Source organism: Equus asinus, chromosome X (assembly GCF_041296235.1).
Source record: "Equus asinus isolate D_3611 breed Donkey chromosome X, EquAss-T2T_v2, whole genome shotgun sequence".
In the NCBI taxonomy this organism is placed as follows: domain Eukaryota; kingdom Metazoa; phylum Chordata; class Mammalia; order Perissodactyla; family Equidae; genus Equus; species Equus asinus.
The window spans coordinates 124,022,804-124,090,450 of NC_091820.1; the positions used below are offsets into that span (position 1 = coordinate 124,022,804).

The following is a 67,647-nucleotide window of genomic DNA, read 5'->3' on the forward strand; positions in this document are numbered from 1 at the left end:
AGAAGATCTTGGGTGACTCATGCTATCATAGATGGTCTAGAGACTCCTAGAAGTTTAGAAGAAGGTTTCTAAAGCCTCTACAGTGAAAGGGTCTCTAGGGGGCACTAACAGGAGTTCCTGTTGTCTTGAAATTTGAACAGATTCTAGGGCCTTTTGCTGGAGGGGCCCCATTAAAGGCAGGCTTATTTGAACATATCAGCATAAGTGAGCTTAAGCAAAATTTTTAAATGAGGAATATGTTGTCTCCAGAAGCCAAAAATGACTAAAAGATGTTGCTTTTTTTTTTAATGTTGTGGGTGGTGAGAGGGTTGGTCAATAATTGTGTCAGAGTCAGAGGTGGAGATGTGACTACAGAAGCAGAGGTTGGAGTGATGGGAACTACGAGCCAGCGAATGTGGGCAGCCTATAGCAGCTGGAAAAGGCAAGAATGGATTCTTCCCTAGAGCGCCAAAAGGAACACAGTCCTCCTGACCCATTTTAGACTTCTGACTTTCGTAACTATAAGATAATATGTTTGTATTGTTTTAAGCTACTGTATTTGCGGTAATTTGTTACAACAGCAATGGAAAACTAATACAAGGACTTAATGGGTGGACCTTGACATCAAGATTGAGGAAATCCACCATGAAGTGTCATTCATTTTTCCCAAGTTTTAGAACAGGCCAAATTAGACTACTAAATGGAGAGGCAGTGGGGATAATTATCACTTGTATAACTAGATCGTGCATAATAAGTTTCAATTCTTCAAGACCCTGTTTTAATTTATATTGGGCTTCAGGGGCCAGCCCGGTAGTGTAGTGGTTAAGTTCGCACACTGTGGTTCAGCAACACGGGGTTTGTGGTTTCAGATCCCAGGCACAGACCTACATACCACTCATCAAGCCAGGCCATGGCAGCATCCCACATACAAAATAGAGGAAGATTGGCACATGTGTTAGCTCAGCAACAATCTTCCTCAAGCAAAAAGAGGAGGATTGGCAACAGATGTTAGCTGTTGGGCTAATTTTCCTCACCAAAAAAAAAACACACACAAAAATAATTTATATTGGGCTTCATCAACTATTTCAGGCAGGGGAGAGGGGAGTTCATGGGGTCCCATCTTGTCAAGCCAATTGTAAATGCCAAAGACTTAATTTTAATTTCTTACTTCTTAGGTCAGAGTGTCTATGCTCACTGTGGGATATTTTAGGGCAATGGGCAGTATGACTACGGAAAATTTAGGCAAGGCAAAAGTACTAATGTTTAGAGTGACTTGTATTTATGATCCCTCTATTTTGTGTTTGGTAACTGCCCTAAGAGCATAGGGACTACTTTGCTTAAATTTTGGGATCCCCAGGTATAACTGTACTTTCAGCCCCAGTACTGATTAAGGCCATGAAAGTTTACCTGGTGGTTTATTTTATCTTATTTTATTTTATTTTATGTTAATTTTGGTGAGGAGGATTGGCCCTGAGCTAGCATCCATTGCCAATCTTCCTCTTTTTGCTTGAGGAAGATTGTCCCTGAGCTAACATCTGTGCCAATCTTCTTCTGTTTTGCATGTGGGATGCCGCCACAGCGTGACTTGATGAGTAGTAGAAGGTCTGCACCTGGGATCTGAACCCGTGAACCCCAGGCCGCCAAAGCAGAGCGCACAAACCTAACCACTATGCAACTGGACCAGCCCCTAATGTTTACCAGGTGGTTTATTTTAGCAGATGTTAAACTTAAGCCTGAACTCAGACGCATAAAAGCTGACCAACATCCTTTTATCTTTTTGTTGTATGTATTATTTCAGTAAATGTTGGATTTCCAACTGGGTGAAATTGTGAACCTCTCTTTCAATTTTTTCTTTCTTTCCCCTGTATCCAGATTTGTTTTTTTTTTTTTCCAGTGGATTCTCAATATACTTTGGGGGGTCCTCTCTACTCTGCTCACTCTGCTCATATTTATAAGTTTCTTTATCCCCTTTCTAGTGCCATAGGGGTGCAATGAGTACTTTTCCCTAACAACGCTGAGGATCAGGAGCTCTGTTGCAAGAGAGACACAGGCAGAAAAAACAGCAAAGGCATTTGTTAGGGTCCTAGAAAGCCATATGCTTTTAGGAGTGTGAAGTCAGCATTCCACATGATAACTACTCTTCTTCCATACAAGCAACCACCTGCTGGGCACACATATTGCATAGGGCATTGTGTTTTCCGTTGAGTGCTCTATAGAATGGGGGCCAATACCTGGTTGAGACACACAACTAACGGCATAGGGTAAGAGTCATTCCATGAGCCTAGTGTCAGAAATAACTTATGCTGGAATTCAGACACAATGCAATCTGAAATATACAACCATGTCTGGAATGAGACACACGACCCAGGGTCATTTTAAGGAGTATCCCAATCCTATAATTCTGTCTCTATGTGCTAATTGTTGAAATTTCCAAATTAGGTTAGTTAAATCAGTAACAGGGGCGTGGTAGGACCCATCGAATGCAGAACAAAAGAGCACAACTCAAACAGCAAGCTTTCGTAGGCAGCAGCTCAATTCATCCTTTCAGTAGGCATCCAAGCCAGTTAGGAAGCCACAGTCAAGCGGTGGTGGTATTCATCACCTAGACATGCTGCTGACTGTACCAATAGTTGTTGTAAGCCCACAGAGATGCAGTGGACACCGTCCCCCACGCACACACTCAAAATTTGGTTTGGGTATCAAGACTGATGATGCTACATAAGCACCAAGAGTGTATTAACAGGTTTATTACTCACATACTGAGGCTTTCTGAGGAGAGCGGGGCAGACTTGCCAAGATGGGAGTTGAAATCTACCAGTAGTCAAACATCAAAAATGGAGTAATATACTTGATTACAGACATTTTCTTGACAAACTCTGGGGTAAAAGTGATTAGGACTGAACATTACAGATAAGAAAATAGGCTTAAATAGATCAATACACATGGCCCACATACTCACCGCTTGTAAGTGTCAGCACAGGGGTTTGGACACGCATTTACCTTGTGTCAGTGCTTGTGTTATTAACCCAACAAGGTAAAGTGGGAAAATGTGCTCTAACAACAAGTTGATTTCCAAGTAAGAGAGCAGAATGTTTTTATTATGTCAGGATCCTTATAAATTAATGATAAATGTCATACCAGTTATATGCAGTATACAATTACCCTTTAAATTTCAGGGTGTTGCTGCTGGTATAGTCACTCTTGCTCCAATTGGACATGAAACTCACCTTTACATCAGTGCCCCGTGCTGCATTAATAGAAATGTATTTTCTTGCCTGAGGACACACACATACCTCTCTGCCACCAACAACACTGTGGACAGAGGCTGCAGGTCAGTGTGTCTGTAGACTATGCAATCTCATGGTTTTGTCCCTACTTAGGGTAACGACTCCCTGAGCACCACCAGTATCACTAGCAGCAGCACCTCGAGCCCAGATGCCCAGACTGGCGCCCATCTGGGTCACAGGCGGACCTCGGGATCCCCAGTCCCTATGAGAACTGCAATTGAGCTCAGGCATGGCTGCAAGGGTAGTTGTCCTACTTCTCTGGGCATATGGAGCAGGCTGAATAATTCAGCTAAAGTTCTCAAGACCAGATTCTGGCAGAACTTCCAGGGATACAAATGGAACATCCTCTTTTGAGTGAACACAAGTAATTGCACAGCCGAGGGCCTGACCATCAGCCATGGTGTGGAGACCAGCTTGAGACTCAGGAGCCCTGCCCCTTCTGATACTGTGAGGATCACGAGCTTTGCCTTAGCCCAAGACCTCTTCTTTGGAAATGGGACAGAGAGGAGGGAGCTGTGCCACTGGGGAGGTGAACTCCGAAGGGATTGAATATGTATCCAACTGAGACTGCTGAAACCAGGGAGGTTGGCTGAGATGACCACAATGATGAATGCTAAGGTCATCTGAGCACTACCTGCCTGCTAGACGCTGTTCTGAGTGCCTTAACAGTATCTTCTCATTTAATCCTCACAAACTCCCAATGGGAGGAAGTATTGTTGTCATCCCCACTTTACAAAGGGGGAACCTTTGGATCAGGGAGGTTAAAAGACTTGCCCAGGGTCACACAGAACTGAGAGTGGAAATCAAACCACCTATCTCTTGAGCCTGTGTTCCTAACCACTTCTGCATGTTATGTATTTTTACCACTTTGGACAAATGACAGTTCTCACCCTCCCATTACCCAGCAGGGTTGGAGTTCATTAGTTCAATTAGTTTGCTGATGGCAGATAAAGATGCCACATTATCTTGGTTTATCAGGATGTTTTCTCTCCCATCCTACTGAGCAGACACTGTTCCTGCAGGAGCAGCAACTGACCCGGAAGGGAATGCAAGGAAGGAAAGGAAAGGTACCTTCCCTGAGTCCCAGGCTCTGATTGGTTAAGCACCAAGAGGAGTGATCATGACTCACAATGTGGTTCAGAACCTAGTAATCACATCTGTTTACAGAATCCAAGCACTGGCCACAACCACGTGGGTTACTCCGTGTTCAGAGCTGAATACGGTGAGTGAGAGGTGCTGGAAGAGGGGGCACATACTACCTATGTTTGGGTACCATCTCCACAGCTGTTCCCTGGATAGGATACTCAGCTAGCTTGGCCTTGGAGCTCTTCCTTGGCTCGAGCAAAATCCCTCCACTCCAACTTCTCCTGTGGGAGGAGTTACCAAAATGTCCTCACAGTGTTCTCTGTGTTTCAACAGGTCCACTGGGCGACAGACAGTGATTGTGGCCTCAAGATCCAATCACCCAGAGAGAGGTGCAAGGGAACTCAGCTCCCGGTAGGAGTTTCTGTTCTTTCCCCATCTCTGCATCCAGCCTTGGCCACAGTTCTGAGATTACTACATTTATAATACACAGTACACATAAATGGGGTGTTTAATTGTAGAAATTTCTGCTGAGTGGTCGTACTTCTCATGCCGTATTACCTTGTGAGTCTCTGATATGGAACAACTATAGAGTTAACATTGAAGTGTGACCCGTGTGCGTATTGTCTAGAGGTAGGACATGGATTCTGACGGGATGTCAGAGGGATAATGGCGAGGACAGGGCTTTGTGTGCTTTATGGAGCTGTTCCCCTGAGGAACTAAAATGACTGTTTCGAGGAGATGTGACTTGGCCCCGCGCTGGCTGCCCCCTCAGTCCCACATAACCACTGAGGAAATTGAGGCACAGGTGCCTGTAAGAGGGACACAGGCCACACGCCCTTCCTTGAATGGCAGGGAAGGCTCAGTTACCCAGGTTTCCTCCCATCCCATAGAGAACCATGGAAAGACACTGAGATATGTGTTCAGTGTTCAACCAAATGGAAGGACAAAGATTGTTTCCTTGCCTTCCACAAGGATCAAGAGGAGGCATTCTGAAGGGTTGGGGGCTGGGGCGCTGAAGCCAGACAAATTAGGTTCACATCCAGGTTCTGCCACATACCAGCTATGTGACCTGGGGCCCGTTACATACCTTTCCTGTGCCTCAGTTCCCTGTCCTGGATAAGTGGGTGTGGCAGTGGCCCCAACAAGCTGTTAGAGGTCCACTGAGCTGCAGGATGTAAAGTCCTTGGGGAAGTGCCTAGAGGCAGAACCCCTGAGCAGAGGTCTGGTATTGCTGGTGGTGTTACTCTTGTTGTTACCATATGTACTCCTGGGAAGAAGGGGAGGCCTAGGGAGCCTAAGAGACTGGAGAAGAGGTGTCATCACCTCCTCTTTCCCTCCCGAATGAGAACCTCTTACAGTCACAGACAGGGCAGAGACCCTGCCCTGGCTACGTCTGCTCTCTTGCTTGGAACTCCACTTATAGGCTGGTTCACTTTTCGTTTGTTTGGGGCTTTGGGTGCCTTTCTTCTGAGCTCCCTTCCCTGGAGGACAGAGGCTGTGCCTGGGTCAACCTGCCTTGGTGTTTGTACCTCTCTGTGTCTCAAATCTATGCTTCTGAGGAATCTCGGTTTATTGAGAGAATTTGACAGAATTGATTTACACATATTTTTACATTCTTGTTTTAGAAAATAGAAGTAAGAATTACATTTATAGAGATCAACTGATAATCCCCCTTCCTTTGCTAGACTTCACCATCTTACACCCCTACACCAGAAGAGATGCCTTAGCAGTTTTTGTAAAGTTTTCCGATCTTATTCTTTGCATTTACTTTTATCGCTATGGATGACTCTGTGAAGAAAGACAAATGGGATGATAAGATACATACTGGTTTCAAGTTTCTTTCTTCAGTTACCATTTCTTAGAGATCATTTCCATGTCAGTACATAGAGAACCCCTTCATCTCTTTCAATAGCTGCATTTTATGTCATATTATTCATATATTTGTAATTCATACAAATAAGGAAATTGGAAAAATGCCTTTTTCTTCTTAAGTGAATGTCTCTTTAGAATAACCAAGTCAATCACAGAAATATTTTACAAAAAAGTAAGATTGGACACAAGTGAAACATACAAAAGAAGATATTATATACTTCTTTAAGAATAAAATGTGAAATAATAGAAATAATAAATTTAGTTCACACTGTCCACAAAACAGTTGTGAATTTCTTTTTTAAAAATAGAGGGAAAAATGCATGAAACCTTTTTATGAGTTTCCTGTTTTGACACTAAAAATACCAATTCATCCTGGATAGGAAAATTAATTATTGTAATCTTATGAATGCTTCCCAAAATAAATCTCCGAATTCAGGCATGAACCTTAACAGGATTTTGCCATGAAGTAAAATGAGCTGATTATTCAATAAAACAGAGGAGAACATATGTAAGAGTAGCCATGATAGTGACATTGCCCTCCAACGTAGGAAAATCTAAACTATCGATTTAGCAATTAAAATAGGAGTGGAAAATACATTAATGGAACAGAGCAGAGATTCTCAACACAGACTCATGCAAATAACAGAATGAAAGAAATGATAAAGTTGGCATTTCAAGTCCACTGATGTGCAAAAGCAACCTCTTATATCAATGCTGGAAACAGATGTGATTATGTTGGGGAGGTAGCAGGGGGAAGAGTGGCCTGGATACACTGGATTAAGTGAGGTTCATCTTCTTTTTCAGGCTTTTTCAGTTGTGCCCTCTTCCTGAATCCATCTGTGGTGTCAACCAGTCATGGATGCAGGAGACTCTGAACTTAAGCCCAGCAGCACCACACCAAGCATCAGGAAGAAGACAGATGAATACCTAAAACCCACCGTGGTTTCCAAAAACGTGGTGAGCTTTTTACTCGGTAGGCAGCTGGGGAGGCACAGAAGTGATGTGGATCTGTCAAAGTGGCTGTGGATGCTGACAAGAGACATGCCAGGGTGGAGGTGGCCTTTGCCAAAAAATCATGTGACTTACCTGCTTATGCCTGCCAATAATTTTGGAAAATGCAAAAAAAAAAATGTTTAAAATAAACTTATGCCTTATCTCAGCTGTTAAAATAAAAGCTGTGTATTCAGTCCTTTTTGTCTGATGTGTTTTTATGGCCATACATCTTTCCTGGGCTACCCTGGAGAGGGGAGCCCATTCCTTCTGACATTCTGTGCAAGAGCTCTCAGACTCTGGGAGCTGGTGAGATCACACCTCATATCAGATTTCTTCCACCTTAGTCTGAAGAACAGGAAGGGGATAGTTATGAAGTATTAGGTCGCTCCAAGATGCCAGACTCCTCTCCCTAGTCGCTTTGGAGAGACCTACACTGTGTTCCCCTCTAAAATCTAGTTGCTTCCCCTGGTGAGGAGACATTGAGAACAGACCCTGAGTGGGTGGGAGGTTTAAGATGCCTGCCTTTTTATTATTCTGATGCTCATGAGAGTGTCATTTAGAAACTGCAGCACTGTGTCTTGGCTATTCTATTTAATATTAAATAATCAGAGCACAAAGCATTTTATTTTTTTCTTTTTCTTTTTTTTATGAGGAAGATTCGCCCTGAGCTAACATCTGTTGCCAATCTTCCTCTTTTTGCTTGAGGAAGGTTGTTGTTGAGCTAACATCTGTGCCGATATTCCTCTATATCATGTGGGATCCTGCCACAGCACGGTTTGATGAGTGCTGCTAAGACTGCACCCGAGTTCTGAACCTGCAAACCCCAGACCACGGAAGTGGAGCATGCAAGCTTAACCACTGCTCGACCAGGTCAGCCCCAAGGCATTTTAATGCGGGAACATCATACCTTCAGGGCCTTCTAAAGGGAATCTCTTCTCACTGTCCCCAAACAAGTGGAATCCCCAGGGCCCCTTATTTGAGCCACGTGAAATAAACCAGTTCAGGTCACAGCTGACTGAAGAGAAGTCATCTGTCTGAAGCGAAGCCAGCCCTTCTCCACAAGACTTGTGCGAGGGCGTCCACAAAGAAGGCTCCCCAAAGGCATGTGCTGGGAAAGTCAGGTCTCACTGGGAGAAACTGGAAATGGGAACTGTAGGAAATGGGGCATTCAGAAGTGAGGGCTAAGCTGAGAGGAGGACAGGGAGAGCTAAGGGGAAAGGGGATGTGAGAAAGCCTAGATGATGAGTAAGCTTACATCTGATCAAGGGGGAAAAGTTCAAACCATCACATACTCCAAGCACGACCCTTATTTGTTCTGTACAGGGAGATCCAAAGGGAAACTCCAGGTGCATTTCTATCCCTGCTCCTCCCTTCTCCATCCTCTGTGTCCTCACAGCTTGTAGAGCATTTCTACAACACCCTTCCTGTCTCTCCTCCTCCAGCCATGTCTCAGGGGCTGTTGTTCTCTCTCCCCTTAGCCCAATGTCTCCTAGCTCTTTATTATGCACAACAATTGACATAATTATGCAGAACACTTTTCACCCTCCTCCCTGTTCCTGTCCCCTTGGCTGTGCACACTCTGCTGTGGCATTGTCAAATATAGCCGCTAGTCTCTTCTTAGTGGCTCAGGTGTGGCCGTGGGATGGAGAGGAGGGTCTTCACACCCCTGTGTAGGTGACTATAACCTACCAATCATGAGCAAACAGAGGCTGTGAGCTAGAGGAAAGGGAAGACCTGAGGCTGGAGACCAGAAGGTAGGGCAAGAAGGAGACACACCAGGAAGCAGAGACCAATCATAGCCAACCTCCTACAGTCCGCTGACATCCAAGAGAAGATGTAACACTTAGACCCTACAGCTTCAATTACCCACGTGGGTAAAGCTCACAACCATCATAGTGAGTGAAAAAAGAAGCAGTGGGGAGGAATGTAGCCAGGGGTAACTGAAACGTGCCAAGCAGTCTTCAACGTGGACATATGTAGTAAAGGTCCCACAAGGAGTGCAGCAGGATGTTCAGGTGGAGCTCTCTCTCATCTCAGATTTGGCTGACTCCCCAGAACAACTGGCTACGACTAACCCCCATCTCACAGGGGTCCCTGACCATCCATGGAGGACTGGGAAGGAAGGCAATCACACACACTCATGTGAGTTCTGACCACCCACCCACAAGAGGGTGTGGACTAACATGAAAGAGTCTGGGTGGGTTGAAGGCCACAGAGACTCTTCACAGAGGCTCGGTGGTGTGCTGAGCTTACAGGAGGAAAATCTCCTTCAACTACTAGGGGGATGAAGGGTGCGATTTGTCTCTCCATAAGGCAGAATCACATGTAAGAAATTCAAAAGGTGAGTGGGTAACTGAGTGAGAGACAGACAGACAGAGTTAGAGGGAGAGGGTGACAGAGGTGGGCGGAAGGAAAAGAGTGACAGGAAGTTGATCCTGGGCCTGCGGCACAGTGTCTGCCATGTCCACACTCATCCTCCTTAGGAACCTCCTGTTACTGCCCAAGGGAGTTCGTCTGCCCACCACAAGACATGCCAATAGTCAAGAGGCAAGGTGGTAAGAGAGAAAGGGTTTTATTACAGTTTTCTAGCAAGGGGGAAGATGGCTTACTAATGTCCAAAAGAACCATCTCACAGAACAAAGACTATAGGCCAGTTATATAGGCACCTGGTTCCTGGGTTGGGGAGACATCTGGTCTTGCGTAGGGCAGACATCTGGTCTTAGTTCCTGATAATCTTTTGTTTTACTGGATATGCGTCAGAGGCTGGAGTAATGCCATATACCCAGATATTTCAATTCTCATAGATGATGGCTATCAGCATAGACTCTCTGCCCCAGGGGCTTATCACATTCCAAAGGAACTCAAAAGAACAAAGTTATCAACGTATTGCAACTGGGAGGGGCTATGAAATTTACAGAGCATGTATATCTCCTGGAGGATGTATATCCACCTGGGTTAGCTAATCAGAAGTCATTCAAAGTTACAATATGGTTCCTTTTCTACAATATGGCTCCCCTTATGTCAATCTTGTGCTTATCTGGTATCAATTCCCCATTTGGTTGTTCATTCCTCAATCTTGAGGGCTATCCTGCTGATGAGGGGTATAGGTTGTTCCATCTCATTGAACTAGTCTCTTAGTAAGACAGTGATGCAGGTGGGCTCCAGAAGTTAGGCCTATATTCTGTAACTAAGTAGCCAGGTATTTAAAAAGAAGAATTTCTAGAGAGACAAAGAGAAAAACAAGGTCAATGGTGGGAACAAATTATAAACTAGTTTCTGAGCCCAGGGCACAGCCAGTCAAAAAAGATTTTTAGATGTCAGAGTCAAAGCATCTTTTGTAGTTTCAAATGTCTCTAATGATGTCATCAGGTGTTCAGGTATCTTTCTGAGTGGCTTACACAGCAACAGGCATGAATTTCTCTTAAGCTTGTATCAAATTCTCCAGCTTCAGTGTGCAAGGCTTTAGGGAAAAGGACAGGTTCAGTTCTCAATTATTCCAAATGAAAATGATGGGAAAAAATAAAAAACATTAGTTTTGAGATTTGTAGCCAGATATTTCAGGAGACTAGAAAAATTCAGGATGCAGTCCAGTTAACAGATAGAAAACAAAAATCTCAAAGTCAATTAGCAGAACTAGAACCTAATATCCATGAATCTATTGAAACATAATTTTCCTCTCTAAAATCACCCTCATTTTTACCAAAGATAGCAAATTAAGACTCAGTGGTTTTTAAAATAAATTTAGTTTTAATAAACTTGGCCCACTTATTTACATAAGTGCAGCAAGAGTAGCGATTGATTATATAGGCTCTTTTAAGCCTGCTTTGCTAGAACTTTTTATAAGGAATCTCAGATTAAACGTTAAATGTCTCTCGAGGCCTGGAAAGCCAAAACAAGGACTTGTCATCAGACTCCACCTGCAATACCTACAGATTTGGGTGGATTCCTGTCTTCTCAAGGTCCCCAAAATATTCTGAGGTTTCGGGCACCTGCCAAGGAAGTGACCTTCTTTATTCACCTTGTAAGTTTTCTGGGAATCCTGTAAGTAAGTTACCAGGCCAATATTTCCAAGTGCCTTTATTTCATAAAGTCAAACTTTGTTCCTCAAAAGCTGTCTTGTCATATCTGAGTCTGCATGTTTCTCTCAAATATGACATTTAAATCAAAGCCTTGATAATATACCCAATGTTTCCAATTGTTTCCTGTTATAAGAACTTATGCAAACAACTGTATTGCTGTGAAAACAATACTCACTCATTAAGAGTTTTCAAATTCTGGAGGGATCAGGCAGGGGGTAAAGAAGATAAATGTGTCAATTCTGCCTTCAAAGGTATAATTTACCAAATTGCTATAAGTCATAGTTAAGAGAAAAAGGTTTTCTTAAATCTGGAAAAACATTTAAAAATCAGCAACATCTCAAATGAAACATCATGAAAATTATAATCATCCTCTTCAGTCCTGTGTAATCTATTCTTGACCTTAATCTTCTATTAGCAGCTTCATTAAGTCATAAGTTTCTCTGTTAGAGTTCTGTAATTTTTTTACCCAGTTCAATCTTATGATCTGAAAGTTTACCAGAAACCTGTATTCTAGAGTAAGTGTCAGAGTCCTTTCCATGAATCTCTCTGAAGATGAAATATATTTGTAAAAACCTCAGAGTAAAACAACAACTATTTGCAAATGACAAAAGACTCAAAAGGGGCAATTGACAAAGATACTTGGCTATTTCTGTGACATACAACACTTCATGATAATAACTAGAATTATGGCTGACAACCAGGATAGATCAGAATTTTAGTAATGTTACATAATTTTTAAAACATATAGATCAATACCATTTACCCATATAATATCACCTATGAAGTTTTATCATCACTTATTTGACAGTGCTTCCCATGTAATTTAACATACCAAATAAGCCTAATTAGTTTAGTATCTTCTTCTTTAATAAGAAGAGAGAGAACAAATTTCTGTAGTTCCAGGGCTAATTGGAAGTTCTCAAAGTTTTCTTTTTTAAGTCAAAAGAAAGACTCTAATTTGGGGGAAGTTCATCAAAATTATCAAAAAGATTTAGAACACTTGGTCAAATAGGAAACAATGCTTAGTTATCCACTTAATCAAAGTGACAACAGAAACAGTCAAAAACACCTTAATAGATTTCAGCCTTTATGAATATAGGAAATTATTTTAACAAAACATAGCTTTTCTGTATTTTAGGTAGACTTACTCAGAAATGAAGAAAAACCTTTTATAACTTCTTTACCAAGAGCAGACCAAAAGTTCAAGAAAATTATTCTTTTAAGAGAGAGAAGGCCAAATTCTAATTTTGCACCAGCTTACTTTTGACATTAAAATTCGTTTACTTAATTGGATTTACTTTAATCTTAGTTAACTTGACCATGCATAAAACTCCTCAGGGTTTTACTTTCACAAATGTTCTGTGACTTACTTTTTTACATTCAGAATTTGTCCCAAGTTTTTTCCTTTTTTCTTTCCTAGTGCTTTAGGACAAATTTATCTTTCTTAACAAAACAAACAAAAATATTGATACCAGCTCATCACAAGGTTGACATAAGGGAAGCCATATTATAGAAAAGAAACAGGGATGGCCCTGAGGCTGAGTGGTTAAGTTGTGTGACCTGCTTCAGTGGCCCAAGGTTTTGCCGGTTTGGATTCTGGGCGAGGACATGGTATCACTCATCAGGCCATGCTGAAGCGTTGTCCCACATAGCACGATCAGAGGCACTCACAACTAGAATACATAACTATATACTGGGGGCTTTGGGAAGAAGAAGAAAAAAAAAAGATTGGCAACAGATGTTAGCTCAAGTGCCAATCTTTAAAAAAAAAAAAAAGAAAAGAAACAATATTATAACTTTGAATGAGCTCTGATTAACTAACCCAGCTGGATATGCACCCTCCAGGAGATATACATGCTCTGTAGATTTTAGGGCCCTTCCCAGCTGCAACAAGTTGATGACTTTGTTGTTTTGAGTTCCTTAGGAATGTGATGACCCCTGGGGCAAAGAGTGTATGTTGATAGACATCATCTATGACAACTGAAACATCAGTGTATAGGGCATTGCTCTGTTCTCTGATGCATATCCAGTAAAACAAAAGATTATCAGGAACTAAGACCAGATGTCTGCCCCACCCAAAACCAGATATCTGTCCCACCAGGAGACCAGCTGCCTCCCCCATCCAGAGACCAGTCCCCTATATAACTGGCCTGTAGTCTTTGTTCTGTAAGATGATTTTTTTGGACATTAGTCAGCCCTCTTCCTCCTTGCTAGCAAGCTGTAATAAAACTCCATCTCTCCTATCACTTTGCCTCTTTTACTAGGGGCATGTCTCGCATCAGGCAGACAACCCCCCTGGGCAGTAACAAATTCTCTATTCTTTACTCCTTCTTTACTGAAAACATGCACTTGACTTTCATTGTATACAAACTTTCTAGAAATATATGCTTCCTTATAGAAATTCCTTAGCATGTACAAACCATGTCTGTCAACAAACCCAAGTATTTTTTAATTTCTCTGAGATAAGAAACCAAAGGCAGACAAATGTATGCTTAATAATCAGCTTCTAATATTTTATCTGATGTGGAAATGACCTAGATACTCAATAAATTTTTATCATTTAACTTAATTTAGCAAAACTCTAAAGTTTTAAGTTGCCAAATAGAATTTGGAAACAATTTTATTCAAGGATACAGCCCATAAAACATAATTATTGTACCCAAAAACTCTTATTCATTTTCATCTATCTAAATCATTTGTTTCCAACAATTATGTTTTGATTACATGCAAATTTCATGAGACATTAGACAAAATTAGCTATCATTTCAAGCTATTATGTTGCTATCAAATTTGTAACAGATAACGTGAGTTTATTTGACTAGTAAACCCAGGCTGCATGTCTGGATCATATCGAAATACTGACAACTCTGAGGAGGCATATTTTAATCAAACCAATAAACTTAAACAAGCTCTCATTTACCAAAGATTAATTTGTATCATGTTAACTTGAAAGATATTTGGGCTAGTTTCTATTACATTTAGAAATAATTTATGTAAGCACTTACTTTAAACAGAGTCTTAATTTTGTCCATACCATCCAGAGGTAAAATATCACACATATATAACATATACATATAGACACACATGAGCACACAGGTAGACACAGACAGAGAGACCTTATAGCTTCCATTAAATTTTTATGAATCAGGTGCAATACAAAAATTACTAATTTCAAACAATGGCTCTCAGATCCTAGAGAAGGTGGGAGCAGAAAATTTACATCATAAAGGAACAGAGAAACCACTCAAGTTTCCTCCAAGATGAAGTTTCTGGGGGCTATTTGCCTCATCAGTTTCTAACATCACAATATCTAGGGGAGGCTTTGGGCTTGGTAAAGGGACAAGGGAACTTTGAGCTGCTCTCTAGAGTCATACCTCCAGCCTTGCATAGGTTTGCAAGACAAAGACAGTTGCTTCCAGTTCCCCCAAGGAACTGGATTACAGACTGAATGACAAAAGAGGTTGACCCACCCTTCCAGCTATATTTTTTCCAATTGCTTCTTTATATCAGGGAAATTTTTAACAAAAGAAGTGAATCAGTAGATTTTTATGTTCTAAAACTTCGGGACAATGTGTTGCAACTTTAAAAGTCTGCACGAAGTATTTAACAAAGGCCCCCCTTTCAAAATGTACAATTTAACCCTAGACTAATTTACCTTGTGAGGGGAGCTTTTATTATCTTTTTATTAGCACTTGATACTAGCCTCTAGTTTTTGTCTCATACTGTGTGGGGACTCAGACAACCCCACTGACTTCTCTTTAGTATGTTTAACATTGTCTGAAGGACAGATTTGTATGCTGTCTTACAATCAGGCAGGGGAAACATTCCCCCGTGAGACAATGTGTCTACGCCCACAATACAATCTATAATACAATCAGGCAAAAAAAGATGCAATCACTTGACATATAAGCCTGTAAATGTATCAATTTTCCTACAAAATTTCATCTGCATTCCATCCACTCTTATACCTCTAATCATAGCTTCCATTAGGACTTTTATCGATAGGTCTCGGTCTTACAATATTGGATAGGGGAAGCATTCCCGGCCAAACAGAACACATTTAGGCAAAGTTGATATAACCTCTTTATATAAAATTAGCTCTTTACATTTTCTCAATTTAATTGTAGCCTGATTGAAGGTGTTAAATCTAGACATTATTTTTATATTTCCTTTTAATTTACTCTTTTCATAGGTACCAATAAAACAATTATGACGGTCTCTAAAACTTTTTCCCAATTTATAAGTTTTTCCAGTTTAAATGATCCATCATATGGCCACATTGTCTAGTGGGATCTTAATAGTGACTCAAACCAACAAGCTTTTTACAGCTTAACCATGGACACAAGAGATGTCCCCAAAAGAGAGTGTTAAGAAAGTGTAGGGGAGGAAGACATTTCCTTGATCCCTGTCTGGGTTCATCTGGCCGGAGAACAAATTAAATTCACATGAGACAGAATAACAGGAGTAAATTAAACAAAGCTTTATAACGTGTATACATGGGAGAGGCTCAGGCAAGCTGAGCAACTGGCCAAAATGGCTGAAGCCCCCACCTTAAATATCATCTTCAGCTAATGACAAAGGAGGATGTTGGGGGTGGAGGGGGAGTCGATCATGGGAGATTACCACACAAGTACAGTAAACAAAATGCAGATTTAAGTGCTTGCCTTTGGCATTGATTAAGAGTTTCTAGAGATAAAGTCATCCCCCTCTTCTTCCTGGTACAGAGAGGGAGGCACCTTTACAGATGGAGATTTCCTTTACAATGTAAACGTCTACTAACAAAGGGCAAGCAAGTTCCACTCCTCAGAGCTTCCTTTTATTAAAAGTAACGAACCCCAAACAATCCTCATGCCAAAGAGACATATCTTGGGGTGGCCAATTCCAGGCCCCTACAAAAGCAAAGGCCTTCATTGTATAGTTAGTGCCAGCATTAACAATTAACAAAGGTTGAGGTAACAAAGGCCCCATATGAAAGCAACTGGGACACCTTATGACAAACTCCCCTGAGAGCTGACACAGCCAGACAGAGAGTGCTTCTTGGAACCCCAGTCTATTTGACTGGCCACCAAGATGCATGCAGGTATGTGTATCCTCCAGATGGCAGAGACTAAAAAGGTCACAAAGCCAAGCTCTCAAGACATAGAACAAGGCAAAAGAAAAAACCTCATCTTACATGCACATTAACAGCTTTAGCTAAGGCTTGGGTCTCGTGGAGTCAAATGAATACCTAGGAGGGCAGTGCCATGGAGTTGGGGATTGTGTGGTTTTACAGAGTACCTTGTTGCATGGACATTTTCTTGACATTGGTGTGTGACCTGTGTCATTTACCCTATTCCATGACCAACTTATCCTATCATGGGAATCTTCTTGAGGGGGCGACCACCCTAGTGGTTCTTAACTGCTCAACCCATGCCCACCAAATTTGCAGTGTTTTTGGCTTCCACGATGCTTTTAGCAACAGCTTTCACCTCATGCACGTATTCCCAGACAACAGGATTATAGAGACGCCTGTGTCTTGCCTTATGGTTTGCCTTTTTATGGAAAACCTCATAAAAAAACAGAGACAAGGGAAAATAGTGACCATCTCTGGGAGGAGAAGGATCAATAAACCAATGAGTACTCAGTAATTTGTACTACATATTCGTAGCTAAAAGTCACCCAATTTGGGAAAATGCAGCCTAAGGGGCTACAGGTGGGGATCAAATTAGTGTTTCCCATTGTTTCAGGATTTAGACATGGCCAGTTGAAAGTATATTTATGCTGCAGCTAGAAAGAGATCATGAAAACTAAGACCCTCACAATGAAGGCCAAGACAAGGCTTTCTTCTAATGGCCAATCCAATTTCCCTGAGGCTGATGCCAGTTTGGTAGGACCCTTAGCCACAAACAGGAGTGCAATCTGCATTTCTGTCCAACCATCTCTGACCAAAAAATGGAATGTGACAGCATTTTTTCCCCACTGTCCCACCCCCCTGACAATTATCAAGCCAAGCCCTCAGGACATCAAACAAGGTTGGTAAGATTCTGCAGTTCTCGGTAAACATTTGCAGTTCTCTATAAACATTTACATCTCCTGGACCCTTTAGTTTGAAAGGTGGAGCCTTTGACTCTTTAAAGATTTTTTTCTCGGTTCAAAAGCTCAAAAGGAGCCGAAAGCGGCCACTGTAAGGCAACAAATCCCCTCACCTCAACTGCCACAAGGGCCCTTGGCTTTTTTGTTTGCCAACCTGAGAAAGAGTGTGTCTGAGAAAAGGAGCTTATTGCAAGAAGGAGGAGGATCATTGATGCAAGATCAATGGGAGCAAGTGGGACAGGGAGACATCAAGGCCACACGGAGCAGAGGAAGGAGCAAGCAGTTATTCCATGGGGACTGGGAGCATCTGTGGAAAGGTGTGCCTAAATGCCAGGCTGCCATTTCTGACTTCCCCTTGCCTCCTCCCGTTGGTGTGGGGCACTGTCAGGATGTCTCCCTCCCAGAGCTCCAGGAAGACTGTGGGGCCAGGTGCCATTCAGAGCTCGGATTCCCAACGTTTCACATTTCCTGTCTCATCCTCTCTCCTTCCTTTTCTAGCTTTTCTCTAGGGCCACTACATACAGTTACACAGGTTGTGAACTCTGCAATTAAAGTGGATCCATTCACATGTGGTGCACCCTTGAGTTGTGGAGTGCACAGCCTCTCTGGCAGCACATATTGACACTGTGCCCAGCCTCCTCCCTAGCTCTAGAAGGGCCTTACTCTCTTCTAGGGGAGAGAAATCATGAATTTATCCTATCCTGGATTTTGCTTATCTAAGGCTTAAAATGCAAATCTCTAGGCTCTGAGCTTTAAACTTTGGCTCTCTGAGGCTGCCCCCCCCCCCCACCACATATACTTCTTTCTTTCAAGAAAGCCTGGCTCTTGCAAATGAAAGCATTAACTTTAAAAACTAAGATCTATGCAATGGGCTCCAAAGCTACACCTTGAGTGGATGCTGGTTTCTGCCATTCTTCTGTTGAAGGGGATTCCTCAGCTTCAAAGGGGGAGTGGTCATTTGCAGCAAGAATTGTTAAAAGAAATAGATTTTATCACTGAACTGCAAGTTCAGCTACCTTCCCTTTGTTTAATCTGCTGTTATCTTAGACATAGAGTGTTAATCTCCTTTTCTTATAAGGACATCAATCAGATTGGACTAGGGCCCACCCTAATGGCCTCATTTAATTTACAAGATTGCCCCCTTCACACACACGCACACACACACAATTCAGACACCAATCGCAAGTCCAGGTTGCCACCTGTGCTTCTGACCAAATGGCTATAAATTGGAGGTTCCCACGACCTCCTCCTCAGGTTCAATTAATTTTCTAGAGCAGCTCACAGAACTCAGGGCAACACTTAGTTACGTTTACCAGTTTATTAAAGGATATGATAACAAATACAGATGAACAGGATACAGATGAGCAGTCAGATGAAGAGATACACAGGATGTGGTCTGGGAGGGTCCCAAGCATAGGAATTCTGTCCTCATGGAGTTGGGGTGTGTCACCCTCCCAATATGGATGTGTTCACCAACCTAGAAGCTCTCCAAACCCCACTCTATTGGGAGTTTACAGAGGCTTCCTCATGTAACATAATCAGTTATTAGCTGCATGTTCAGCTCCTCTCCCCGCCTCTGGTGAAGCAGGGGATGGAGATGAAAACTCCAAGCCTCTAATCATGACTTGGACTGTCTAGTGACCAGGCCCCCATCCAGGAGCCATCCAGGAGGCCACCCAGAGTCACTTCTTTAGAACAAAAGATTCTCCTAGTGCTTTCATCAGTTAGAAATTTACAAGGGTTGTAGGAGTCCTGTGGCAGGAACAGGAGCAAAAACTAAACATCAGAACAAGAGATGCTCCTAGTGTTCTTATCACTTAGGAAATTATAAGAGTTTTAGGACCTTGTGCCAGGAATAGGGACAGAGACCAAATATATGTATATTTTCTATTATATCACCGGCTTCAACATATGAATTTGGTGGTGGGGACACAATTCAGCCCATAACATCAGGTCTTTACAGTAGAATTATACTTGCCTAACCAAATATTAGACAAGGATCTCCAGCAGCTATCTGAATCAAAGACTTGAAATTGATCTTTTGAACAAAGTTTCCAGCTAGAACCAGGTTTACATATTGTTTTAAAGGCTCTGAAGCCTGAGCTGGAACTGATAACCAGTGTAGCATAGTGTTCAGTACACCAACTTCGGGCTCAGAAAGTCCTGAATTTCTATCCTTGGTCAGCTCTATAACTGACTAGCTCTATGACCCTCGGCAAGTGGTTTAACCTCATTTCCGTCATTTATAAAGTGAGGACAATAACAGTAGCTATTTACTATTGTGAGGATGTATTAAGGCCAGAATTGCAAAGTCTTTCGCATTTAGGAATATTTCAATATGGTAGTTAGGGGACGCAGGTAGGGAGTAGCAGTGGATACATCCCAAATCTATACATATTGATCCTTGGGAAACTCCAGTGCCCAAGGTATCTCATTGTGGTTTTGATTTGCATTGTCCTAATGGTTAATGACTTGACCATCTTTTCAAGTGATAATTCTCCCTTTACATATCCTCTTTGGAGAAATGTCTATTCAAGTCCTTTGACCATTTTTAAAAATTCGGATTGTTCCTCTTTTTGTTAAGATGTAAGAGTTCTTTATATTCTGGACACTAGAGCTTGCCATATGTGTGAACTGCAAATATTTTCTCTTATTCTTGGAGTTGTCTTTTCATTCTTGTGATAGTGTCCATTGATTTAAAACTTTGAACAATTATGATGAAATGTAATTTATCTATTTTTTCTTTTGTTAGTTTTGCTTTTGGCATCATATCTAAGAAATCATGGCCAAATCCAAGGTCATGAAAATTTACCCCTATGTTTTCTTCTAAGAGTTTTGTAGTTTTAGCACTTACATTTAGATCTTTGATCCATTTTGAGTTAATTTTTGTATATCATGTGAGGTAAAGGTCCAATTTCACCCTTTTTCATGTAGCTTCCCAGTTCTCCCAGGACCATTTGTTACAAAGATTATCCTTTCTCCTCTGAGTTGTCTTGATATCTTTGGCAAAAATCAAGATCATTCTAATATCCAGAATATATAAAGAACTCTTAAAACTCAACAACACAAAGTCAAAGCCTCAATTTAAAAATTGGCAAAGGACTTGTACAAAAATCTCTCCAAAGAAGGTATACAAATGGCCAACAAGCACATGAAAAGATGCTCAACGTCATTAGTTATTAAGGAAATGCAAATCAAAACCACAATAATGTACCACATCACACTAACTAGGCTAGCCAAAAAACAAGATGAAACAAAAGAGAAATTAACTAGTGTCGGAGAGTATATGGAGAAATTGGGACCCTCATATATTATAGGAATGTAACATGGTACAGACACTTTGGAAAACAATCCAGCAGTTCCTCAAAAAATTAAATGTAGAATTACCAATAACCCAGTCACTCCACTTCTAGGCATATGCCCAAGAGAAATGAAAATGTATGTTCACACAAACACTTGTAGACAAATATGAATTTCATCTTTATTCATAATAGCCAAGTAGAGGAAACAACCCATATGTCCATCAAATGATTATTGGATAAGCAAATGTGGTATATCCATACAATGGGATGTTATTTGGCCATAAAAAGGAATAAAGTAATGATACATGCTACAACATGGATGAACCTTGAAAACATCATGCTAAGTGAAAGAAGCCAGTCACAAAAGACCATATTTATATGATTCCATTCATACGAAAGTCCAGAATAGGGAAATCTACAAAATATCCTTGTGTTGTTCTTGATCTTAGGGGCAAAGCATTTAGTCTTCCACCATTAAGTACGATGTTAGCTGTGGGTTTTTCGTAGATGCCCTTTACCGGGTTGAGGAATGAACTGAGGATATTAGTATTAAGTGGAAAATTTATCAGGTTTCTTTTTGGTGTAGTATGAGCAATTTTTCATCAGTAACCATTGCATGACACTGTTGAATTTACCTAGGCCATTCTCTCTGCCTCCTTAGCTGTCCCTTACAGTGACCTCATGGGATCCTCCAGTAAGGAGCTTGGACCTGCTCTTTGAAATGTGACTATAGGAGAATGGGAGGTCATCAATCCTGCCTTTCAATAGCAGACTATTCCCTGAAATTCCTTCCAGTGTTGTCTTACATTGACCCCAGTGCCAGGAACTTAGAAGAAAGGAAATCTGCCAGTTTTATCTACCCACAGTTGGCACGAATACATGTGTACACCAGGCACTAAGTGTTTTACATGCACTAGTTTGTGTAACATCATCTCACTAAAACAAGGCAGTGAACAACTATGCCTGTGAAGTTTGCCAGAAGGAGAGCAAGATTGAGTGAAGTTTCCTATTGGAATGCTTTTTTACTGCCCATGGCCAAGTATCTGGGTTCCTCATTGTCCTCGGATCAAGGGACAATGCCTCAAGTAGGAGGAAGATCATTTTGATAACATAATAAGATCTGCGTAGGGATATTACAGTGGTGGTGGGGAGAGGTTACATTCTTTGAAGAGTGAGTTTAATATTATAAGAGAGCCTTAACTCTTATATATAAATATGAAATGGAACTACATTTGACTGGGAAACTCCAGAAGGAGAAAAAAGGAAAATGATGGGTAACCAGAAAAGGATTTGGGGTTCAGAGGAAAATGAGGTTAAAAATCAAAGGTCCTATTGGCGTGCTGTGTTAACAAGAGAATCAACGAGAGCCTCCCTCCAATCCAGCAGACAGAGATGCGCACACAAGTCCAGCCCCAAGAAACCGATGTGGACTTCCCTCCATACTTGGCACTCACTGAGGAGCTGGGCTCCACTTTGGGCACCACAACAGCTGAAAAGTGACATGGAGAACGTGCAGGTGGTCCCAACGAAAGGAAACAAAAAGCTAACAGTAACCCCCTTGCAGAATCGGTGTAAATGTTTTACACTTTTGACTCACTTGATGTACTTGATGCATGAAAACAAATGGAAGCGTTATTCTTTCTTCTCATGTGTGTTTCAACATGGCTGTAATCATCATGTACGTGGGGCTTACTTTATGAATATTTTTCTTTTTTGCGTCCCTGGGTGGCATGAACCATGATATTGTTTTAAGACTTCCCCAAAACCTTTTCTCATGAGAATTTTCCTACACGTAGTAAAGTTGGAAGAATTGGACAGTGCACACCTGGACACCCTCCACCACAATCCAACGACTAACTTTTGGTCATATTTTATGGGCATTTTACACTTCTGCATAGCAGTTCATCACATCACGCATCTTAATTTATTTAGAAAACCTCATGTTGGATATACTCCTTGGCTCCGAATTTCCAAAATTTCCTGAATTTTTAAGGCCCACGACAGCTGATAAGCTGGAACATTGAGCCAGTGTCCCTGAAATTTTTGTCTTTAGGGAAGGGTCAAAAGATGCTAATGGGGAATAGAAAGTCTAAGAGAATTCAAAGGAACAAGTACCTTGAAATGGCAAGGAGTCGGAAACTTAGAGCAGGCACAGTGCCCTGGGGCTCTGTGAGTGTGTGCGCGTGCGTGTGGAGGGGTCACTGGATTCTACTTCTATCCTAGCAAGCTCACCATGGGTCAGCCTCCCTTCCTTAAGCTCTGGTGGCTGGGGCTTGAGTCCGAGGCCACTGTGCCACTTGGCAGATGTTGAACTGACCTTCGTCAAGGGGACATTAGATCAGAGGATGCCTCCTGTGCAGGTTTCTTGGCAAAACTCAGAGCTTACGTCAGGGAGGTGAGTGTCTAAGGAACAAGATCGTGGTCAGAAATGGCTCAGTCTTCATCTCTGGAAAAGAAATCCTCACCCACTGAGCCCACATTTCCATTAGTCTCCTGCACCGTGTCCTGTGTCCCTGGAGAGGACCCTCTTGCTAGGATCCTGATGCTCCCCGCCTCCGGGGAGAAGTAAGCAGTCATGTCCCCTAAGCACCAGGCCATGGAAAGAGCATAAGGTCCCCTTCGGCCCCGGCTGCATCAAGAACAGTTCTACAAAAGGTGGTGGACTAGAGGGGCAGATACGGGCACGCTGAGAACAGCTTTCATGGGGGAGCAGGAGAGCGGGCCTACGTGTGAGATGTGGGGGAGACAAATGAGGAGGGCAGCAGGGAGACGTGTGAGTGAGAGAGAAAGGACCCTCTGCAAGTGGCAGCAAGGGCTCCCACAAGAGGAGCCCTCAGTGAGGAGGAAGTAGGATCTTCCATGCCACCTGGGTCCATCCTCTGCTGGCCTTCCACGGTCCCCTCAGGAGGAAAAAAAGAAAGTCAGGGGGCAGATGAAGCTGACTGAAGGTGATAGAAATCACAATGACAACAGCATGTCTAACCGGTGTGTCTCACGGATTATTACAACATATTATCCATCCCCCCAAACCCAGCCCCTACTCCTTAGGACTAAATCCTCTGAAAAGAGAGGGCAACTGACTCCAAAATGATGGAGTCACAGGAAAGGAACACTGGCCATCTCTCCCTGCTGGCCTGCAGTGCTCCAAGCCTCTTACCCGGCCCTCCCACAACACAGAAAAGGACTCCACTCCCCACACGGTCTGAGGCTGCCCACCCCCAACCCCCATGCAGAGACATTGTGACTTGGGGCACTGGTGAAGGAGATCCCAGCACAACAAGCACCCAGCCTGGAAAGCACTCTCCTCCTCTACCAAGCCTGTGACTCCCTACTCTGAGCCAGAAACACCATGAAAGCAAGGGACACCAGCAAGGGGAGCCCACCACAACGAAGTGCCTGGCCCGGGAGCCCTCTCCTTCCCAGCTGGGCCTGAGAATGCCCTCTCCACTCAGAGACACTTTACTGCTGGGAGGCACCCCAGGGAATCAGGTCATAAGGAATGCCAGGCCTGGCGGAAATGTTCTCCATCCCCCACTGGCAGGCGCATCCGGCCTCTGACACTGGTAACCTTCCTCTTCCAGAAGTCAGCAAAATCCCTTCCCCCACCACTAGGTGGCCAGGCCTCGGCAAGCTCCTTTCACTCCCTCAAGCAGCGTCTGTGGGGAAGACAGGTGAGAAACCAAGCACACCTATATAGCACCACAGAATCTCTAAACATCACACTGTCGTGACAGCCACAGCCCACAGCAGTAGGCCAGGACCTGCATGCCAAACCTAAACCGGGGGATGCCTGCTACGGTAAAAAATTTAAATAGACCACAGTGTCTCCTAGCATAATACCCAAAATGTCCAGAATACAATAAAAAATCATCCCTCATAAAACAAAAAAAACAGAGAGGCCAGACAGGTGGCGCAATGGCTAAGTGCGCACGTTCCACTTAGGCAGCCCGGGGTTCGCAGGTTCAGATCCCGGGTGAGGACATGGCACCGCTTGGCAAGCCGTGCTATGGTAGGCGTCCCGCATGTAAAGTGGAGGAAGATGGGCACAGATATTAGCTCAGGGCCAGCCTTCCTCAGCAAAAAGAGGAAGATTGGTGGCAGATGTTAGCTCAGGGCTAATCTTCCTCAAAAAACAAAAAAACCGGAAAGGTCACAACTTGAATGAGAAAAGACAATCAAGTGACCCTACCGCCAAGGTGAATCAGATATCAGAATTCTCTGACAAGGATTTTAAAGCAGCCATCATAAAAACAATTCAAAATGCAACCACAAATTCTCTTGAAATGGAAGAAAAAAGAGAAAATCTCAGAAAATAAATAGAAGTTACAAAAAGGAACCAAATGAGAATTACAGAACTGAAAAATACAGTAACCACAGGGTAACCACAGGGCTGAGATTTCTTTCTTTCTTTCTTTCTTTCTTCCTTCCTTCCTTCCTTCCTTTCTTTCTTTCTTTCTTTCTTTTTTTTGGAGGAAGATTAGCCCTGAGCTAACATCTGTGCCCATCTTCCACTACTTAAATGTGGGACACCTGCCACAGCATCGCTTGACAAGTGGTGCGTAGGTCTGCGCCCAGGATCTGGGCCCACAAACCCCAGGCCACTGAAGTGAAGCCCGCGAACTTAACCGCTGAGCCACCAGGCCAGCCCCTAGGGCTGAGATTTCTGAAAATCAAACCCAGACTATCATCCTGCCAGTGGCTAAATTACAATACAAATTACATTCCAAACTTTAGAGTGTCTTCTGTTAAAGTGAAGGCATTGCCTGGAAAGAAATGGGAGCCTAAACACTGGAATGGGGACATATGCACAGATCCCAATAAAGCCGGGGACAGTGAAGCCCTAAATTCTGCTGAGTCTTCTCTGCCAGTAGAAGCGGCCCTCTCAGCCCAGCTGAGGCAGTTTACCCTGCTTTGCCTGAAAACCTTTAATGGCCTCCCCCGAGGTGGTTGACTTGGAAGACACCGCTGATTCTCCTCAGGATCTACACGCCTCTTTGCTTCTAGACCGATCACCAGCCTCGAGGCCCAGCAGGCCCCAAAAGGTCAGGTACGAAGGGTGACCCATGAAGAGGCAAGCTACACATCAAAAGAACGGCATGATTTTTTGGATTTCTACAGCGAGAAATCTGGGGACGCTGTGTGGAAATGGATATTAAGGGTGTGAGATAACAGTATGAAGAACATAACATTGGATCAGGCTGAATATATGGATATGGGCCTCCTAAGCAGAGGTTCTGGACTCAAAGATGCAGCTCAAGGGGCTAGAAAGGGCGCTAACACTTTGGTTGGTTGGTTGGTTGGCTGAAACACGAACCAAAAGGTTGTCTACACTATATGAAGTTGAAATGCTAGAACTGCCTTGGTATAGCGTATCTGAAAGTTGAGGGAGACGGAAGTGTAAAAGTGGATTTATCATGTAAGACCTGTTCACCCATCCCAGGAGGGTGCAGAGAACACAACTTTCATGACTGTGAGAAATAAATTTGGGAGGGGAATCCCAACAACCTTGAAGAACTGTGATCACTCTTCTTTCCAGGTCAGAAATTACAGTGGGAACTACTGCCACTGAACTGGTATCCTCAAATGCAATGGGGGTAACTGGGCTCCAGGGTGGCAGGGGCCAAGTGAGGGTACTTAATCAACAGAGACAAGGTAGATACAGTTATTGTAGTGGACAGTAAAGTCAAAGCAGTAATGAGAATAGTCTGACTCACAGAGACCTATGGTGTTGGCTAGTTGACCATGCTGTCCCTCGAAATGAAATAGATAGGCAGTGTACTAAATTCTTACTTGAGCTGTATAAGCAGAAGAGTTCTAGGATGAGTGCACCCAAGTCTAATTTGAATCACCAAAACAGAGTCATGGCCCCTCAATCAATTCCCAGACTTGAGCCAGTTTACAGACCCAGAATCCCTTGAATGAAGGGAAGGCCAGGTCCCCTGAGGAAGGACCCCACTACACTGCCAAGATATATATACTGTTAAGCTTTCTGTCAGCAACTGGAAGAACCCCCACACAGGTTCCCTGACCTGTGGAGTGAGAACTATTATGGCGAGAAAGGCCAAGTAGAAGCCACTAGAACTTCCTTTACCTAGGAAAATAGTAAACCAAAAGCAATACCACATTCCTGGGGGGATTTCAGAGATTCGCGCCACCATCAGAAACCTGAAACCCGCAGGGTTGGGGATTCCCACTACATCCTCATTCAACTCGCCTGTTCAGCCCGTGGAGAAAACAGATAGAGTTTCGAGGATGACAGTGGTTCATTGTAAACTTAACCAGGTGGTGACTCCACTTGCAGCTGCTGTTCCAGGTGTGAGTTCATTGCTTGAGCAAATTAACACATCCCCTGGTACGTGGTATGCAGCTATTGATCTGGCAAAAGCATTTTTTTCAATAACTGTTAGGAGAGACCCCCAGAAGCAGTTTGCTTTCAGCTGGCAAGGCAAGCAATACACCTTCACTGTCCTATCTCCGGGACGTATCAACTTTCCAGCCCCATGTCATAATTCAGTTCGTGGATATCTTGATCAACTTCCAGCCCCATGTCATAATTCAGTTCATGGATGTCTTGATCAACTTTCCCTTCCACAAGACGTCACAAAGGTCTATCACATTGATGATGATATGCTGATTGGACCTAGTGAGCAACAAGTAGCAACTACTCTAGATGTCAGGGCTTCCCTGAGTGTCCCTCGGCTCCAGCTTGAAGTTCAGTGACTTTCATGTTTCCTGAGGCAAAGCCTCCTCCAAAAGCACTTGTGTGCCCAGCCCATTGTTTGTAACCCAAGAGCCAATCTGCCGTCACTTATGGCCACAACAGGGCCCAACAGAAAGGGTATTATCACAGGAATCTGATGGCAAACCTTCAATGGAAGACCACGGCCTGTCCCTTTGGACCCAACAAAAGAAAAGGATGGTTTAAACTAGAAGGGTTTTTTGATGCCATGTCCTTGAGTGAAAATGTGTGATTGTGTGTGGAGGGTGTGGGGAGAGGGCATGTCTGTGAGTGAAAACGTGTGTGTGTGATTGTGTGTGGGGAGAGGATCACGTTCATGAGTGAAAATGTGTGTGTGTGATGGTGTGTGGAGGGTGTGGGGAGAGGTCATGTCCATGAGTGAAAATGTGTGTGTGATTGTGTGTGGAGGGTGTGGGGAGAGGTCATGTCCACGAGTGAAAATGTGTGTGATTGTGTGTGGAGGGTATGGGGAGAGGTCATGTCCATGAGTGAAAACGTGTGTGTGTGATGGTTTGTGGAGAGTGTGGGGAGAGGGTCCCCCCCAGGGCACGGCTTTCCCCCCTAGATCTTCTGAAGTACTTCACTCCCCCTTTCCCTCTCTCCTCTTTCCCAGATGCTCCGTTCCTCACTGCTAGATAAGCTAACCTGGGGGGCCCTGGGGCCAGTGACCTCGAACCTCAGTGCCAAATGGGTTTTCTAAGTTCACCATTACCTGAGACCCAGCGCTGCAGAGGAGACCAGACTGCTGACCCCAATACAACAACAGCTAACGGCTTTAATCACTGTGTGCCAGCAGTATGATCATGGCGGCAGTGTGATCAAAACGTACACGCTGCTCTCCCTTTAATCCTCAAAACCATCCCAGAAGCCATTTTACCAACAAGGAAATTGAGGCCCGAGGAGGAAGAATAACTTGCCCAAAGTCCCATAGCTGGTGGGCAGCGAACAAGAGCCGGGATTTGAAGCCCTTAGTTCGCGCTCCAGCGCGGACAGTAACTATTGCAGCAGCAACGCTGCCTCCGGTGGAAACGGGCGCTCTTCACGGCTCACTGTGCGCTGGGGGAGAATCTGGAGGATGGACGTTCCAGACTAAACTCCACAAAGTCACTCGCCCATGTGAGGTCTGCTCGGGGCAATCAAGAAAATCCGAATGGGGAACTAAGACTCCATGATGTCCGTCTTTGGAACCAAGCAAACCATAGATAACAACCCCTCTCTCTCCCTCTCTCTCTCTCACTCACTTATTGTCTCAGTCTCGCAAGTTCTCTCTGCTTAGACTCTAAATGAGTCACAGCTTCTTCGCAGCTCTGCGTACGCAGCTTCTGCACCCTGCTGTGGCTCTCCAGGGACAAGATGGTCAGGAACCGCTCCTACACCAGTAGCTCTAAGATCTGCTTCATGGTGAGAATGTCAGGCCTGAGAGACCCACCCATGGTAAAGCTCCAGGAATCACCTGAGTGTTTCCTGGGAACAAGCGACAGAACCCACAGAAGCGCAGGTGGGAGGCCTTCACACTGGGCCGTCAGTTGGGCAGCCTGGCTCCAGGCGCAGGAACTCCTCTGGTTTCACAATCAGGAGCCGAGCCCTTTTTGCTTCTGGGAGCCTGGGCCAGAAGCCACCGTCAGGCTCCACGACCACCTTGGCCCTGAAACCCGCCACAACAGCCGGCGAAGGCTTCCAGCGCCGGGTGCGACAATAAACAGCATCCGCAGGAGTCGGCGTGCCTGGGGCTCCAAGTCTCAGCTCATGAGCCTAACTCCAGTCCAAGCAGAGCTGTCTCCAGTGCCTTGGCCTCTATGGGTTCAGGACAGAGAGCCGCCTGCCCCCTCGTCTCAACTCCATGAGGGCCTCTGGGAGGCACAGTTGCAGGCAACTCTCTCCTTTCTGTCCCAGATCCACGTAAGACTAGGTCTTGGTCCCATGCAGGAAGTACCAGCACTAAAGTTTGGCGTCCAAAGAACAACAGTACTAGCTCGGGACCAATGTGAGGACTACCTTTCCTGAATGACAGCATTGCACCTCGCCTAGCACGGCTCACCGCGGACCACCCACAAGGGAAAATTTGACTCCAGGGGCGGGACCAACGACGGACCAATTGGAAGACAAGAGGCGGGGCTATCGGGCGAGCCCCAAAACCCAAGAGCCTTCTGGTGGCGGCTACTGGCGGACATGGATGTAGCTAGGTGGGGTAGAAAGGTGGAAGCTCGGTTGTTTAAAAGAAGAAAATACAAAGGTACCTCAAGGCCACTGTAACCCGAGAGGAGAAGATCAGAATCATAATCCCTAGGAAAGCTTATTAAAATGCGAATTCCCTAGCTCATCAGAAATCCAGTGCGTCAGAGTGTCGGGGTGGGGCCCAGAAATCTGAATTTTTAACAAGCTCTCCCAAGAAATTCTTCCTACACAGAGAGGTTTGAGAATCACTGACCCAATAATAAAAGATTTAAAGGACGTCCCCACCAGCTCCGGTTACTCTAGAGCTGATGGGAGAGAAGTCCTCGCTAGGATCAAGATCAGGGCACACCCCACCCAATCCTCTGGGATCTAGAAGCGCCTAGGACCGGAAATAGGATCGCTTCCAAAATAGCTTGAGGCCTGGTGGAAGCTAAGGAAATGCCCAGCCCTTCCCACGTCAGCATCCTTCTGGGCCCAGACGTCTGGCCGGGTGGCAAGGGGGCTGCTGGGAGATGTAGTTTGCAGCGCAGCTGCGCGCCTGCGCCCTGGGCAGCTGCACTCGGTGAGCCTGGGAGAGCCGTGGGCGCCGAGGCGGTGAGTCCCGGAGCGGCCAGAGGGCGTGGCCGTCCCTGGGGCGCGGGCGCGGGCGCGGGCGCGGGCGCGGGTAGCGGGGCTCTGGTCCCACTCCTGCTCCACGAACTGGCCGCATCCAGCCCTGAGCTGGCGGCGGGCGCGGGAAGGTACGAAGGGCGGCAGGCCCCTGTCCGGCCCGGGCCCCCGCTGCTTCTCCCTGCGATCCAGCCAGGCCTTCCCGGGGGTCGTCGGGACCTGGGACCACCCCCTCGGGCGGACTGACATCTTCACCCAGGGGCGCGATGGGGCCGCGCCTGCACCCCTGGCATCCGATTTCACACCGTCTTTGAGAGCTTTCAGGTTTTCGTCCCCGTTTCTCTCCCCGAGTGCCCTCTTTTCACACAGCTCCTTATCCATGGGCCCTGGGAGCGCGGCTTCATTCAGGAGGGTTTGGGGAGAAGCCACCAGCCCGGGGTGGAGTGGAGTTTTCATCTGGAAGGGCCCACGGAGGGAAACCCGGAGGATCAGGTCGACTCCCCGGGAGACGTGGTGGAAGGTTGGGGTCAGTCGGCGGAGGGCTGCCCAGCTGTGAGGCAGGAGGGGGTAACGGAGGGTGACAGCCAAAAGCCACACGGTTCCTGGCTGCCCTCCAGCGACGGTCAGGTGCCTGGCAAGGGAAAGAGAAGCTGCCTAGGAATGAGTCCCCAGGAGCATTTCTTGAGCACTTGCTCTGTCCCAGGCACACTGCTGTCCGCTCTCCAGACGATGGGCTGCGCCGCAGGAAATTTTGTGAAATAGATGCTATGATTATTCTCATGTGACGGACAGAAGCCCTGGGTGTCAGGGTCATGCGCCTTGCAGGTTATCACCCCTCCATCCGTCTGCCCCTAAAGTTCCGGCTACCATCAAGAGAAAGGGTGGTAGGGGGACAGTGTCCATTTGGGATGACTCAATGGGAAGCGTCCTGAGTATTTTTTTCTTGATCCCCCCAGGAAAGAGGACAGGAACATGAGCCGGGTGGACAAGTACAGGGAGAGAGGCCCCATAGCACGTAGGCAGGGCCTCGTCTGGAGACTTGTGGAGACATGTCTGTGACCGCCTCTGTGACCTCAGAGATTGTGCTAAGAATGCTTGGATGTTTGTAGACATGGGCATGGCAGGAATCTATGGAGTCTGGCCTCGTCACCACGTCCCTCTGGCATTTGCTCTGTGACCTGGGACAAGTGATCCAGTCCTCCTAATCCTCACCCCTCTGCGCCCTCCTCTGTATTCCGGGCATGATGCTAGTGCCCACCTCCTACCACGGGGTGAGGGCTCCATGAACTAGTAGACAAGCAGGCTTAGAGCAGCGCCTGCTCCCGGCCTGATGAACCTGAGAAGTGTCCTTCGTTACTGACGCAGACCACATTCCTGGTGGCCCGCCCTGCTGCCACGGATTTTTCTCCTGAGAAAGCCTCTTGGGAGGCTACAGCAGGATGAGGGGCACGGTGATGTCGGCTGAACTGCGCACACCTCGAGGGGAGAACAATGAGGGGTTGAGGATTTGCGGCCTTTGCCAGGCATGGCTCTGGCTGAGGGGCCGTGGGTGAAGGAGACTCAGGGTTCCCCGAGGCTGGATGGACGTCCAGGCTTATTCACCGGGGTTATGAGTGTTGCTGCTCCGCTTCTTCTGTGCCTGCCTGTATTCAGAAACACAGGCCATCCAGGCTTAGACTGGGCGTGGGGCTGCGGGCCTGCCCAGCGTGCTGGGTCCTCCTTAGGGGCTGGGCTTCTCAGCCCTGCTGGGTGGGTGGGGGGGGGGGGGGTAAGTTCTAGAGCAGAGCTGCCCACAGAACCCTCTGCCCTGCGGGCTGTCGAGCGCTGGAAACGTGCGTAGGAGCGGAATTTTTATTTTAGCCAGGTCCACGTGGGTCTAGTGGCTACCATATTGGACAGCGCAGTGCTAGAGGGTCCCTGGATGGGCTTGGACATTTTCTGAATCTTTTGGTTTTTCCAGGAAGGGCGTCCATGGCTTTTGTCATATACTCAAACCCACCACCAACTTGACAATCTGCAGCTTTAGGGCTTTGGTGAAAATTGAGCAATTAAGAGAGCTAAGTATGCCCTCTGGTAACCACTGCTGCCTCTCCTCTCTCCTTTTGCCCTGTCCTCAGCTGTAGGTGGCTCCCTGCCCCACAATTACACAAAGAAACCAGTTGCAATCTGAGACTTCAGGCCCCGCATAAGGTGTACACTGCTGGAAGGGGCGATGGCGGTGGCCCTGGGGTGTGCCATCCAGGCCTCCTTGAATCAGGGCTCGGTGTTTCAAGAGTACGATACTGACTGTGAAGTCTTCCGCCAGCGCTTCCGGCAGTTCCAGTACAAAGAAGCAGCCGGGCCCCACGAAGCTTTCAACAAACTCTGGGAGCTCTGCTGTCAGTGGCTGAAGCCAAAGATGCGTTCGAAGGAGCAAATCCTGGAGCTGCTAGTGTTGGAGCAATTCCTAACCATTCTGCCCACGGAGATAGAGACCTGGGTGAGGGAGCACTGCCCAGAGAATAGAGAAAGAGTTGTGTCCCTCATAGAAGACTTACAGAGAGAACTTGAGATACCAGAGCAGCAGGTGAGAAACGAGTTTTGGATCTTGGTAATTAAACCAAAAGAATGAGCAGGGACATCTGGTACTAGATGAGCCATGTTGTCCTTGTGCCGCAAGATTTCCCCACAGTGATTTCCATTTTTTCCTTCTGATGGAGTCAGCATATGTTTCAGTGATTCTCAACTATTAAACCCAACTCCTCTTCTATAACAAATATGTGGTTATGTCCCCTTGACTATCCTAAAATGAAATTTATAGGTAATGTAATCTACCTACATACATAAAATCAAAAACATCAATAGAATAAGTGCTCTTTGGGCCAAATGCAGCCCAAGACCTGTTTTTATATAGCCTATGAGCTAATAATGGTTACTTCCTTTGTAAAGTGTTGTTAAAAAAAAAAAAAAGAATAGGCAACAGACCAACATGACCCACAAAGCCTAGAATATTTACTATCTGGCTCTTTAGAAAAAAAGTTTGCCAACCCTGAGTCAAGTAGAGTCTAGAAGGAATATAAGGAGAAGGCAGGTGGTTTATTATAAACTAGTAAGCATTTCAGCGTGCACGTGTTTGGGCTGGACCGCAGCAGCGAACCTCGCGAGCTGTCAGATGCTCCCTCTATGCGCACGCGCGCTGTGAGGCCCACGGCCCGAAGTTCAGACGGTCGCAGCTCCAAACTCTGAGCGGTGTGGCTGCTGGTCATGGGATTTTCCCAAGTGGCAAACAAGTCTTGGTAAATCTGGACAGTAGGTAGGATAGTGTCTCTTTGATTTCCAAAGTAGTGCTTTCCTAGAAAATTCAAGTCATGCTAAATTATGCAAAATTATTTTGTTTTTATATGACAGCCAGGGTGAAGTTCTTGACAGGTTCTTTTACCCACGTGACTGTTTGAGGGGGACATTCCAAAATTGGTAGGGACCTGGAACAACTCTGTGCTGTGAAATACGTAGACTCCCATGTCTTCCCGCTAGACTCTGATAGCCACCGGCTGCCATTGTAGCCACAGCGCCCCACGGGGACAGTGGCTCTGTCCTCTGTTCAGAAGCACCGAGTGAATCCTGTTTGGGGCTGGGCCCAGGGCAGATCTTTGGGAGAAGGGAGGTTGGGCATTAGGCGCTCTGCCGTCTCGTGTGCTGGTGGGGCTCTGCCCTTAGCCTGTCTGAACAGGACTCTTCCAAAGGTCCCTGCCCCCTCGGATGGAAAGAATTTGTGGTTTCCCTTCCTTTCTCTGTCTTCTTGTTTGGCTTACGATATAAGATTTCCTCTCCGTATGGTCTAGTCTTGCACTGCCCAGCACAGTAGCCACCAGCCAAGTGTGGCTCATGAGCGATGAAATGTGGCCCATCCAAATTGGATATGCTGTAAGTATAAAACGCACGCCATGTTCAGCAGGCTTCATATGAAAAGTAAAGTGGGTGAAATATGTCATTAATGATTGTTTAAATCGATTACATTCTGAAATTATGATATATTAGATATGTTGGGTTAAACAATGCATATTATGAAGATTGACTTCACTTGTTGCTTTTTTTTCTATATGACCACTGGAAAATTTACAATGACATGGGTAGCTCACATTATATTGCTGCTGGGCAGTGCTGTCTAGACTCCAGAGTGATCGGTTCTGGCATTTCCCCAGATCGACAGGCAGGAAATGCTGTTGGAAGAACTGGCACCAGTGGGGACGGCACACATGCCACCAGACATCCACCTGGAGTCACCTCCCCTACAAGTCATGGGACCTGGCCCCGAGGCCCCAGTGGCAGAGGCGTGGATGCCACAGGCAGGGCCACAGGAGCTGGGCTTCGGTGCTGCTGGGGCGTGCCAGCCCTTTCTGGACCCTGGTAAGGCAAGGGCTTTCTTTCCTCTCTCTGCTCTCTGTTTTGAGAGCTCAAGAGTTCTCCAAAGTTGGGGTTGGGTTAGAAACACTGATTCCCCCTTGGAAACGGATCAGTCTGACAGAGAGTAAGAGGAGGGACTGTCTCTCTAGGAATGGCTGGAACAGGGCATGTTAGAAAGAACGGGATTAAAACCCCCCCTACTCTAATCACCCTGTTCAAGAAGCCTATTTTTCTCTTTTCAATTTTTTTATTGTGGTAAAATACACATAACCTAAGATTTGCCATCTTAACCGTTTTTACATGTACAGTTCAGTGGTATTTAATACATTCATAATGTTGTGAAAACACCACCATCCAGCTCCATAGCTATTTTTATCTTGTAAAACTGAAACTCTATACTAATTTTAACAATAATTGCCCATTCCCACCTCCTCTGCCCAGCACCTGGCCACCACCATTAAACTTTGTCTCAATGAACACGACTGCTCTATGTACCTCATGTAAATGGAATCATACGGTCTTTGTCTTTGAGACTGACTTATTTCACTTAGTGTAATGTCTTCAACATGTTGTAGCATGTCAGAATTTCCATCCTTTTAAAGGCTGGATAGTCTTCTTCCATTGTGTGTATATACCACCTTTTGCTCATCCATTTTCTGTAAATGTATACTTAGGTTGCTTTTACGTTTTAACTATTGTGAATAATGTTTCTTATGAACATGGGTGTACAGATGTCTTTTTGAGACCCTGCTTTTACTTCTTTTGGGTATACAACCAGAAGTGGAATTGCTGGATCATATAGTAATTGTTTTTAATTTTTTGAGGAACTGCCAGACTATTTTCCACAGCAGCTGTGCCATTTTACATTCCCACCAGCAGTGTACAAGCTTTCCAATTTCTCCATATCCTTGTCAACACTTGTAACTTTCTGTTTTTTTGATAGTAGTCATCCTAATGTCTGTGAAGTGGTATCTCATTGTACTTTTGATTTGCATTTCCCAAATGATTAGTGATGTTGAACATCTTTTCATCTGCTTATTGACCATTTGTGTATCTTGTTTGAAGAATGTCTGTTCAAGTCCTTTGCACATTTTCAAATCAGGTTGTTTTTTGTGGTTGTTGAATTTGAAAGTTCTCTATATATTCTGGATATTAATCCTTTATCAGATATATGATTTGCAAGTATTTTTCACATTCAGTAGGTTGAATTTTTACTCTGTTGATATTCTTTTTTTTTTCCTGAGGAAGATTAGCCCTGAGCTAACATCTGTGTCAGTCTTCCTCCACTTTATATGTGGGTCGCCACCACAGCATGGCTGATGAGTGATGTTGGTCCACACCGGGGATCCAAACCCTCAAACCCAGGCTTCCAAAGCAGAGTGTGCTGAACTTAAATATGTCATGGGACTGGCCCCAATATTGTCTTTTGATGAACAGATTTTTAAAATTTTCATGAAGTACTCTGCATCTACCTTTTCTTTTGTTGCCTGTGCTTTTGGTGAATATCCAAGAAATCACTGCGAAATCCAATATCATGAAGTTTTGTCCTGTATTTTCTTCTAAGAGGTTTATAATTTTAGGTCTTACTTTTAGGTCTTTGATCCATTTTGAGTTAATTTCTGTGTATGGTATCAGGTAAGGGTCCAACTTCCTTCTTTTGCACATGCATATTCAGTTTTTCCAGCACCGTTTGTTGAAAAGACTGTCTTTTATCCACTGAATGATTGTGGTACCTTTGTTAAAAATCATTTCACCATATATGTGAAGGTTTATTTCTGGGCTGTCTGTTCTATTCCGTTGGTCTGTATGCTGGTCTTTATGCTAGTACCAAGCAGTTTTGATTACTGTAACTTTGTAGTAAGTTTTGAAATCAGAAAGTGTGAGTCCTCTAGCTATGTTCTTCCTTTTCAAGACTGTTTTGTCTATTCAGGGTTCCTGGAGATTCTATGTGAATTTTAGGATGGGTTTTTCTATTTCTGCGAAAAATGTCATTGGAATTTTGATAGACCTTGCATTGAATCTGTAGATCACTTTGGGTAGTATTAACATCCTAATAATATTAAGTCTTCCAATCCATGAACATGGGATGTGTTTCCATTTATGTCTTCTTTAATTTCTTTTACCAATGTTTTGTAAATTTTATTGTACAAGTCTTTCACCTACTTGTTTAATTCCTAAGTATTTTATTCTTTTTGGTGCTACTGTAAATGGAATTGTTTTCACAATTTCCAGAATTATTCATTGTCCATTGTTAGTGTATAGAAATGGAACTGGTTTCTGTTTATTCTGTATCCTGGTACTTTGCTGAATTCATTTATTAATTCTAATGGTTTTTTAAGGGAATCTTTAGGGTTTTCTACATATTAAGTCGGATAATCTGCCAATAGAGGTCATTTTACTTCTTCCTTTCCATTGAATACCTTTTACTTCTTTTTCTTGCCTAATTGCTCTGGCTAGAACTTCCAGGACTGTGTTGAGTACAAACAGCCAAAGCAGGCATCCTTGCCTTCCTGATCTTATAGGAAAAGCTTTCAGTCTTTCACCATTGAGTATGATGTTCCTGTGGGTTTTTCATATGTGGTTTTCATTTTGTGGAGGTAATTTCCTTCTATTCCTATTTTGTTGAGTGTTTTTATCATGAAAGGATGTTGAATTTTGTCAAATGCTTTTTCTGCATCAATTGAGGTGATCATGTCAGGTTTTTTCTTTCATTCTGTTAATGTGGTATATTACATTGCTTGATTTTCATATGTTGAAACATCCTTGCATTCCAGGAACACATACTACTTGATGATGGTGTATAATCCTTTTAATGTGCTGCTGAATTCGGTTTGCTAGTATTTTGTTGAGGATTTTTGCATGTTCTTTTCTTATAGTCTTTTTCTGGTTTTAGTATCAGGGTAATGGTGGTCTCAGAGAATGAATTAGGCAGTGTTTCTTCCTCTTTGATTTTTTGTAAAGGTTTGAGAAGGATTGATATTAGTTCTTCTCTAAATGTTTAGTAGAATCCACCAATGAAGCTAATAGGTCCAGGGCTTTTCTTTGTCAGGAGATTTTTTATTACTGATTTGATCTCCTACTAGTTATAGGTCTATTCAGATTTTTGTATTTCTTCATGATTTAATCTTCGTAGGTTTTGTATTTCTGTAATTTATCCATTTCATTTAGGTTGTCCAATTTGTTGGTGTTCAATTGTTCATAGTACTCTCTTATAATGCATTTTGTATGTAGAGTCATTGGTAATATCTCCATTTTAATTTTGATTTTAGTAATCTGAGCCTTCTCTTTTTTTCTTAGTCCACCTAGCTAAAGATTCATCAACATTGTTGATCTTTTCAAAGAACCAGCTTTTGGTTTCATTGATTTTCTGTTTTTCTAGTCTCTGTTTTGTTTATCTCTTCCTAATCTTTATTGTTTCCTTCCTTTTGCTAACTTTGGGTTTAGTTTTCTTCTTTTCCTACTCGTTCCTTAAGTTGTAAAGTTATGTTGTTGTTTTGGGATCTTTCTTGTTTATTAATGTAAGTATTTATAGCTATAAATTTCCTTCTTAGCACTACATTCACTGTGTCCCATAAGTTTTGGTGTGTTTTGTTTTCATTTTCATTCATCTCTAAGTATTTCTAATTTTTCTTGTGATTTCTTTGATCCATTGGTTGTTTATAAATGTAATATTTAATTTTCACAAATTTGTCAATTTTCCAGTTTTCCTTCTGTTACTGATTTCTAACTTCAGCCCATTGTGGTCAGAGTAGATACTTTGTATGATATCTATCTTTTTAAGTCTATTGAGACTAATTTGTGGCCTAACATATTGTCTATAGCCTGGAAAATGTCCCATGTGCACTTGAGAAGAATGCTGTTGTTGTTGGGTTGAGTCTTCTGTAAATGTCCATTAGATCTAGTTGGCTTATTGTGTTGTTTAGGTCCTCTGTTTCCTTACTTATCTTCTAACTAGTTGTTCTGCCAGTTATTGAAAATGGAGTATTGAAGTCTCTGAGTATTATTATAGAACTACCTATTTCTCCCATCATTCCTGTCAGTTTTTCCTTCATATATTTTGATGGTCTGTTATTAGGTGTGAAAATGTTTATAACTGTTACGTCTCTTGTTGTATTGGACCTTTTTTTTAAGATTTTTTTTCCCTTTTTCTCCCCAAGGTCCCCTAGTACACAGTTGTATATTTTAGTTGTGGGTCCTTCTAGTTGTGGCATGTGGGACGCCGCCTGAGCATGGCTCAATGAGTGGTGCCATATACACGCCCAGGATTCGAACCAGCGAAACACCGGGCCACCTGCAGTGGAGCATGCAAACTTAACCACTCGGCCGTGGGGCTGGACCTTTTATTAATATATAATGTCCTTCTTTGTCTCTTGTAACTTTTTTTTGATTTAAAGTCTGTTTTGTCTGATATTAGTATAGCCACCTCTGTTCTCTTTTGGTTACTCTTTGCATGGAATATCTTTTTCCACCCTTTCATTTTCAATCTGTTTGTGTCTTTGGATATAAAGTGAGTCTCTTGTAAACAGCATGTAGTTAGATCATGTGTTTTTATCCATTCTGTCAAGCTCTGTCTTCTGATTGGAGTTTAACCTATTTACATTTAAAGTAATTACTGATAGGGAGAAACTTACTTCTGTCATTTTTGCTGTTTTCTACGTGCCTTATAGCTTTTTTTGTCCCTCATTTTGTGCATTACTGTCTTCTTTTGTGTCTAGTTGATTTTTTGTAGTGAAATGCTTAAGTCCCTTCTCATTTCCCTTTGAATGTATTTTCTTTGTGGTTACCATGGGGATTACATTTGACAGCCTGAATTTATAACGCTAATTTGAATTTTATAACATCTTAACTACAATAACATCCTAAAGCTCCTCTCCTTTACAGCTCCATCCCCACTTCTTCTGTTGTTGATATCACAGAATTACATCTTTATACATTATGTGCCCCCAAACATAAACTACTAATTATTTTAAATGCATTAGTCTCTTAAATTATGTGGAAAAGAAAATGTGGAGTTACAAACAAGTTACAATAATACTAGCTTTTAGACTAATAATTATGTTTTTAAAAATGTATTAGTCACTTAAATCATATAGAAGACAAAAAGAGGAATTAGAAACCATTGTTACAGTAACAGTAGCTTTTATAATTGCCCACCTATTTACCTTCATTGAGATCTTTATTTCTTCATAGGGCTTCAAGTTACTGTCCAGTGTTGTTTTTATTTCATCCTGCAGGATTCCCTTGAGTATTTCTTGCAGGGCAGGTGTAATGGTAATGAACACCCTCAAGCTTTTGTTTATCTGGGAATGTCTTAATTTCTCCTTCACTTTGAAGGACAGTTTTGCTGGATATAGGATCCTTGGTTGACAGTTTATTTCTTTTAGCACTTTGAATATATCAGCTCACTGCCTTCTGGCCTCTATGGTTTCTGATGAGAAATCTGCTGACTTTCTTATTAAAATTCCCTAGTACATGATGTGTTTCTTCTCTCTACTGTTTTCAAGATCCTCTCTCTGTCTTTGGCTTTTTCAGGTTTGATTATAATGTGTCCTGGTGTGATCTCTTTGAGTTCATCTTACTTGGAGTTTGTCAAACTTTGTGGATGATTGTATTCATCTCTTTCATCAAATTTGGGAAGTTGTCAGCCATTATTTCTTCATATATTCTCTCTGCCCCTTTCTCTCTCTTCTGCATCTGGGATTCTTACAATGTATATGTTGGTCGTTTTGATGCTGTCCCATAGGTCCCTTCGGCTCTGTTCACTTTTCTTCGATCTTTTCTTATTTCTCTTCCTCAGACTCAATCATTTACATTGTCCTATCTTCAGATTTGCTGATTATTTCTCCTGCCTGCTCAAATCAGCTTTGAATCCCTATACTGAATTTTACATCTCGATTATTGTACTTTTCAACTCCAGAATTTATTATTGGTTTCTTTTTAGGTTTTCCATATCTTTACTGATATTTTCATTTATTCATACATCATTTTCTTTACTTTCCCATATCTTCCTTTAGTTCTTTGAGCATCTTTAAAATAGTTTCTTTTAAGTCTTTACCTAATAGATTTTCCATCAGTTCTTTTTCAGAGAGTTTCTGTTGATTTTTTTTTCCTTTGAATGGGCTATACTTTCTTGTTTCTTTGTGTGACTTGTGGGGTTTTTGATGAAAATTGGACATTTGACTATAATAATGTGGTAACTCTGGGAATCAGATTCTCTCCCTCCCCCAAGGTTTGCTGCTTTTTTGTTATCATTTGTATTTATTATTTAGTTTTTTGATTGTTGTAGGCTATGTCTGTGCCAAAGATCAGACCAAGGTATAAACTTAAGGTCTTCTCTGGTCTTTTCTGAGCCTGCACCTTTCCCTAGGCATGCATGGTCATTTTCTGTTTGCCCATATATTGAGCTGCTTTTGAATGTCCTAGTCTTCAATGTCTGGTCCAAAAAGCAGAAAAAGAGAAAAATTAAAGAGGAGAAAAGGTTGCTGACACTTTAAATCTCCTGGAAGTCACTTCAGTAGGAGGGGAAAGGGCTTGCAGCAATGGGGGGAGGTATAACAACAATAGCCACCACCTCTTTGTCTGCAGCTCTATGATAAAAAGCAGCAATCAGTGATCAGAGCCCAGATCCCTGATACTTAGCGTAGTGGGTCCTTTTTGCCCACCCTGGCTCCCACAAGCTGTGCGCAAGTGGCTCCAGGAACACGTGCACAGCTGCCTGCCACAGGGCTGGGGTTGTGGGATAGGTAGGTGCTGCTGTGTTTAGAGCTGAAATTGACCAAAAATAACCACAATTTACCATCCAAGCCTTCCACTGGAAGTTGCAAGGCCTCAATAGACTCTAGATTTCCAAAACAATTACATCAGACAGATTCTGCCAATGTAATTATTGTCTAGGTGGGGAGAGAGGTGCTTCCTGCTCTGCCATCTTTCCGGAATCCTCTCTACCTCAAGAGGCCTTTGATCCAGAATGTTATACAGGGAAACTGTGGGAGTTTGGATGCTCTGGATGTGGATTCATTTCCCCTGCAAATTTTAATCAATGGGGTCTGTGATCCGGTGGGTCCCAAGGGCCTCAGTTGTTTTTATAGCATAAGAGCTACATTCAAACTTGATAGTTTATTAGTATCCTCACTTCAGTTCCTTTCAGAGGATTTAATTCCCACAGTATAAGGGAGATACCTATCTCATTTCATCCAAACTTGGAACAGTGTTTCTCCAGGTGTAGTCAGCAGACTGCGCAAGTCAGGATCACCTGGGTTGCATTGTTAACAAGCTCTCCAGGTAAGTGCTGTACATACTAAACTTTGAGAACCACTGCTCCAGACACTACAGGGGTTACTACTAGAAGGAGAAAGTCCAGGTGGAGAAAGGCAGCTGGACTGCGTAGTTGTTGTGTTCCTCTGTTTCACTTCCTTTGGGGATGTTCTTATGTTGCCAGCAGTGATCCCTGCCTCTACCCAACACCCTCCCACCACTGCCCCCCATCCCCGCCCATTAAAGCTTTGGCCCGAGGGTGGCCAGAAACCTCTCTCCTAACTCTCTCAGGCATAGCTTCAACATGTCCACACATTCAAGACACTGTGAAATACTGAGAAAATGAAAGAGACATAAAAAATGAACATATTGAGAACAGTCCCCGTTACAAACTGTAGATGCCTGGTTGATCTGTAACTAGCTCAGTGCCAGGGCTTAGGAACCAAGTCCCTCTCCACATCTTAGCATTCATTCATTCAACCAATATACATGAGCACCTATTAAGAGCCAGGCACTGCGCCAGACCCTGGGGATTGGGCAGGACGCAAGGCAGCAGATCAGTCCCAGGCATCCTGGACCTTCAACTCCTGTGGACCGTTCAATCTGTAAATGGGACTGTAGGTCCTCCAGACGAGATGTAAATAGGACTGTAAAACAACGTGTTGGAGGGAGTAGGATGCTATGGGAGCCCCTAGGAGGGCCACCTAACCAGCTTTTGGCAGAGAGGGAGGACGTCCTGAGAGGGGAAGGGAGATCTGCACTGGAACCGCTAGGATGAATTGGAGTAAGCCTGCTGAGTGCTGGGAGTGGGGAGGGGAGAAGGCTCTGGGCGGAATGGACAGCCTGCGCAAGGCTGAGTGGGGTAGAGAGCTCTGCATATACGAAGAGCTCCTGCTGCAGTGGGAGGGGCACAGAGGAGGAGCGGAGGAGCCAGAGTGGTGTCAAAGAGCCTGGAGAGAGAAGCAGGGGCCAGGTCCTGAAGAACGTTGTCAGCCTTGCTGAGCACTTATGCTTTCTTATCAGGGGCCACTGGAGGTCCTTGAGTAGGGGAGGGATGGACACCGAGTTGCATTGTGTAGGTCACTCAGGCTACTGTAACAATGGGAAGACTGGAAGCAGGCATCCTTAGTCATCCACCTTACAGAGGAGAATATTCTGGACTAGGATTGTATCACTGATGATGGAGAGAAAAGGACTGATTCAAAAGATATGTAGGAAGTAGAAATTATGGAACTTGGTGAATGATTGGGTGTTGGGTGAAGAAGAAGAAGGGGTTAAAGATGGTGTCCAGGTTTCTGTTCAGTGAACTGGGGAGATGGTAATATTATTTACTGACATAGACAACATAAGAAGAGACTCAGATTTGGTGGGTCAAAGTGAGTTTAGATTTGATCATGTGGACTTTGAGGTGTTATAGGTCTCCAGAATGTTTTTAAATAAAGATGACAAAGAGGAAGAACCCACAAGTTCATATGCATGCATATTATGATCAAAGCAGAATGGTATAATGTTATTTATGTTCCAGTCTTTACATTACCTATAGTTTATAGTCTGTTAAAAAGTTCTAAAACATCTGTATTTTTGTGTGTATGCCTGCAACAAGTGGTAGGATTTGGATAGTAACATTTAATTATAAGTGTTTCTGCATATGCATTCCCACACTCCATGTTCATTTGCTCCTCTTGGCAACAGTGCCAGGTACAAAGATCACATATGATGCCGAGCAGCACTATTGCTGTTACTTATAGTACAGTAGAGCAAGGTCCAGTGTATTCAACAGTGGTGAGATAGAATGAGTTAAACAAGTAAGATATACCAATTTGGAGGAGAGGAATTTGCCCCTTTCTCATCACTGTTTAAAGTCATATAATGTGCTTTCCGAAATGGTACAAGACTGGGAGCAGCCCAGTTAAGTTCACATCCTCTGCTTCAGTGACCCAGGATGCGCTGGTTCAGATCCCGGGCACAGACCTACACACCACTCATCAAGCCAGGCCGTGGCAGGCATCCCACATATAAAATAGTGGAAGATGGGCACAGATGTTAGCTCAGGGCCTATCATCCTCAAGAAATAAAATGATACAAGACTTATTGTTCCATAATTTAAAGGTTACTTACACTTTTACTGCTTTTTTTTAAAAAAAATGAAAACATCTTTAAAGTATTGCATGAAGCACATCTTATTGAAGGCTGAGTGGAAAGCACAGGATGCTAGCGGAGCAGAAGAAATTTAAAAGTAATGGAAGAAGTCAATTGATTTTATATTAAAGTTTGAAATACATTCCCTGTCGGTGAAAAGTTAAGTTGTTGAGTACATTTGAAATTAAATATATATATATATTTGTACACACACATATTCATCTAATGATCTTCATTTGATATAAGTGAATAAACACACACAGAGTAAAATAAAAAAGAACTTAAGTGGAAAATGCAAAGTGATCTAAGAAACACATAAACTTAAAAAAAATCCCTCCTTTGAATTTAAGCCAGACACACCAGACGTTAGAGGTAGCCAAAGGTATTAGAATGTCTGCAATCAGAAAGAATAGATGTGCTTGTCCTAAAAATATAAAATATATAATTCTTATCTTTGAAAATGTGGACTTCAATATTAGTACACCAAATTTGGAACACATTTTCATTTGTCAAAGCTTTGGGGTTTTTTGTTTAAATTGATGAGGTTTCACTAGGAAATTGTATGCAAAATATCAAAGATCACATCCTTTTGGTGATGAGGAATATGAGAAATGAAAATTTAAAGTAAAATATGGGGCAAACAAATGGTGTCTGCAAAGCATCAGAAGATTCTTGTTATTTAAATCTCTTCAGATTATCCTATTATACCAAGTAATATATCATTAGCTAATATCCAACCCCAACCATAGTCATGATATTTCTTGGGTCAGTGGAACCTTTATGACACAGTCTTTGATAATGGGGCTTGATGAAGTCATTCCCTGAGCATGGGATGGGGGAACATTCATCAATGAAGCACCTTCTTTGTTCCCTTAAATTGCTTTTTCCCTCTTTGTATTGGATAGCTATTGCTGCATAATAAATTACCCCCAAAACTTAGCAGCTTAAAGGAAAAAGCACTTATCCTTTCACAGTTTCTGAGAGTCAGGAATTTGAGAGTGGTTTACTGGGTGTTTCTGGCTCAGGGTCTCTCATACAGTTGTTGTCAAGATGTCAGCAGGGGCGGGCAGGAGGCCTCACATCCTTGCTAAGTGATCTTCTCCATAGGCTACCTGAGTGTCCACACAACAAGGCAGCGAGTTTTCCCCAGAGCAAACGAATCAAGAGAAAGCAAGGGGGATGCCACAATGTTTTTGATTAGCCACACACCATCACTGCTACCATATTCTATTCATTAGAAGAGAGTCACTAAGTCCAACCCATACTTAAGGAGAAGAAAATGGAACTCCACCTCTTGAAGGGAAGAATATCAAAGAGTTTGGGGGCGTATTTTAAAACAACTGTACACCCATGCTTCCCTGTCCCTACTAGCCTTTTACTTTTTACTTCAGTTTTTTAGGTCAGAAACTAATTTTTTTATTTTTCTTGAGTAAATTTCTTCAGTTAACTAGTTCAAATGGAATATATCCATGATGAGTCTTTTAACCATAACGTATCCTGGACGATACATTAACATCACTGGGAAACTAATGTTCTAGACTGTAATCAAAGAGGCAGAAGACATGATTGAACTTAAGGTAACAGGCTTTGGCTTCTATCTGTTTTGTCGTTAGTGCCATCAAGGTGACTCCGACTCCCAGCGACCCGGTGGACACCAGAGCAGAACCCTGCCCAGTCTTTTTGCTCCATCCCTTCACCTTCTGGTGCTCTATTAGACAGTGTTCTACTGCCATTCATAGAGTTTTCATGGCAGATTTTTTCAGAAATGGGTAGACAGGTCCTTCTTCCTAGTCTGTCTTAGTCGAAGCTCCGCTCAAACCATGGATGACCCTGCTGGTATTTGAAATACTGGTGGCATAGCTTTCAGTATCACTGCAACGCACAACCACTACAGTCTGACAACTGACAGATGGGTTGTGTGGTTCCCTGACCAGGAGACAACCCGGGCTGCGGCAGTGAGAGCAGCGAATCTTAACCGCTAGACCACCAGGGCTGGCTTTCTATCTGTAGGACCCTCCTTTTTATACTGACAGCAATTGATATTTGTTCTATTGCTGTAAAACCACTCATCCAATGGTAATAGTAGCTCCACAGACTAGTTTCCATTGAGGGTAAAGAGAAGAGCCCCCTAACTGAAGTAGGCATTAGGACCTGCTTTCTGACTGCCATTCAGCGTTGACCCAAAAGCCCTGGAGCCAAGCTATAAAATGTACAGAGTATTCTTATATAAATACAGGTGTCAATAGGATAAATTGCTAGAAGTGGGATCAGTTGGTTAATGGGCATTTAAAACTTTAATAGATATTATCAAATTGTCCTCCAAAATTATTGTACCAATTTATCCTCCCATCACAGCATATGAGAGTGCCAAAGTCTCCTCACCTTCACTTAGACTGTGTCATCAAACTCTTTGATCTTTGCTGTAAAGAGTCATAACTGTTCTCCCCATATTGACAGACAGAAAAAGGGCTGAGACCTGTGAAGACCTTTTTCATAAGCATCAATTTCATTCAGCATTCATGATGCTGTTTTCTAGAATGTATAAGAGTAGAGATGGGAACTGAGGTCAGGAGGTGGGAGATGGGGCAAAGGGGAATGGTTAGAGGCCTTAGCTGACATGGGCTGTGAGCATAGGTTGGGGAATGCCAACTGGTCATAGTGTCAGGAGCAGGGCTTTGAGTGTCCAGGAACAGAGGCCAAGTGCACTGAGGCACAAGGATCTCAGTGTTACACAGGACGACAGGGTGGGTGGGAGTGGTAGATAGTCAGGAAGTGCGTGATATTAACATCCAGGAGGAAGCTCAAGTTTGAGCACATGTTTTCTGCATTCAAGGTGTGGGGGACTATCCTGATGCACCGGATTTTGGGCCAAACATTTTGAAAGCTGGCACCAGGAGTATGATGTTAGGGATGAAGAACCAAAGTGAAAGTTCTCAGGCCTCTTTATTTGGTGCTGTGCAGAAAGTAGCAGTTAGACTTGAGGGTCAAACCTTATGGGAAACCCATGAGACTCAGCTGCATGGTAGCAGTGCTAGGAGTCTTACCAGGGGTCTTAGTTCTCTTGGGTACTAGATTTTGCTTCCAGGACTGGTTTTAGTCCTTGGCAAGGTCTAATAGCTTCACTTTCACCCAAGGGGCCATTGTCTGGGCCAGATTTTCAAACTTATGTTTGATGAAATCTACAGCCTGAAGGGTTTCAAGTTCATGCTTGTAGGATGACATGGCCGTACGAACAGTTCCTGTCATTCCCCAAACTGTTTTTCCTGGCTTTTATATTAAGACACCCTGGGCTTCCAGGCTTCTCCCGCCCTAAGCCTTTGCTGCTTGTTGCTCTCTCCTCAGTCTCAGTTTCTTCCCACCTTTACCTGATGGCAGTTTCTTGGATCCATGACCTCCAGTTTGGTTTTACCTGTACCACATCATTCAATCATCCTACTCTTAGTTTTGACAACTAAGCATGAACAAAATAGTGAATTTAAAAATCATTTCATTGGAAATGCATTTTATTTTTCTTGATCTGAAATCTATTGCCTTTTCCCTATGAAAATATAAAATGTTTTATGCCGCTTCTTAGGGTTTGATATAACGTACTGAAATTTAAATTTTCCTTCAGATTAATATTAGTCAAACTAACTTGCTAATATTATTTAATGATGTTACCACGTAAACGTTTTCTTACATTTAGATCTTTTAAAACAGCATTATTGAGATATAATTCACATACCATACATAGCAGTCATTTAAAGTATATAATTCATTGTTTTTTGGTATATTCCTAGATATGTACAACTATCACCCCAGTCAATTTTAGAATATTTTCATCACCTCAGTAAGAAACTGTGTACCCTTTGGCTACGACCTCCTTCCCACCCATCTCTCCCAGGCCTGAGCAACCATTGATCTACTTTCTGTCTATAGATTTGCCTATTCTAGGCATTTCATATAAATGGAATCATACAATATGTGGAATTTTGTGACTGACTTCTTTCACTTAGCATAATGTTTTCAAGGTTCAACTATATTGTAGCATGCATCAGCATGAATAATACTCATTCATTCAGTATAGCGTGAATAATATTCGATTCTAAGGATATACCACATTTTTGTTTATCCATTCATCACTTGATGAACATTCAGATTGTCTCCACCTTTTGGCTATTACAAATGATGCTGCTGTGAAAATTTGGGTACAAGATTTTATATGGACGTATGTTTTCATTTCTCTTGGGTACATACCTAAAAGTGGAATTTCTGGGTTGTATGGTGACTTCTGAGGAATGGCCAGACTGTTTTCCAAGGTGGCTGCACCCTTTTCCATTCCCATCAGCCGTGTAGAGGAGGCTGATTTCTCCACATCTTTTGGCAACACGTTATTATTATATGACATTTTTATCCTAGCCATCCTAGTGGTGTGAGGTGGTATCTCTTTGACGTTTTGATTTGCATTTCTATGAAGACTAATGGTGTTGAACATCTTTTCACGTGCTTATTGGTTATTTGTATATCTTCATTTGAGGAATGTCTATTCAGATCCTTTGCCCATTTTTTAATTGGATTATTTGTCTTTTTATTATTAAGTTGTGTATGTTCTTTGTTTATTCGAGATAAAAGTCCCTTATTAGGTATATGATTTGCAAATATTTTCTACCATTCTGTGGTTCATCTTTTTGCTTTCTTAATAGTATCCTTTGTAACAGAAAAGCTTTTTTTTTTTTAATTTTGACAAAGTCCAATTTAACTATTTTTTTTGTTGTTCCTTGTGCTTTTGATGTCATGTTGAAGAAACCAGGGCCTAACATAAGGTCATGAAAATTTACCCCTAAGTTTTCTTCCAAGAGTTTTATAGCTTTAGATCTTACATTTAAGGCTTTCATACATTTTCAATTAATTTTCATATAAGGTGTAAGGTAGGGGTCCAAATTTTATATATACATATATCAAGTTGTCTTTGCGTGATTTGTTAGAAAGTTTATTCTTTCCACATCAAATGGTCTTGAAACCCTTGTCATAAATCGGTTGACCACAGGTATATGGTATATGGTTGTATATCCTAGTTGTAAGTCATTCCAGTTCCTCCATGTGAGCCACCACCACAACATGGCAACTCACAGACAGGTGGTGTGGACTGGGAAGCAAACCTGGGCCACTGAAGCAGAGAGCACAGAACTTTAACCACTAGGCCATCAGGGCTGGCTCATTCTTAATTTTATTTTCAAGTTGTTCATTGAAAATATGTAGAATTACAATTGATTTTTGTGTATTGATCTTGTATCCTGTAACCTTACTGAGCTCGTTTGTTAGTTTGAATTGTTTCTTAGTGGATTCCTTAGGATTTTCTCTATACAAGATCATGTCATCTAAGAAAAGAGATAGTTTTCCTTCTCATGTTCCAATCTAGATAACTTTTATTTCTTTTTCTTGCCTAATTGCCCTGGCTAGAACCTCCAGTACGATGCTGAATACAAGTGGCAAGACTGGACATCCTTGTCTTGTTCCTGATCTCATGGGAAATGTATTTAGCCTTTTGCCAGTATTTACAATGTTAGTTGTGGGTCTTCCATAGATTCCTTTTATCAGGATGAGGAGTTCCCTTCTATCCCTAGATTATTAGTGTTTTTATCAGGAAACTGTGTTGAATTTTGTCAAATGGTTTTTGTGTGTCTATTGGGATGATCATATGGTTTTACTTTTCATTCTATTGTGATGGTATTACCTTAACTTTTGAATATTAAACCTACCTGGTATTCCTGAGATAAATACCACTTGGTCCAGGTGTATAATTCATGTTATATGTTGCTGGATTTGGTTTGCTAGTATTTTTTTGAAGATTTTTGCATGCATTTTCATCACAGATATTGGTCTGTAGTTTTCTCATCCTGTGTCTATCTGGTTTTGTTATCAGGGTAATAATGGCCTCATAGAATGAGTGGAGAAGTCTCTCCTCCTCTTCTATTTTTTGAAGTGGTTGTGAAGAATTGCTATTTTTTCTTTTGTTGCTTGTACTTTGGATGTCTTATTTAAGAAACTGTTGCTTAATCCAGGGTCATGTAGATTTATACCTCTGCTTCCTTCTAAGAGTCTTATGGATTTAGCTCTTATATTTAGGCTATTGATCCATTTTTAATTAATTTTTTCATATGATGTGAGGAATGGGACCAACATCATTCTTTTGCATGTGCATATCCAGTTGTCCCAGCACCATTTGTTAAGGAGACTATTCTTTCCCCATTGAATTGTCTTGGCACCTTTATCAAAAATCAATTGACCAGAAACGTAAAAGTGTACTTCTGGACTCTCCATTCTATTCCATTGATATATCTTCCTTTCCTTATGCCAGTAAAGTGGGTTGGAAAGTATTCTATTCTCTTCTATTTTCAGGAAGAGATTATGTAGAACTGGTGTTAATTCTTCTTAAATGTTCAGTAGAATTCACCAATGAAACCATCTGGACCTGGGCTTTTCTTTGTGAGAAGAGTTTTGATTACTAATTCAGTCTCTTTACTTGTTATAAGTCAATTCAGATTTTCTATTTCTTCTTCACTCAATTTTTGGTAGTTTGTGTGTTTCTAGGAATTTATATGTATAGGAATAATCTAATTTATTTCCATACAATTGTTCATAGTATTCCTTTATAATCCTTTTTATTTCTGTAAGGTTAGTAGTAGTGTCTCCCCTTTCATTAGTGATTGTAGTAATTTGAATTTTATTTCTTCTTTTCTTGGTCAATCTAGCTGAAGATTTGTCAGTTTTATTAATTTTTTTCAAAGAATCAACCTTGATTTCATTGATTTTCTGTATTGTGTCACTAGTCTCTATTTCATTAAATTCCACTCTCATCTTTATTATTTCCTTCATTCCAGTTGTCTTAAGTTTAGTTTGATCTTCTCTTTCTAGCATTTTAAGGTGCAAAGTTAGGTTATTAATTTGAGATTTTTCTTCTTTTTTAATATAGGGATTCATAGCTTTAAATTTCCCTCTAAGCACTGGTATAGGTACATCTCTAAGTTTTGGTATGTTGTGTGTTCATTTTCATTTATCTCAAAATATTTCTAATTTCCCATTTGATTTCTTCTTTGACTAATTGGTTATTTAGGAGTATGTTGTTTAATTTCCATATATTTGTGAATTTCCCAAATTTCTGTCTGTTATTTCTAATTTCATTCCATTTTAGTGGAAGAATACAGTTTTTAATTGTGGTCTTCTTAAATTTTTGAACATTTTTTTATGGTATAGCATCTCTACTGTCCTGGAGAATTTTCCATGTGGACTTGAGAAGAATCTATATTCTGCTGTTGTTGAGTGGAGTGTTCTATAAATGTCTGCAATGTTTAGTTGGTATATGGTATTTTTTTAAGTCTCTATTTTTAAGATATTGTTGATCATCTGCCTAGATTTTCTATCCAATAGTGCAAAGAGGTATTGAAGTCTTCAACTACCATTGTTCAATTGTCTATTTCTTTTACTATTTCTGTCAGTTTTTACATCATGTATTTTGGCACTCTGTTATTAAGTGCCTGTATGGTTATAATTGTTAGGTCTTCCTGATGGAGTGACCCTTTTATCATTATAAAGTGATCCTCTTTATCTCTAGTAACTTTTTTAGTTTTAATATCTATTTTGTCTGATATTAGTATAGTCACTGTGGCTGTTTGTGGTTGCTATTTGCATGATATATCTTTTTCCATCCCTTTACTTTCAATCTATTTGTATCTTTGAATTTAAAGTGTGTCTCCTCTAGTTAGCATATAGTTGTATTTTTTTATCCAGTCCAAGAATCTCTGCCTTTTGATTGGGTTGTTTAATCCATACACATTTAATCCATTTTTGATATGGTTTGGATTTACATCTGCCATTTTACTTTCTGTTTGCTATATGTCTCATATCTTTTTTGTTCCTCTAGCCCTCATTTATTACTTTCTTTAGCACTAAGTAAATATTTGAAATGTAACATTTTACTTACTTTAATGACTTTTCACTATTTTTTTAATTATTTCCATAGTGGTTGCTCTTAGGGTTTAGCATGTACATCTTAACTTATCATAATCAGCTTCAGATTTATAATAACTTAATGCCAGTGAGATCTGGACATATTTCCCCTATATAGCTCTATTCCCTTTCTCCCCTGTTTTTGGTATTACTCTCATACATATTTCATCAAAAATGTTACAAACTCAACAATACATTGTTATAGCTATTACTTTATATAATTCAAGACATTTTTTTAAAGATTTTATTTTTCCTTTTTCTCCCAAAGCCCCCAGGTACATAGTTGTGTATTTTTAGTTGTAGGTCCTTCTAGTTGTGGCATGTGGGATGCCGTCTCAGCATGGCTTGACAAGCAGTGCTATGTCTGCACCCAGGATTCGAACTGGCAAAACCCTGGACCGCCGAAGCAGAGCGTGCGAACTTAACCACTCGGCCACGGGGCCAGCCCCCTAATTTAAGACTTTTAAAGGAGTTGAAAGAAGAAAGGAAAACAAGTATATATTATCACTTTTGTTATATTAACATTATTTATCACTTCCGGTTTTCTTCATTTTTCCTGTTGATTCAAGTTACTAACTGCAGTCATTTCTTTAGCCCAATACAATTTTGTTCCCTCCCACCTCATTTGTGCTGTTATTGGCAAATATATTACATTTCTATATGTTATATGCCCAACAATGCACTATATACATATTGTTGTATGTAATTGCTTTAAAATCTTTTAAGAGAATAAAGAAACAGAAATTTGTATTTATACTGTCTTTCATATTTACATAATTATCCTTACTTGTGCCTTTGTTTTTATCATGTGGATTCGAATTACATTTGTAATTACTTGCTTTCAGACTGAGGAACTTCCTTTAGTATTTCTGGTTAGGCAAGTCTACTATCAATGAATGCCCTCAGTTTTTTTTATCACGAAAGTTACTTTGTATTCATTTTTGAAACATAGCTTTTCTGGATATAAGATTCTTGGTTTACAGTTTTCATTTTTGTTTGAGTACTTTGAATCTGTTATCCCACTGTCTTCTAGCCTTCATTGTTTCTGATGAGAACTCAGCTTTTAATCTTATCAGAGCTCCCTTATTAGTGAAAAGTCATTTTTCTCTTGCTGTCTTTCAAAGTTTTTCTTTTTATTTAGCTGTTAGGATTTTTACTATGATGTGTCTGTTTGTAGATCTCTTTGTGCTTATCCTACTTGGAATTCATTGGGCTTCATAGGTGTGTAGATTAATGTTTTTCAATACATTTGGGGAGTTTGGGGCCATTATTTCTTCAGATATTTTTTCTGCTCCTTTCTCTCACTGCTCTTCTTCTGATGCTTTCATTATATATCTGTTGATGCACTTAATGGTGCCCCACTCTTCTCTGAGGCTCCATTAATTTCCCTTCATTCTTTTTTCTGTTCTTCTGAGAGCATAATCTCTATTGATCTGTCTTGAAGTTCAGTAATTCTTCTGCCAGTTCAGATCTGCTCTTGACTCATTCAAGTGAATTTTTCATTCCAGTTGTTATACTTTTCAACTCCAGAATTTCTATTTGATTCTTTTTTATAATTTCTATTTATTAATATTCTCTATCTGATGTGATGTGATATTGTCATCATAATTTACTTCCTTAATCGTGGTTTCCTTTAGTTCTTGGAACATATTCATAATGGCTACTTTGAAGTCTTTGTTAAATTCAATATCTAGTCACTGTCATAGGCATATTCTGTCGCCTGCTCTTTGTATTCCAGTGTATACTTTCATACTTTCCTGTCCACATGCATGTCTCATTATTTTTTGTTAGAAACTGGACATTTTAGATAATATATTATAGCAACTCTGTGTCCTTCTCCCCCCTCCCCAGGGCCTGTTATTGTTATTTGCTTGTTTATTTGTTTGGTGAATAGCTGGATTATTTTAGTGAAGTCTAGCCCACTGTGCAATGTTAAGCATTTGATGTTGCCCCTCATAGCCTTGGGTGTGCACATAGTCACCCTGGAATGATAGTAGTTTTTGCAAGACTTTCTTTGGCTGTCTCTTTCCCTGACCAGACCCAGCTATTAATTGCCAGCCGATTGCTCTATTGTTTTCAACCCTGGCCTGGAGTATAAATTGCTCTGCAGACTAATCCAATCAAATTCAGAATTTGTGTGTGTGTGTGTGAGGGAGATTCACCGTGAGCTAGCATTCATTGCCAATCTTCCTCTTTTTTTTTTTTTTTTTTTGCTTGAGGAAGCTTAACCCTGAGCTAACATCTGCACCAGCCTCCCTCTACTTTGTATGTGGGATGCCTCCACAGCATGGCTGATGAGTGGAGTAGGGCTGCACCCGGGATCTGAACCTGCAAACCTGGGCCACTGAAGCGGAGCATACAGGACTTTAACCACTCAACCAGGGGGCCAGCCCCAAATTCAGAAATTTTTGAAGGGCTAGTTCCTGAGGTCAGTTTTTGAGATTTGTTCTGATCCCAGGAAGTCTCCTCCCAGCTGTCTCTTTCTCCAGTTGTCTTCTGCAAACTAGTTAGCCTATAGTATATCCTGTATGTTCAGTAAATCGATGAAATTCTTTCCAGTTGCCTTTCATTACAACCTCCACTCTTTTTGAGAGTACCCTTAGGCTTGAACTTCTCCACTCTCTGCTGCAAATGAAGTCAGTTTCTTTGAGAAGACATTAGGAGCTATCTGTTTTTAGGCCTGCTTCTTTTCCCAGTCCAAATCTCTAGTGCATTGCTCTGGAGCTGGAGCTGGGGACAATGATGTGCTTATCTATGAGTAACATTGCCACTTTAGGAGCTGAGCACTAGGTCTGAGCCTCAGGTCTTCTTGGCTTGCCTCTCCAGTCATGGAACCACTGACTTACAATCACACTTGCCTAACAAAACCACAGTTGCCTTACAAGAGCAATCAGGGCCCTAGTATTCTCAGCAATGCTATACCCAAGGTAGATCTTCCAGCCACCAGTGGAAACTGGGTAGATAAAAGGAGCCCCCACCCCTCAGCCACAGTTGCCTGGAATTTAGACTCAACGTAGGTAGTTGGGGGTAGGACAAGAAATGCTGAGGTCCTTCCCCTCCCAGGAAGATAGCCCTCTGAAAGGGAGCTGGCGGGAGAGGGTGCCCCAGGCCTTTGGCTACACCAATCTAGAGTGGAGCTGGGACAGAGACTAAAGAGAACAGTTTCGGTTTAAATACTTAAGATTCTCGCTGTTCTCTTTGTTTTTGTTTTTGTTTTTGTTTGAGGAAGATCAGCCCTGAGCTAACTACTGCCAGTCCTCCTCTTTTTGCTGAGGAAGCCTGGCCCTGAGCTAACATCCATGCCCATCTTCCTCTACTTTATACGTGGGACGCCTACCACAGCATGGCGTGCCAAGCGGTGCCGTGTCCGCACCCGGGATCTGAACCGGCGAACCCTGGGCCGCCGAGAAGCAGAACGTGTGAACTTAACCACTGCGCCACCGGGCCAGCCCCTAGCTGTTCTCTTTGAACTTTAGCAGATTTCAAAAAATAGATGTTTCCTAATTTATTGTATGCCCTTAGGACCACTTTGAGAGACTTTAAATGTTTTTTTTTTTATTTATAATAATTTTCACCAATTTCTTTGGGAATTAGGTCTGCAGAGCTCTTCATGGTATCACGCCGGAAGTCTGTCTCCCTCCCTAGATTTAGAGTCTGAATCAGTATTTTACACCTGGGCCTTTTCTACTCTCTGCTTATTGCAAATTTCAGTTTGTTCCTACCTTTAGTGAATGGCAGCTTTCCTTTGATCTTTGACCACCAGTGTTATTTGACCTGTGCCTTACCCTTTCATCCCACTCTCAGCTTTGATGTCCCAACAGAAACAATATAGTGAATTTAAGCAGAATTTTATTTGAGATGCATTTTTGTTTCTTAATCTTAAGAAGTTCTCTTTTTTTGGAAAATACAAACTAAGGTATTTCAGTACACTTCCTATGTTTTGAAATAATGTTTTGAAATTTAAATTTCTGTCAAATTAACTTAATGTTATTTATAATGCTAATGTTTAAACGTCATTCTGCATTTTGATCTCAGGTCAGCAATTTCCAACCCACACTTTATTGCAGATCAGGATACTTTGCCAGAGCTGAGGAAGGTGAAGAAGGAGTGTGGAAAGAGGCTGCAAGGCACAGCGGCTTTTCCTGAGGAGAGGGGTGGTAGAACACAGTGGGACAGGGAGTGTAGCAACTTCTCCTGGTTGTCCTTAGGTTGACCCAGAGAAACACTGTTTGATATTTATTGGGGTTAATTTCAAGAGAATCCACTTCTAGACTTCAGCTGAAACAAACATAAAGGCTGCTTTTGCTGGTTGCCAACCCAATCGGTTTCCATTTCAATTTGAAAATCCCAACTGAAATTATTCCAGTAAACAGTTTCATAACTCCTACTTTTACCTCTCTCTCTCTCTTTGTTTGGTACTCAATAGCAGCATTTCTCAGTTTTAATACGCCAAAATATTATGAAGATTTGCTTCATATTTTGGCTCTAACCTAAATAAATCTATTATCAAAATAGATACAGAAGTAATTTAGTGCATTGATTTCAGCACAGAATTGATTCATTCCCCTTCCATTGATTAGAGGAGAATAGCTTTGAATTGAGCCCAAAAGGATGTTCTCTCATTTTTGTTTTGTTCTTGTCTTTTTAAAAAAAAGGCTATTTTAAAAGATTCCAGGTGAAGTAATAGTAGTTGAAGAGAAGGTAGATATTAAGCAGCCATCTATCCAAGATATCAGCCTGAACTCTGGAAAAAACGAAACCAAAAACCAAGTGACTCAACTCTTAATGCTTTTCATGTTTCTTATGGCCAGGATATCCACTACCAAAACTTGACGTGAGCTTTCCATTGGAGCATAGAGAAGAGGCATGGGTGAAGGAACTACAAGATTCCAAAGAAATTAAACAATTACTTGACTCCAAGATAGGTAAGTAACTGTTCGTTGACACTGGAGAAGAAAGAAAAGAAAAATTCAACCGTATTCAGGGTAAAGAGTTCTGGATTCTACTTAGGAATTTCTGTATTCCCACGGTGGTTTGATATAACTCTTCATTTTCCCTCATGTTCTTTTCTCTGTGGGACACAGTGACATCTGCAGTTTCTGTTTCTTCTCTCAGGTTTTGAGATTGGGATAGAAAATGAAGAAGATCCTTCAAAACAGAAAAAAATGGAGAATATGTATCCATTTATTGTTACTTTAGAGGGGAATGCTCTCCATGGTCCCATTTTGCAAAAAGACTATGTACAGTTAGAAAATCAGTGGGAAACCCCCCCAGAGGATTTACAGACAGAGTTAACAAAACTTGTAGATCATCAGAACCCCTCTGCAGGAGAGAAACCTGAGAGCTCCAACTTGGAAGAACCTCTCAACCCTAGACCCCATAAGAAAAAGAATCCAGGAGACAAACCTCACCGATGTTCTCAGTGTGGAAAATGTTTTGCTCGAAAGTCACAACTTACAGGACACCAGAGAATTCATTCAGGAGAAGAACCTCACAAATGCCCTGAATGCGGAAAAAGATTCCTTCGTAGTTCGGACCTTTATAGACACCAACGACTTCATACAGGGGAAAGACCCTATGAATGCACTGTGTGTAAAAAGCGATTCACCCGGCGGTCACACCTTATAGGGCACCAGAGAACCCATTCTGAAGAAGAAACATATAAATGCCTTGAGTGTGGGAAAAGCTTTTGTCATGGATCAAGTCTTAAAAGACATCTTAAAACTCATTCAGGGGAAAAACCTCATAGATGTCATAATTGTGGGAAAAGTTTCAGTAGACTGACAGCTCTTACTTTGCACCAGAGAACTCACACTGAAGAAAGACCTTTTAAATGTAATTATTGTGGGAAAAGCTTTAGACAGAGACCAAGCCTTGTTATACATTTAAGAATTCATACGGGGGAGAAGCCGTACAAGTGTAGTCATTGTTCTAAAAGCTTCAGACAGAGAGCAGGCCTTATTATGCACCAAGTCACTCACTTTAGAGGACTTCTTTAAGAATTGTTAAAGAAAACAGATCCTACAGAAATTGACACTAACTCAAAAAAAAAAATCTTAACCTGCAGCAGCCTGTTTATCTTGGAAGAATCTTTTTGTTTGAGCTTATAAGAACAGCTTTTTTTTTTTTTTTTACCATTTTAAAAACCCATCTTCCAAGGCATATGAATTCTAGAGTATCCACCTACTCTTGCAGTTTTCCTAGATTTGATTTGTTCTGTCTCTACAACTCTTGTTTTTTTATTACAATGAGAATTTTTGGTCCCAAGCCAATTGTATCATAGATGCAAGCATAAAGCGTACAAATGATGACAATCCTTTTCAGGGTAGGGTCAGTATAATGGATAATTATGCCTATCTGACATATCTTTTATAACAGCACCATAATTACTCTACTGTCATTATTCAAGGTGATTATATTTGTTCAAAGCTTTATATGTGTCCCAAGTGGCAAGAAAGGAGGCAGTATATTTTGTCAAATAATAAAAATGTGTCAGGAACACATGGATGAAGAGGATTTCATTTGCCTGGTAAGAACTGGGTTATTTCCGCTGAGATTTTTTTATGTTTAAGGAAATGAAGATTTTAACTTTTACTTTTGACTTTTGCAAAGTTTGCCAGTCTGCGTAGTTGGCAGTCTGAGGTGATGCTGTTTAGTTGATGATTTAGTTTGTTCACAGAATAAGTAAGCTGGATGTGGAAGAATTCATTTGACAGTTGAAGTCATACAAGCAGAATCTCATTTAACTTAGATTGGCTGGGGAACCAGTGTCCATTGCTTTTGACTCTCCTTTGCTATTCAACCACGTGTCTCTGAGTGCTTTTTAAACTTCACCCATTCTTTAATTCAGTGTCTCCCTAAATGTGTGTCATAGAGCACTTAGTTCTGCAAGATATTCTGCAAATAAGTTTGGGAATCCCTTCCTGCTGTTTCTCCTTTCTAGACTCGCAGTGCACATCAGCACACGAGACTGTCTGAGAGGTCCTCCAGGAAAGGTGGGAAAAGCACCTCTTTTGGCTCAATGTTGCAAGCCTATTTGACTCCAGAACTTTTTTCATGCACGCCTAGTAATAACCGACAGAACTAAGTATTCTGCAAATACTGCTTGGCATACCTTGCCTTTAACAAATATTTCTATAGCTATCAGTATAGTCTTGTTGCTCCCAAGCCTAGTTATCTTCAGTTGTTTCAAGGGTGTTATGAAAAACTTTTTATACATATATGTTTTTTATGTAATATATACACACACATTCACATATGCATACACACATATTATTTTAAGGAGGTGAGGGTCACTAATTCAGATAATTTATAAGTTGCTCAGTGATTCTCAGCCTCTTTGAATTTTACTTATAATCACACACACACACATTGCTACTTATATAAATGTTTTCATATAATCATGGTAATGACTCAAATTCCTATAGCAAGGGAAGAACTCTCTTTGTCAGTTAAAGCTGTTAATACGTGAAAATATTCATTCAGCCTAGTTCCTTGTTATAAAATACAATAGGATATTCAAGTATTTTCTCTTTATGAAGATACCAGTCATCCTTTCCTTAAACTAGAACTAGGGAAAGTATATGTTTTCTATTCCATTGAAATTCTTGGAATTGATATTTAATATAAGTGTTTTGGGGGTATCTACCATGTGCCTAACTAGTCCTGTTCTAGGCCTAATGGAAACTACTAAAGAAATTAATCCGTGGGTCAGGTTCATAAAGAGTTTATAATATCTTTAGTTAAACAAGAGTTGGGAAACAAATGGAGAACAATGCAAGAGAGTTTGTGATTAAGTGCCAAATGATATCAAGTGCTAGGGCCAGGATGTGTCTTTAATTCTTGTCATACAGGTCACTGTATGATGCTGCTATAAGTGTGGGGTTAAAACTGAGATCCCTATAGCAATAAACATGTAACGCGGGAGGAGTCTGAATGTAGAGATGAAAAATACGGAATGTAATGGCTTCTCTTTTCTCTCTTGTGGAACTGCATTAAAACCAGAACAGTGCCTTAGAATGGATGTGCCCAACTGCTCTGTATCTATGCAATATTTTAATAAAGTGAAAACGTATATGCTCTTGCTGCTTCCATCACATTAACTAATTGTTTGAACAACTTTGAGCTGCTTCCTTGAGCAGTGGCAACAAGCACCGCAGTGGAATCCTGCCCCCACCCTAAGTTGGAATCACTTTACTCTCTGAAACCATGGTGCTGGATTTATGCATCATTTTTAGCATCTAATACAGTCAATTTTAGCTAGTAGGGTTAGTTACAATCATAATATGAACTGCATCCTCCCCCTCATCTACATCATAAATTCACATGACTGGATTTTACAGGGTAGAGAACATCTATTATTCATTTCTTTGTTACAGCATCCTATATGTAATAAGCACTAATAAACATTTGTGGCATTGAATCAAGAAATAATGTGAAATAATTCTTGGAAACAGGTATCATAGAACATGGTGTGGATGTGCCTAATTATACTTCTAACATTTCAAAAAGATAAGGGCAAAATGCGGTACCTACCTCATAAGCACTGTGAAGATTAAATAAAATATATTTTGTCCAGGCCCTACATAGTATAAGTTTTCAATAAATATCTAGCAAATTGTATTTTAGTTCTTTGTTGCTTAATGATAAAGTATTAAATGCTATGAATTTTCCTCTAAGTATTGCTTTTGTTAAATTCCATAGCTTTTATATATGATGTTTGTATTAGGATTCTCCAGAGAAACAGAACCAATAGGATATATATGAGGAGATTTATTATAGGAATTGGCTCAGACAGTTATGAAGATAGAGAAGTCCCATAATCTGCCGTCTGCAAGCTGGAGAACCAGGAAAGCTGGTGGTATAATTCAATCTGAGTCCAAAGACGTAAGAAGCAGGGGAGCAGATGGTGTAACTCCCAGTCCAAGGCGAAAGGCCTGAGAACTAGGGGGCTGCAGATTTAAGTCCCAGACTCCAAAAGCTAGAGAACAAGGAGCTCTGATGTTCCAGGGAAGGCAAAGATGGACATCCCCGCTGAAAAGGAGAGTGAGAGAATTCGCCTTTCCTATGCCTTTTTGTTCTATGCAGGCCATTAACTGATTGGATGATACCCACCCACATTGGTGAGGGCAGGTCTCTTTACTCAGTCACTAAATCAAATGCTAATCTCTTCCAGAAACATCCTCACAGACATGCCCAGAAATAATGTCTTACCAACTATCTGAGCATCCCTTAGCTCAGTGAAGTTGGCACATAAAATGAACCATCACAATGTTATTGATGATTTCGAAATTGTTTTTGCAGTTTTCATAATTCCCCTTTGACCCAAGAGCTGTACAATGTTGCCATTTTCTTAATTTTTGGTTTTGCTGCATTGTGATTAGAAAACGAGGTTCATTCTTTTTCTGCTTTTAAAGTTCATTTAGGTTTTTTTTTTAAGACTTATGTTTGATAAAATTTGGTAAGTGTCCTAAAGACCCTAGAAAATAAGGATTCTATTTGTAAGGCACAACTTTAGAATACAGCCTAGGACCTCTCAATTACTTTAATGTCTTTTGGAGTGTCCTTGGTGTTTGTGAAAGGGCAGTAGCATAGAAGAGATCGGGTTGCTCCCCATTCTGCTTCCCTACGTTTTTGTACTCCCCGTTTCCTTGCTAAGAGGTTTTTGGGAGATATGTTCTATGTATGTTATACAGCAAGTGTTCATAGCTGCCCCACTATCAAGGCTGGCAGTGAAAGCAGGAAGCTGAAGGACGTAGGCGAGACCTAGCCTCCCCACACCCAGCTGAGACAGCTCTCCCTCGAGATTCCATAGTGGTCTGTCCTCCTGAAAACAGAGAGAAGTTGCAATGCGCACTTGAAGGTTTCTGTAACACGCCCTCTTGAATCATCAGGGCTTGTTTCACAGCATGCTGAGGAGGTTGTCTAGGCCAAAATCAAGGTACCATACGGGTGAATCAGCCCCCAAGTGGCTTACCATCAGGTAGGGGAGGAGAGATATTACATTTTGCCCGCTTGCACCTGCAGTCACCATGACATTCCGAAGAGAAACAGTCTTGGTCAGCTCCAGGAAACTGCGAGGTGAAACTGCATGATCTTTCTTCCTGAAACCCTCTCTCTCGTTTCTAACCTTGTGATATGAGCTGAGTAATCTCATAAATAACCAAAGCTCACCCTTTAGCCTTGGGCAGCCTCTGCTTCTTTTCTAGTCCTCTGTAACAAATATGCAATGGACAGGAAGACAGCTCATCTCTTAGTCTCTCCTTAGCCTTACTAATGTTTACTCAGCCCCCTAATTCTGAAATTTTAATTACTGGAATTAGGGGGTAGTGGTAGATTCTTTTCTCACCAGAGTGATATATAAGTTAGTCTCTGTCCAGCGTTTTTCAGATTGCATTGTCAGACAGGACTTCTCAGAGATCTAGCAAGACCTAAGTTCACATTTTTTAGGGATCCAAAGTTATTAAAATATTACATACCTTTCCACTCAATAACTGAAACCCATTACAATCCCCATCAGACACGATACATCGATTTTCAAAAACAAAATTTTGTCTCCAAAGATTACCTGGAAACCTGATTCATATATTAGAGAACCGGTTTACATTCAAAAGGTATATAACTACTGAGTCACTGAAGAATTCCTCTAGATTTTTATTCGAAATAAACAATATGAGTAGTCCATGTGGCTTCAGACTTATCCTTCAACCACTCCAGCTGCTAAAAAACTATAGAAGTTGACTAAATGTCTCTCTGTTGTGTCTGCAACACCTTCCGTGAGAGTGATGAATTCAAACCAGGATGTTCCCTCTATCTGCTTCAGCCATCTTCAGGTTCCATTCTGACCTTCTCTATGCACTGCATTCCGAACAATAGAATCTCCAAGTTTTGGAGTCTGGTTTTCCCCCTGGAGGCCATTATCTTAACTTCCCCACGCCACTACATTCCCATTCACCTTTTTAAAGGCCCCTGAGATTAAAAGCATCAACAAGCTCTTGGATTAATACAGCTGTACCAAGATCACACCCCATACACAAAGGGAGGAGTCAGCCCTGTTGGTAAAGGTGGGACTGAAAATTCAATTCTTCCATGTGATGCCAGAAAGCCTCTTAGTACAAGTCATTTGCTTGTAGTAAAGGTGTATGTTGCTATAGGATTTACCTGCCTAACATCTTTAGTATGAAGTTGATGTGCCCTTAAGAAAATGGCTCACAGCCCAGCCCAGTGACGCAGTGGTTAAGTGCGCATGTTCTGCTTTGGCGGCCCAGGGTTCGCCGGGTCCCGGGTGCAGACATGGCACTGCTTGGCAAGCCATGCTGTGGCGGGTGTCCCACATACAAAAGAGAGGGAGATGGGCATGGATGTAAGCTCAGGGCTAATCTTCCTCAAAAAAAAAAAGAAAGAAAATGGTTCACTCTACTTTTTTTCTCTGCTAAAAGCCATTGGCTGTTGGTAGTCTGAACCCATTTGTTATTTTGGTCTTCTTGGAGGGGCACTTGCGTTGCCTCAAAGGAGCATTGCTTACCTGAACTTTATCTATGAAGGCTTGAACAATCCTCTGTATTCCACTTTACCAAACTTAGTCAAGGTTTCCCTTTCTTCTCTGCGCCTTATATTGTGATGACCTTGTTCCCTCAAGGACTAAACAGTACGTGCTTTAAAGTGGACTTGTAGGATTTGAGTGTCTTTTGATTTGAAACCACATCACATAAACTTGTACAGAGGTGGTCTGCTTCTGGGTCACCGCCTAATGGTTCCTGGGTTCATTCTATTTAATTGGAGCTCCATGTGATGTAGGGATTTAGTAACCGACATCAAGCATGTGCCATTTCTGTAACCTAGCCTTTTCCTGCCTTTGAGGCGGCCGCCAGGTGTATACCCTCTTAGGCATTCAGGAATAGCAGGGGTTAAACAGCCAGTCTGGAGACCTGATCTAGGAGAGTGCGGGGCATCCAGTTTCATCGACAGATGCCCATTAGGATTCGAAGCTCACAGCCTGGAAAAGGGTAAGGTTTACTGTGAGGCACAACAGGAAGCTGATCTTGGGATAAGTTTAAGTTAAAAGCGAGATAAGTATGAGGATGTTCAGTGGAGTAAGTTTAAGGTTGAATGTGGGACAACAAGAATGATGATAATACCTGCAGCTGTTACTGATCAGGAGACAAGAAACATTAAGATAAAGACGCAAATAATGTTAATGTCCACTGTGTGACAACAGCATAAAAATGACTATTTCGGGTCCCGGCTGGGCCGGGAATCGCTGCCGTGCGTCAGAGCTGACATGGAAACAACAAGGGGCCACCCGCGCCTGGTTGCTGGGCAGCAGCTCTGCTCCCAAGGGGCGGTGGACTCGTTCTCTCCACCTCCTCCCATCTGTGATCAGTGACCAGGTCCACTGCAGAAATCACATCGCAGACAGATAGACGAAGAAGAAAACAGAGAAGGAGCAAAGCTTTGATTGAAAATGTCTTAATGAGCAAATGTGGCAGGAAAAAAATATATTAAGACAAATGACCTTGGAAATAATTGAATCCCAGCAGGATGAAGCAGATTCTGTGTAACAGATTCTGTAACAGGTGCAGCAGATTCTGTGGCAGAGTGAATCTGCTCATATGCAGACTCCAGTCAAAATTCAATCCGTGCTTTAGCTCAGGTTTCTGTAGCTGGATCAGGCATCAGAAGAGGCTCCCCAGCTGTACCTCTAGTGCAGTTCCCTTCAGGCAGAACGGTACAAGCCCCGAGAGTACTTGAGACATCACAGCCATCGGTTATTCAGTCACCACAAATACAAACGGTTCAGGTAGCAGCAGTTGCAGAGACAGACAAGTCTGAAGAATCAGAAGGTGTAAGCAAGTCTCCTAAATGTAGAGAAATCCTTTCACAGGGACCCTTTATAGAAAAATACTGAATGAACTTTTCTCTGATGTGCCTGGTGTTCCCAAGATTGAAGAAGAAAAATCAGAGGAATGAAGAATGCCACCTAGCATCGCTATCATGGCGGCACGAACCGGCATCTATCAGACTAGCACATGGCAATGCAGTGTGCGCCATAGGAAGGTATGCTACAGCGCCAGCTCTGAGTCTTCTCTAGTTACATTGAAGCAACACAGGTTTTGCCATTAAATTGTTACATTTAAAAATGCATCATTAATACCTAACTTGTGTATAATGAAATGAAAAGTGAATGTTAAAATGCGAAATTTGTACTGATAGCTGTCATATGCTTTTGAAAAGTAAAAATTTCTATTACTGAATGTAGAAGAACATTTGGGGTAAAAATAAACAAGGGACAGTTTTTCTTCTTTTTATCTATACTCATCTCTTGGAAAAGTTTAAAACACGGTTTTTGTTGTCTTTATGATGCATGCAAACATGTTAGGATACAAATGTCTGGGTTTCTTTCTTGTTGGCTTTTGTTACCAACAATTATATGTCATACTTACTAACCTAAAATGAGCACATTTGTTTTCTAAATTATGACTTCAGTGTAATTCTGTTTTCACTACTCTCTACTGAGTTAATTTATGCTGCAGTTTTTTCCTAAAAGAGAATGGAAAAATGACTTATTTTCTTAAACTATAGCAATTGGACAGATCATTTTGTTTTAAATTTTAAGCACCACACAGATACGGTCACGTTTACTTTTTAAAATGACTTACATGAATTATATTAACGTTCAGAGTGAGACAACAAGCATAGATGACACCTGGCATAGACTTAGGGTTCAGTGTTTGATAACAAGCATATGGATCTAACGGATGGAATGATTTTAAGGTTCAGCGTGAAACAATATACACAAAGATGACCACTGGAGTAAAGTTAAGATTGAGGTTGAAACCACAAGCACAAAGATGGTCACTTGTTCAGCGTGAGACAAAAGCAGGACATTTTCACTGGGTAAAGGTATGATTCAGTCTGGGGCAGCGAGCATGAAGATGACTGCTGGAATAAGGCTGTTCTCAGTGTGAGAAGCAATCCTGAAGATGACTGCTGGACTGAGGGAAAGGTTCACTAGGCAGCACAGCAATTAGATGGCTGCCCAAGTTAGATTATGTTTCCATTTAACACAATCAGCGTAGTGATGAATGCCAGAATCAGTTTACTCATCAGTGTGAGACGGAGAGCATCCAGCTGACTGCTGAATGAGGTTAGATTTGGTGTGCGGCAACAAGAAAGAGGATCACTGGGAATAAGTTTCAAGTTCAGTGTGACCCAACAACCGTGAGTGTGACAACAAGCTAGAAGTTCACTGCAGGAATGGGATAAGGTTCAGTGTGACACAATAACCAATGACTGATAGGTTATGGTTAAGGATCAGAGTGAGATAATAGCATGAAGATGACTGCCAGCATAAGGTTAATGTTCTGTGTGATACAGCAATCATAAAGGTGGCCATTGGATTAAGGTCATTCTTCAGTATGTGACAAAAAGCAAGAAGCTGAGTGCTGGGATAAAGGTATAGCCAATGTGAGAAAACAGGCATGTTGATTACTGCTGGAATAAAGGTACAGTTCAGTGTGACACAACAAATATGTTGATGACTGCTATAATGAAAGTTCAGGGGCCAGCCCCGTGGCCGAGTGGTTAAGTTCGCGCGTTCTACCGCAGCAGCCCAGGGTTTCTCCGGTTCAGATCCTGGGCGCGGGCATGGCACCACTCGTCAGGCCACGCTGAGGCGGTGTCCCACATGCCACAACTAGAAGGACCTGCAACTAGGATATACAACTATGTATGGGGGGGATTTGGGGAGATAAAGCAGAAAAAAACAAAAGATTGGCAACAGTTCTTAGCTCAGGTGCCAATCTAGAAAAAAAAAGAAAGAAAGTTCAGGATGAGACAGCAAACCTGAAAATGACTGTGGAAATATGGTAAAGGTTAAAAGTGTGACAATTTGTATGAGGATGTCTGCTGAAATAAGGTTAAGGTTCAATGTGCAACAATAAGCGAGTAGATGACTTACAAAGCTTCTGAGTGAGGGAACACGCATGAAGATGACCTCTGGAAGAAGGTTAAGTTCAGTGTGAGACTACAATTACGAAGAAGACCACTGGAAAATGGATAAATTTGTTGTGAGACATCAAGCAGGAAGCTGACATTTGGTATTAGGCTACTGTTCAGTGTGAATTAACAAACCTGAAGATGACCGCTGGTATAAAGTTACGAGAGTGTCATAAGGTTAAGTGTCAAACATTGTCAGGAACATGATTGCTTGAATAAGGTTAAGGTTGAGTGTGAGACAACAAGCATGATGACAACCACAGAATAAGATTACAGTTCTTTGTGAGACAGCAAGCATGGTGATAACTGTTGGAACGAGGTTAAGATTCAGTATGAGACAACATGTGGGAAGATGACCAGTGGAATAAAGTTTCGCTTCATGTGTGATATCAAGCATTCGATTGAAAGCTAGAATAAAAGTGAATATACAGTTTACAATGAGAGGCATGAAAATGACTGCTGGAGTTAAGGGTCACTGAGGGAACACAAACAAGATTACTGGTGGAATAAAGTTAAAAGTTCAGTGTGACACCACAACCATTAACATGGCCACTGGCATATGGTTAAGGTTTAGAGTATGTCAACATAATATTACCGATGGATTAGGTTAAGATTCAGTGTGACACAACTACCAAGAAGATGCCTGTTGGAATAAGGGCAACATTCAGGTGAGACAAGAAGCATGATGCTGACTG

The 67,647-nt window shown here is 42.0% G+C and overlaps 1 protein-coding gene across 3 annotated transcripts; it reads left to right on the forward strand.

The window, feature by feature from the left end:
• Nucleotides 1–30,091: 30,091 nt before the first annotated feature.
• Nucleotides 30,092–60,575, forward strand: ZNF449 (zinc finger protein 449). Of its 3 annotated transcripts, none has more exons than XM_044763867.2 (5): nucleotides 30,092–30,178; nucleotides 32,311–32,759; nucleotides 34,375–34,579; nucleotides 56,767–56,880; nucleotides 57,071–60,575. In XM_044763867.2, exons 2-5 carry the CDS (start codon nucleotides 32,406–32,408, stop codon nucleotides 57,952–57,954), a joined length of 1,557 nt encoding a protein of 518 aa, XP_044619802.1. In that variant the 5' UTR covers nucleotides 30,092–30,178; nucleotides 32,311–32,405; the 3' UTR covers nucleotides 57,955–60,575. The 3 variants fall into 3 exon arrangements, with proteins under 3 accessions (XP_044619802.1, XP_070358519.1, XP_044619803.1); XM_070502418.1 differs by having other exon boundaries at nucleotides 30,160–30,178; nucleotides 32,317–32,759; XM_044763868.2 differs by lacking the exon at nucleotides 30,092–30,178 and adding an exon at nucleotides 30,185–30,324.
• The last annotated feature ends 7,072 nt before the right edge of the window (nucleotides 60,576–67,647 follow it).

Coding starts and splice junctions, on each gene's coding strand:
- ZNF449 (XM_044763867.2), top strand. CDS start 32,406: ATGGCGGTGGCCCTGGGGTGTGCCATCCAGGCCTCCTTGAATCAGGGC. Junction 34,580..56,766: donor CCAGCCCTTTCTGGACCCTG/GTAAGGCAAGGG, acceptor TCTTATGGCCAG/GATATCCACTACCAAAACTT. Junction 56,881..57,070: donor ATTACTTGACTCCAAGATAG/GTAAGTAACTGT, acceptor TTCTTCTCTCAG/GTTTTGAGATTGGGATAGAA.